This window comes from Rhinopithecus roxellana, chromosome 17 (assembly GCF_007565055.1).
Source record: "Rhinopithecus roxellana isolate Shanxi Qingling chromosome 17, ASM756505v1, whole genome shotgun sequence".
In the NCBI taxonomy this organism is placed as follows: domain Eukaryota; kingdom Metazoa; phylum Chordata; class Mammalia; order Primates; family Cercopithecidae; genus Rhinopithecus; species Rhinopithecus roxellana.
This window is the reverse complement of record NC_044565.1, coordinates 75,855,323-75,927,411: the sequence shown is the minus strand read 5'-3', so window position 1 is coordinate 75,927,411 and position 72,089 is coordinate 75,855,323. Positions and strand designations below refer to the sequence as shown.

At 40.3% G+C, this 72,089-nt stretch overlaps 1 pseudogene; it reads left to right on the top strand.

Annotated features, from left to right (window-relative positions):
* The first annotated feature begins 28,339 nt into the window (after positions 1–28,339).
* Positions 28,340–29,303, top strand: LOC104657418 (annotated as a pseudogene).
* Positions 29,304–72,089: the final 42,786 nt, after the last annotated feature.

Here is a 72,089-nt window from a genome sequence, read left to right as displayed (position 1 = left end):
AAACAAGAATTCTAAAAGCGCTACTATTTACAATAGCTGCCCCCTAAAGTGAAATACTTAGGTATAAGTCTAACAAGGCATGTAAAGAATCTGTAATGTAAAACATTGATAAAAGAAATCAAAAACTGTAGAACTGATAAAAAGAAATCATAAAAGACTAAAATAAATGGAGAGACATAATGTGTTCAGGAAGTGGAAGATTCAACATAGTTAGCATGTCAGTTCTTCCCAAAATGACCCACAGATTTAATGGATTTCAATCAAAAATCCATGCAGGAAATTTTGTAGATAGATACAAGTTGATTCTGAGATTATATGGAAATGGAAAAAAGAATAGTGAAAAACATTTTGAAAAATAAGAAAAAAGTTGGAAGAGTGACACTCATCTAAGACAGTTTGCATTGGAAAGGGGATATGCACACAGATCAACAGAAAAAAAGAGAGCCCAGAAATAAACCCACACAAATATGGCCATTCACCCACATAAAGCATACAATTCAGTAACTTTTAGTATATTCACAGAGGTGATAATCAATTTTAGAACATTTCATCACCTCAAAAGGAAATGCCACATTAGCAGTCACTGGTCATTGCTCCCCAATTCCTCCAGGATGATGAATGGTTTCCTACGTTTCCCTAGGAAAGGGGGAAACCATTCATTTACTTCCTGTCTCTACAGATGCCCACTCTAGATGTTTCCTATAAATGGAATCATACAATTTACAGAAACATACACCCATGAGATACCACTTCAAACCCACTAGGATGGCTATGGTCAAAAAGATAGATAATAACAAGTGTTATCAAGGATGTAGAGAAATTGTAACTCTACCTCTCTGGTGGGAATACAAAATGGTGCAGCTGCTTTGGAAAACAACATGCATATGCCAATCTTCTTTGACAGTTCCTCAAAAGGTTAAACATACAGTTAGAACATGACCCAGCAATTCCACTCCTATACACCAAAAATAAATGAAGGAATATGTCCACACAAAAAAAGCTTGTACATAACTGTTCACAGCAGCATTATTTATGAAAACTGGTAAACAATCTAAATGTCCATCAACTGATGAATGAATGAATAAAATATAGTATATCCATATAATGGAATGTTACATGCTACAACATGGAAGACCTTTGAAAACAAGCCAAGTGAAAGAAGCCAGTCACAAAAAAACCCATATTATATAATGCCATTTATAGGAAATGTCCAGAATAGGCAAACCTAGAGAGACACAAAGTAGATTAGCAGTTGTCTGGGGCTGGGGAGGATGGAGAAGATGAGGCTGACTGCTAAGGGATACAGGATTTCTCTGTGGGATGATGAAAATGTTCTAAAATTGTTATAATCCTGTGAATATACTAAAACCCACTGAACTGTACACTTTCAATGAGTAAATTATATGGTATATGAATTATATCACAACAAAGCTGTTACCAAAAACAAAGCCACACGCTATTGTGGCTTTATTTCGCTATTACTTTCCTCAATAGATGCATTTTTGGAGTTCCCTTATTTTGAGGGACATATATCATCCTCCAAAATTAACTTTCTCCCCCTTCTACCATGTGAATCCATTAGAAGGGGCAATCTATGAAACAAAAAAGCAGGCCCTCACCAGACACCAAATCCACCTTGATTATAGATTTCCCAGGCTCCAGAACTGTGAGAAATAAATTTCTGTTGTTTATAAGCTTATATGTATGAGTTTCTAATGAGAGGTGATTGTTGGACTGCACAATCAAAATGGCACAAAAATCTTACTTTGAGAAAGCAGAATGGTTGTAATCAATATTTCTAATCTATATGACCCAATTCCTTTCTTAATTTTTTTTGAGACCGGGTCTTGCTCTGTCACCCCGGCTGAGTACAGTGGCACCATCATGGCTCAATGTAGCCTCAACCTCCCAGGCTCAAGTAATCCTCCCACCTCAACTTTCCAAGTAGCTGGGACTACAGGCATGCACCACCATGCCCAGCTAACTTTTTATTTTTTGTTGAGACAGGGTCTTGATATATTGCCCAGGCTGGTCTCAAACTCCTGGACTAAAGCGATCCTCTAGACTTGGCCTCCCAAAGTGCTGGATTACATCTTTCTTAATTTGTATTGCAATGAGTTAAGATATGCAGGGAGGGAGTTAAATACAGAGTGTATAACTGTGGCTTCTGGGTGGTCCAGGTTTGATACGGAAATTGGGAATATAAAAGAGAGCAAGAACAAAAAACAAACAAGTAAACTCAATTTCTCACCCCTGTATACATCATAAAGACTGAGCTCTAATTAAATATAAGAACTATTTTGCATATCCTTCTAAGGCTTCCAGCGCCTGTGCAATCTGTCCACTTCTCTGTCTTCATATTGCATCATGTTCCTCTTCCCTCTGGGCCTCTTCTGGAAATCTCTTCCCTGCATATTTTCTCCACTTATTCACTGATAATTCCTACTTGTCCTTCCAATCTCGGTTTTAAAATCATTTCTTCTGGATAATAGTACTGAGATGGGAGAGTTCCCTGGCCCTCCTCACAGGATATGGGACAGGGGTGTGGCTCTGTGTTTGGGCTGGGCCACCACAAGCTCAAATCCCTTACAAGATGGGGAGCACACAGATGGGCAAGTGTGGGAACCAAGGTGAGCACTTTAGGGCTCCGGCCCCACAGCAGCATCTAGGGTGGGTACCTGTGACTCCTGAAACCCCAGTGTTACTGTGCTCTCTTAGCTCTGCCATTCATGATGGCTTAAGTGTTAAACAGCTCAGTGGACCCCCTTGGGACCCAAATCCTTGTTCAGCATCCAGGAAGAATCAGGTCACACACAGACTTGAAGGATGAATGCAGGGGTTTTATTGAGTGGTGGAGGTGGCTCTCAGTGGGATAGATGAGGATCTGGAAGGGGGAATGGAGTGGGAAGATGATCTTCCCCCTCAAATGTGGTCATCCAGTGGCTGATCTCCTCTCCAGTTGTTCCCAGCTGAACTCTTCTGGGCATTCAGATGCTCCTTCTCTGCTGAGCCACTCTGCGGTTCATCTGCTCATCTCCTTGTCATCTGCTTCTGGAGCCTGAGGTCTGAGATTTATATGGGTACAGGATAGGGGGCATGGTGGGCCAAAAGACAACTTTTGGGCTTGAAAACAGGAATGGCTGTTCTCATTTAGGGCTGTGGGTTTCCAGGCTTGTGGGTGGGGCCTTTAACAGGGAATTGCCCTCTTCTAACCAGCATTTCCCTGTCTCCTCTTTGGATCAGTATCATATGCTTACTCTTAGCATAACATTGATCATATTATATAATGAAAAGTGAACCATTTTTCAGTGTTTACTAGATGCTAGGCACTGTGCTAAACATTACATATATGAAAACAGCTTCACAGAAATCACATGAGGTAGATGCTATTGATTACCCTACTTCACAGATGAGGGAACTGAGGCTTAGACAGCTTAAACAACTTGCCCAACACCACACAGCAGTAAGTAAGAACATCAAGAGTTGAAGGCAGACCCACCCCCTAAGCCTCTAGGCATCTTGCTCATTTACTTTTCTGTCTCCTCACTTAACAGTAAGCGTCTTAAGAGTCAGGATGGTATTTTGCATACCCTTGCCACATCACTAGCTGCTGTATTATAAATGTTGAAAACATATTTGCTGAATCAATAAATAACTATATTTTCAAATATACACTTAATGTTTTCTTTGTTCATAGACTTTTTTGTTCCTTTCAAAACTTGGGGAATTTCCATATGGCAGCAAATACTCCTGGAAAACCAATGACAAATAGGGCAAAATTTTCTAAAGCAATCATTTCAGGGCTCTGGAAATTGATCAAAGGCATACAAAAAATTAAGAAGTGGTTACTGATTGAAAAACCACTCAACTTTAAGTAAGAATAGTGGATGTCTCTGGTATCCTGGCCTGGAGCTGCTCCATGGTCACTCTACCAGGGCAGGGAAAGCAGCAAAGTCAAGTTTCACTTCCAGACGGGAATGACTGGGTCCATATCCCATGTATTACTATTATTTTTTTCTTGAGACAGAATCTTGCTCTGTTGCCAGACTGGAGTGCAGAACCATAATCTTGGCTCACAGAAACGTCTGCCTCCAGGGTTCAAGCGATTCTCCTGCCTCACCCTCCCGAGTAGCTGGGACTACAGGCACCCCACCATGCCCGGCAAATTTTTGTATTTTTAGTAGAGACGGGTTTCAAAATGCTGGTCAGACTGGTCTTGAACTCCTAACCTTGTGATTCCCCACCTCAGCCTCCCAAAGTGCTGGGATTACAGGCATGAGTCACCACACCCAGCTTATCTCATGTATTATCAATGCTACCTTCTTATTTTACTACTCCAGGATTTCTCAACCTTGGCACTATTGACTTGAGGCCAGTAATTCTTAGTGGCAAGAGGCTGTTCTGTGCATTGTATTAATAGGATGATATTCTGTAATATCTCTGACCTCTACCCACTAGATGCCAGTAGCACCCCTTACCAAGTTGTGAGAACCAAAATTGTTTCCTGACATTTTTACATGTGCTCTGATGAGCAAAACTGCCCCCAGATGAGAATCACTGGTTTCGGTTATTACCTCACACTTTACTGTACAAAAGTTAACTCAAAATGGGCTGGGTGTGGTGACTCACACCTGTAATCCTAGCACTTTGGGAGGCTGAGGCAGGTAGATCACAAGGTCAGGAGTTCAAGACCACCCTGGCCAAGATGGTGAAACCCCGTCTCTACTAAAAATACAAAGATTAGCCACGTGCGGTGGCTGCTATCCCAGCTTCTTGGGAGGCTGTCGCAGGAGAATGGGTTGAACCTAGGCGGCAGAGGTTGCAGTAAGCCGAGGTTGCGCCACTGCACTCCATCCTGGCTGATAGAGTGAGACTCAGTCTCAAAAAAAAAAAAAAAAAAAAAAAAAAAAATTAACTCAAAATGTATCATAGACCTAAATGTAAGAGCTAAAACTAGAAAACTTCTAGAAGGAAACAAGGAGAAAAATCTTTGTGTCCCTGGTTTAAGCAAAGAATTCTTAGATATTATAACAGATATATCATCCATGAGGGATAAAAAATGATGTATTGGACTTCATCATGATTAAAAACTTTCTCACGTCAAGAGTCATTATTAAGAAAATGAAAAACAGAGACTGGGAGAAAATATTTGCAAATTATGTAATTAATAAAGATCTCGTATCCAATGTATAAGAAGAAACATTAAAACTCAAGAATAGAAAAACAAACAACCCAAATTTAAAATAAGCAAAATATTTGAATCAACATTTCACTGAAGATTGATAAATGGTTCATAAGTACATGCAAAATGTTCAACATCATTAGTCATTATGAAGCCAGCCCAATTGTCTCATAGAACTGATGTTTATAGTTTCTTTTAAATAAACATAGAAATTGACTCTCCTAGTCTTATAAGTTATGAAAGTTAAAATTGTCTTATCTGAGTTCCTTTTCCTTTCTGAGGAAACCAACTATCATGTCTCCCAGACAGTATTAAGGAACTAAAACTTACCAGGTCATTGCATCTGGACAGTAAGACATAAGACCTCTTGCCCATCATGACTGCCTATCTAACCACCTGCTTTCTGTTGACCAACATCTCTTCCTTAACCTTCTCCAATTCCTGTTTTAGTTTCTTCCCTGCTACATAAATGCCTGATATTAGTTGGTGAGGAAGATGAATTTGAGACTGACCTTCTGTTCTTCTTGGCTGCAGCACCTGATTAAAGTCTTCTTCCCTGGAAATAATTGTTGTCTTAGTGATCGGCTTTCTATGAGAAGAACATTGGGACCTAGATCAAACCCCTGGCATCAGTAACAATTAGGGAATCAATACCACTATGTGATACCATTATGCACCCACTAGGATGGTTATAATTTTAAAGAACAAATAAGTTTTGGTGTGGATGTGGAAAACCTATAATCCTATTCACTGCTGGTGAAAATGGAAAATAGTGAAGCCTTTTTGAAAAGAGCTTGGCAATTACTTAAACAGTTAAACTCACTAAACATAAACATAAACCTGGCAATTCATGCATAGAAATCTTCCAAAGAGTAAATATCATATGTCTACACAAAGACTTGTAGGGAATATTTATAGCAGCATTATACAGTATAGCCAAAAACAAACCAAATGTTCATTAAGTTGCCAATAAATAAACAAAATGTGGTATATACATATAATGCATACTATTCAGCAATAAAAATCAAACTACTGATACATGTTAAAACATGAATGAACCTTAACAGTTTTTTGCTAAGTGAAAGAAATCAGATGCAAAAGAAAAACTATTGTATGATTATATTTATATAAAATGTCCAGAAAAAGCAAATCTATAAATTCAGAAAGCGAACAGTTTCCCGGGCCTGGGAATGAGAGGGATAACTGCACATGGACATGAGAGAATATTCTGGAATAATGGAACTTCTAAAACAGGATTGTTGTGTTGGTTGCACAACTTTGTAAATTTACTACAAATCATTTAATTGTATACTTAAAATGGATTAATTTATGGAATGTAAATTGTGCCTCAATAAAGCTGCAAGGGAAAACAACAGCAAGTAGTAGGCAGTAGAGAAGTTATAGGTGAATATATTGATAATTGTTGAAGCTAGATAATGGATTATGAGGATCTTTATACTATTCCTTCTACATGCGTTTTTGTTTAAAGTTAAGGATACCGGCCAGGCTGGTGGTTCACGCCTGTAATCCTAGCACTTTGGAAGGCTGAAGCAGGAGGATCGCCTGAAATCAGGAGTTTGAGATCAGCCCGGGCAACATGGTGAAATGCCATCTCTATTAAAGTTACAAAAATTAGCTGGGTGTGGTGGCACATTCCTGCAGTCTCAACTACTCTGGAGGCTAAAGCAGGAGAATCGCTTGGACCCAGGAGGTGGAGGTTGCAGTAGCCAAGATCGTGCCACTGCACTCCAGCCTGGGTGACAGACCAAGACTCTGTCTCAAGACAAAAAAAAAAAAAATTTTAATTAAATTAAGGATTCCAATAAACACAATTAAACACAATTATCAGTACACTTCATGCCCAAAGTAGCCCTATAAATAATTGAGGTTGTAATGTAGACTTCCAAGAAGGCTCAGAATGGTTCTATTTTCCTAAACATTTCGATGTCTATAGGATAATTTACATAATATGATATTAATGACAGCAGAGCTTCCTAAGGAAATCTTAAGTTTCTACTAATGGGTAGATCTTGGCAGGTTCTTCTCTAGAAAAAGCTTGCCAAACTGAAATCACTGACTAGGCTGAAGTTGTAGCAAACAGCTTCAGCATTCTAACACCCTCTTCTGCTAACTAGTCTGGTACACCCAAAAATGTCCTGTTTTTTCTATTCCTGAGAGTTGACTTTTTTTTGGAGTTTTGCCTTACAATAAGCTCTACTTTTCTGGAGAATCACTAACCTGGTGGAAAGAACCATGTTAGTGATTTTGGAATCCTGGTGGAATTTGCATTCAGAACTGGGTCAGATCCAGTTCCAAACTTTACAAGCTGTTTGACCTTCAGCAAATTGACTAATTTGTTTCTTCAACAACAACACAGTATTATTAAACCTGACCCTGCAGAGCTATTGTGACTACTGAATTACATAACCTATATAAAGCACATGGCACGTTATGGGTATCAAACAAATAATGTATTTATGATTCAAGCCATTTTAAAATTGAGAACTGTGGCCGGGCATGGTGGCTCATGTCTGTAATCCCAGCACTTTGGGAGGTTGAGGCGGGAGGATCACAAGGTCAGGAGTTCAAGACCAGCCTGCCCAATATGGTGAAACTCTGTCTCTACTAACAAATACAAAAATTAGCCACGGGTGGTGGCGCATGCCTGTAGTCCCAGCTACTTGGGAGGCTGAGGCAGGAGGATCGCTGGAACCCAGGAAGTGGAGGTTGCAGTAAGCCCAGATCACACCACTGTACTCCACTCTGGATGACAGAGCGAGACTCCATCTCAAAAAAAATTGAGAGCTGTATCTCATAATAACAAAATGTATTGACTATTGTTACAATCTTAATAGACTGTGGAAAATGTCAAGATTTTTTAATCCAACTTTACTGATGATGATGCTGCAATCTAAGGACAGATACCCGAAAATTTAGGAGTAGAATCTGGACTAGAAATTCAAAAATGGAATCCCATGACTTTTGAAGTAAGTTTAGCAAAATGATTAAATGTCAGCTTTTAGTCAGATAGCTTCAGTTTGGTCTCTAGCTTTACCACTTCCCTTAACCTTTGTATGCTTTTTTCCTCATCTGTAAAATTAGAATACTATTAGTAGCTATCCCAAAGTTTTGTGCTGATGATTAAATGAATTAAGCATACCAAGAAGTTAGAAAATCAGAGCCCAATAAATGCTAATTAATGTTAATTTTCCGAATTCTAATATATCCTTCTTTCTATTCTGTATCTAATAATCAGCTAGTCTTAAAATTGAAAATGTTAATTTTAGTAGCATTTTCTTTTTTCTCATAAAGTTATTTTGAATTCTGTTTTTTACAACTGATGGTTAGACTCAAGAAAATATCAGGTTATCAATTTGATATCAACTTGGCTGAGTTCTGTTTCTTCTACACCTTAATATATCAAAAGTTATTAAGATCATGAAGTAAGCTGAAGGCTGGGGTCATATCTTACTCATGTGTATAATTCCAGTACCTAGCTATAACTATATACTGACCTGAAGTATATATAATTTTAGCCAAGGATGCTGCTTTAGAAAAAGAAATAAGATCACAAACACAAAATTAGGTTAATATTTATATAGAATAAGAACAGAAATTACAGCAAATTACTGGAGCTCTGGAGATGTCTTTGAAGTTATCTTTCATTTTCTTTGGAGTTTCAGTGTTACGACGGAAGCACTTACAAAGAAATACTTCCTGAAAGCAATCTGGCCTCCACTCCCCACTAAGAATACTCTGCAGTGTCCTGCAAGTCCCACCACTCACAGAGACCCAAGCAAGTGAAAGTCCCTGAATTTTAAGCTTCATTTGCTTCACAATGCATCCACTTCTGTCCATGGCTCCCTCACTCCTCCAAGTCGCTGAAGCAAAGTTACCATCCCATTTCACCACCCTCTTACCCTGCTTCACACTTTTTCATGGCATTTTACATTTTCACAGCACCCGAGAAGTCTTTTTTGTTTTTGTTTCTGTTTTCGTTTTTGAGACGAAGTCTTGCTCTGTCGCCCAGGCTGGAGTGCAGTGGGACAATCTCAGCTCACTGCAGCCTCTGCCTACTGGGCTCCAGCGATTCTCCTGCCTCAGCCTCCTGGGTAGCTGGGATTACAGGCACATGCCATCACACCTGGCTAATTTTTGTATTTTTAGTACAGACGGGGTTTCACCATGTTGACCAGGCTGGTCTCAAACTCCTGACCTCAGGTGATCCACCCGCCTTGGCCTCCCAAAGTGCTGGGATGACAGGCCTGAGCCACCGCACCGAGAAGTATTTTTTGTTGTTGTTTATTGCCTGTTTCCCTCCCCTCCCCCCACTGAAATGTGAGCTCTAGTATTAGGGTAGTGTTTGTGTTGTCTCCTATATCACTGGTGTCCAGAACAGTAAGTGACACATAGTTGGATCTCACAAAATTTACCATTTGTTGAGTGAATGAATGAATGAACAAATGAAAATCAGGCTGAAATAATGTCTTACAGCTTGAACTAATTATTTGCCTGAAGTACTTTTCCTTTGGTGGAGTATCTATTATACATGCCTAGAAACAAAAATGGTAACATGACATCTTCACAAATGTGTCTATTTCTAACATTTTGGAATACATTAATTTAATGTTGGCATTCCAGGCAAAATAATTGCAAATTTAATAAACCTCTTCAAAGAAGATAATCCTAACAGTCATCTGACATCTTTTTCACACTGTATAAATATTATGATTGAAACTGCAGACACTGATGAATTATACTCATTAATTTATATTTCAGTTTCTTAATCTACTAAATTTACTAGGTTAGTTAATGTAGTTAACAGAATGACTAATAAATATAATTCAGGAACCATGGTAAACTAGAAAGGGACCAGTGTGGGAGGAAAAATTAAAATACTCTTTCTTTTCAAACTCCATATCCTATCAATTCTCAAATAGAGAATAATTAATAGTTTATTTCAAAACCCTAAAATAATCATAAACAGCTTGAGCAATTGACAACCAGGAATTAACAAATTCTTCCTAATATGCCTCCTTGTTATAAAACAATAAAGCAAACGCTATTGCAATTATTTATCTTTTAGGGATACAATTATCTTTTAGGGATTACAATTATTTATCTTTTAGGGATGCTCTCTTAGGGATAACCCATGCATAACTGTATAAATTTAGCAGATGTGGGAAAATAGTTGTTAGTAGGGCAGATTGCAGATTGCATATCAAAGGAATGCCTTCAAGATATGGATTAACTGTAATTGTCTCAGTATGTCTTGGGATTCATTAGGTTTCTCTGCTTCAAGCTTCCTGATGTCCCCTGTACCTAAATCCATTTGCTGTTCTCTGGGCAGATGCTTCTCTGACTTCCAGCATTTTCTCATCAAGACCAATCTTCTATAGTCCCTAAGATTCTGGACTTCCGACCATCTATACATCTAAAGCAGCACCTTCAGGAACTTACATAAATTTTACTTATAAATTTTCCCTTATTATCATCAGTATATACCAGTAAACAGATGTCTACATGTTCAGAAGAGGATGAGAGACTAAAGACCAGAAATTAATTTTAAAAATCTGGAAAGAAATTCATGCAGTGACTATGTTCATCTTTGTTCCTTTTTCCTTCTTTCCAGATCAGTTTTCGATGAATTTTTTGATGGAAAAAAAATGGATTTTTCCACTAATGGATTACTCAAGGTTATATATTTTTAATGAGTAAATTTCAATAGCTCTGTATTAGCAGCATATCACTAAGCTATTTTAGCAGCACCCAGACAGGAATTTTTTCCCAGAGTGAAAGGCAAGGAGTTATTATCCCTTTTCAACTAGATTTTCACTGGATTTTATAAATGTAGGTCATATACTGTATCTCCATTGTAAAACTCAATAATAAGCAACAGCTTAGGCAAGAGGAATTTTCATAAAATAATAATGTAGGTGTTGGTCTAAATCCCTCTGTGGGACTTAGCAGGGTGCATCTTTGCACTGTCCTTGGCAAGGAGGATTCAAAGTGGTCCCCCTGCATTCTGGATTTAGTCCATTAGCCTTGACAGCTCCTATACATTATCTGTTTGTACTGAATACATGGGAAAGGTCTGAAGACTGTCCACATATGAACAAAAGAAAAAACTGAGTCCTATATAACAAACCTTGATAACATCCCTAAAAAAATAAGAGGTCTCCATCCTCAAAATGTCAGCCTCAGGTGACTGAATAAACAAAATTTCCAGATGTTGAAACTGGCTCAGTTGTCTCAGAACTGAGGTTTATGGTTTCTTGGAATAAGCACAGAAATTGATCCTCCCAATCTTAAAACCTGAGAAAGTTACAACTCTCTTATCTGAGTTCCTTTCTCAGGAAACCAACCATAAGTCCTCCCAGATAGTATCAAGGAACTGCAACTTACCAGATCATTGCATGTGGACAATAAGACACCAGACTCCTAACATATCATGATTGCCTAACTGACCACCTGCTCCCTGTAGACTAACTCCTCTTCCATATACCTCCCTAAATCCTGTTTTCCCACACATGGTTACATTTCTTTTCTGCTATATAAACCCTTAATTTTAGTCAGTCAGGAATATGGATTTAAGGCTGATCTCACATCTCCTCTGCTGCAGCACCCTTAAAGCCTTCTTCTCTGGCAATAATAATTGTCTCAGTGGTTGACTTTCTGTGTGGTGAGCAGTAGGACCTAGACTGAACTCCTGGCATTTCAGTAACAATATGTGATTGACATTTACACATCCATATCATGTATACTTAGTTTAAATGAGTGAAAAACAACTTTGTGGGTTACATAGTGTCCTCCAAAATTTATGTCCACCTGGAACCTGAGAATGTGACCTTATTTAGAAATAGGGTGGGCCGGGCACAGTGACCCATGCCTATAATCCCAGCATTTTGGGAGGCCAAGGTGAGCAGATCACAAGGTCAGATCAAGACCATCCTGGCCAACATGATGAAATCCCGTCTGTACTAAAATACAAAAAATTAGCCAAGCATGGTGGTGCATGCCTGTAGTCCCAGCTACTCAAGAGGCTGAGGCAGGGGAATCACGTGGACCTGGGAGGCGGAGGTTGCGGTGAGCCAAGATTGAGCCAATGCACTCCAGCCTGGCAACAGAGCAAGACTCAGTCAAAGAAAGAAAAGAAGGAAAGAAAGAGGGCCTTAGAGGCTGTAATTAGTTAAGGTGAGGTCACAGTGGATTACAGTGGGCCCTAAATTCAACAACTGGTGCCTTTATGAGAAGAAGACATACAGAGAGACTCAGAGGAGAATGCTATGTGAAGACAGAGGCAGAGAGCAATGCCTCTACAAGCCAAGAAATGCCAGGGAGTGCTGGCAACCCCCAGAAGCCAGGAGAGAGGCAAAAAAAGAATCTTCCTTAGACCCTTTAGAGGTGATGGATGGTATTTTTGCTCCTTAGCTCAGCTAGGTCTGAGTTCTTGCCTCACAACCAGGAAGAAGTAAGCACATAAACACTTGACGAGTGAGTGGAGTAGAATTTATTAAGCAAAAGGAAAGTTCTCAGCCAAGAGAGGGGTCCTGAAACGAGGTTCCCAGTTGCCCCTTTCACAGGTGAATACAAGGGCTTTTTATAAAAGCTGATAGTGCTCTATAAGGCGTGAATTCCTGGTAGCTCCACCCCCCACCTCAGTGTATGTTGGCCCTTAGCTGCAGGTATGTTTAGGCAAGCCCCCTGCACAAGTTCCCTTACTTGCACAAAATATCTGAGGTAGGCGCTTGTGAGGTGAGTCGGATATTCTCTGCAGACCCTTCCCTTGCTCTCTGCCTAAAGCAAGCTGGCTAACTCCTTCAGAAGAGCGTGGCCCTACCAACTGCTTGACTGCAGACTTCTAGCCCCCAGAACTGTGAGAATAAATTTCTGTTGACATAGGCCACTCAGCTTGTGGTAATTTGTTATGGCAACCCTAGAAAACTAACATAGCAGCCAACATAGAAGATTGCAGAGAAGTTCCCAGGAGGATATGGGAAGGACTTATCCTGAAAAGTGACTTTAAAAAAACAAAAATAAACTACAGACTAAGACCATATGAAATGAAATAAAAACATTTCTTCCCATTGAGATGGGAAAAATATAGATTTCACTCTATTGAGAGGCTTTCTAGACAACATTGGAAGTCAGAGCTGTCTCTACCATCACTTAATTATTCCTTCTCACTTCCCTTACCTAACTGTATTTAAAGAAAATAAAGTTGTGCTACCAATTATTTGTCAAATGGAGACTTGACTTTTGATTCACGGTCTTTAGGATTTTGTTTTCAATGCTAAAGAATAGTCTGTGACTGTAAGGCTGTACCCTGGTATTCAAATCAGGCCAACTGATTGGCATTGTTTTTTTCAACTTTTTTTTTTATGTTGACATTTTCAGAGCAATGCTGCAGTAAAATGTTTCAGAAAGTCAAGAGTTAACCAGGGTTTAGGAAATCAGAAACTAAAAACCTCCCCCAAAATAAGGTGGAAACACTTAAGGAAAATATAATTAAGGCAAATGTATGACCTTGTTTACATATAAATTAGACAGCATGAAATTGAGGGCTGCTGGCCAAAGGTTAAGGAATTTGTATCCAATTTGTAATCTGTAGTTGGCAGCAAACAGGAAAAACAAAGACAAAACTTCAGCCTCCAAGATCCATCCTGCAAATCTGCCCAGGGAAGTTTGTCTGCTGATGAATGGCCCGGTTCCAATGCTCTGCATATCCTGTTTCGGTACTCGGAGCACAACCACAAGTTTTTTTTTTTTTTTTGAGGCGGAGTCTGCGGCCCAGGCTGGAGTGCAGTGGCCGGATCTCAGCTCACTGCAAGCTCCGCCTCCCGGGTTCACACCATTCTCCTGCCTCAGCCTCCCAAGTAGCTGGGACTACAGGCACGCGCCACGTCGCCCGGCTAGTTTTTTTCTATTTTTAGTAGAGACGGGGTTTCACCATGTTAGCCAGGATGGTCTCGGTCTCCTGACCTCGTGATCCGCCCGTCTCGGCCTCCCAAAGTGCTGGGATTACAGGCTTGAGCCACCGCGCCCGGCCAACCACAAGTTTTAAAAGTCATTTTAGCCATAGAAGATGGTCAAAGTATTCTGGTGTTGGCTTCTCACAGAGACACAAAAGGGGAGAATTATGTTGTTTTTATTGATACTGAGCTTTTTTTAATGCTGAAGTACTAAATGGAGATTTCAGAGGAAAAACACAACAAAGAAAAAAGAATCAATAGTAAAAGCCAACTAATGGCTAGCCACTGTAAATGTTTGGTGTGCACAATACACAGCCACAAGAGGGGAAGGAAGGGAGGTTGAAATGCTCATCAGAAGACTTCCGTTCAGCTAAAAGGATCAGAAGTGAGACCAAAAATGAGATGGCAAAGAAAGTACCCATTCAAGTCCATTCACTGTGCTTACCCCTCTCACATTCCCATCTTCCGAGCCCTACTGAAAAACACAGCCACCGACGAAATTTCTGAAACTTTTGCAGAGGAGAAGGGGAAATATGGGCAGGTTTTATCATGTTTATGCATATTGCAAGAATGGTGGAGAAATGTGTTCTCTTGCTGCAGGTGGGCAGTGATTCAGGTTTGGATGCAACCTAGATTCTATTTTCTTTCTTTCTCAATGTCTGCTCATTAAGTAGAAGGGACTTGCCTTGTCTCAGGTAAGACTTTGGACCTGGACTTTTGAGTTAATGCTGGAATGAGTTAAGACTTTGGGGAACTGTTGGGAAGGCATGATTGGTTTCAAATGTGAGAATGATGTGCTTTGGGTCTGTGTCCCCATCCAAATCTCATCTCGAATTGTAATCCCTACATGTCAGAGGAAGGGCCTGGTGACTGAATTATGGAAGCAGACTTCCCCCTTGCTGTTCTCATGATCGTGAATGGGTTCTCACATGATCTGGTTGTTTTAAAGTGTGTGGCACTACCCACTTTGTTCGCTCTCTCTCCTGCTCCACCATGATAAGATGTGCTTGCTTCCCCTTCAGCTTCTGCCATGATTGTAAGTTTCCTGAAGCCTCTCAGTCATGCTTCCTGTTAAGCCTGCACAACTGTGAGTCAATTAAACCTATTTTCTTCATAAGTTAACCCAGTCTAGGGCAGTTCTTTATACCTGTGTGAAAATGGACTGATACATTGCCCGTGGCTACTTAGGGCTCCATCTATATTAAAATAATCAAAACGCCATGTTGGTTCAGAGTACAAGCACTTTCTCCACACTGGATCCAGCATTATTTTGAGTCTTCTCTAAATTTTATAGTCTTTTGAGGCTGACTTCCATTCCTGTCTTCCTCCTGGAATAGAATTTCCTCTAATCTGCTAATTCTAGTCAATAAATCTTTTCCTCTGAATGCTGCTCCTCATCAAAAGCAAATCCAGCTTGTTCCATGATGCCTAGAGAGATGTCAATCTCTCCTAAAGCCCTCTTTCGGTCTTGTGAACCAACGTTGTTTAAATCTACTGTGTATGTTTTGTCATTGGGTACTAATTGCCTGAGTGCAATTAGGATACCTATTTTGTACCCCAAAATGATGGCCCTCCCATACTGGGGTTAGATGAGTGGTAGTCACACCTAGATTAATTTACTTTGACTAAGCCATAAAGCTTTCCATAGCCTTCCTCCTCTCAGGGTGGGGCTGTTCCCCCAGGGAATTTGCACTCTCATGTGATGCCTACTGCTTTAATCCCTTCAGAAACCTATTATCTTTTCCTATTCTGTTTAATAGCTTTCCACCCACAAAACAAGTGTTATATCTATTTGTAGATAGTGCATGGCTAGACGTTCGGCATATGATTGCTATATATTTTTTCATTATAATCAGAGAACTTTCTAAGTATTTGATCATCAACATTTAGAGTTGTACACCACAAAGTCTGATGGCCCAGTAGGGAATAGTTCCTGGAAATTCTTTCCCACGTGAGATCCTTTGTAATAGTTGTATCCTGAAATTCTTGAGGCCACAGACATAAGCATATTACTAGAGTTCCACTCAGTAACTAACAATTGATCCAGTTCATCATTCTATCACCAAAATATCTCCCAGAGTGATGCTACTCAGTTTTGCAGGTTTCATTTGACCTTGTCAGGTTCAAAAAGCAAGAGTAATCTCAGTAAACATATAGCTCCACCCTTTTGGGTATCTGGTATATTGTTCTAAAAGAAAATATGGTTCTCTTGCTCTGAGCCTCTCTCAAAGGGCTGGTGTAGTATTGGATTTCCCTCATTTCATAACTCATTTATTCATTCCTTTACCCTCAGCTACTATTTCTCCTCCTCTTTATTTGTCATTACTTTTTACCTAAACTTTTCCACTTTTGGAATGGATGTTAAGTTTAACTGAAGCCATCCTCATCAGCTTAACAAGAATTCTAAACAGAAATAGAGTTATAGTTAAGCATTAATTGGGTTGCACTCTGACCCACTTCCTTGTAATTGAAAGCCATGTAGCACTAGATACTAACCATTTGCATCCCCATTGTTCCTATAGATAAGACTTCTGATGTTAGAATCATAAGACTTTTGTTTAAGACAGATAGGATCTCTGACATTAGAAGAGTAAGGTTTTTGTTTAAGAATTGCCTAAGATCATAGGATGTTCCTTCACTTTGTTCTGAATTGTCATGAGACAATTGTCATGTTTTGCATCCTTGCTACTTTGTGACAGCCTCTCTATCTAGGCCTCAGGGGAGAAGTTGCAGCTTGACGCCATGGATGCCAGTCCTCTTAGGTGTCATAGGGAAGCTGTTCCCTCAAGGAAGGGAAGTGGTGATGACTGTGTTGTGTTTATGGTGCTTGGTGGACAAACATATTTTTACCTGATCTGCCTAAGAAAGAATGGGCGTTTGGTGATGGAGAAGGCAGGGATAGGCTTTACTCCATTCAGAGCTTTGAAACCCTTCATCACTTAAGGAGAGAGATCTCATTGTCAGAAAGCCGAAAAACCGGGTCATGTAATATCTGATCATTATGTAATATAATGTGGAGTCAAAAGTAAAGGGGTTTTCTCAGGGGGGTGGGGGGGAAGAATTGCTTAAGATATTTTTCAGATCCTGAATTCCAGCATAACAGCTGACCCCAAATAATTTGAAGACACCCCACACATAAACAGAATAAGCATGTGTATTAGTCTGTTTTCATGCTGCTGATAAAGACATATACAAGACTGGGAAATTTACAACAGAAAGAGGTTTAATTGGACCTACAGTTCCACATGGTTGGGGAAGCCTGACAATCATGATGGAAGGCAAGGAGGAGCAAGTCCTGTCTTAGATGGATGGCAGCAGGCAAAGAGTGAATGAGGAAGACGCAAAAGCAGAAAACCCTAATAAAACCATCGATCTCATGAGACTTATTCATTACCATGAGACGAGTATGGAGGAAACCACCCTCATAATTCAGTTATCTCCCACTGGGTCCCTCCCACAACAAGTAGGAATTATGGGAGTACAATTCAAGATGAGATTTGGGTGGGGATACAGAGCCAAACCCTATCAATATGAGAACACAGTTTATCTCCCTGTCCCATGACTTCACCCTGCACTCTCCAACCCATCAAAGATCTCTACACTTCTACCCACTCCAAAACCCTATCCCCAAACTCCTTGGGGAGATGGCTTTGTTCATCATTCAGCAGCCCTATGATAAAACTTCTTTCTCTGTTGCAATCCAGTATCTTAGCACGTTGACTTGCTGTGTGCATTGGACAATGAACATATTACAGTTATACAGCCACTCTGCTGGTCTGGATTGTGAGCACAAACACCGGGCTGTCAAGTGTCTCCTCAGTTCATTCTTTTCTGTTTTAGTCCATTTTGTGCTGCTATAACAGAATACCACTGACTAATTTATAATGAATGAAAATTTATTTTCTCACATTTCTGAAGGCCAAGATCAAGGGGCCAGCATAAGCATAACGTGAGGGTTTTCTTGCTTTGTCATCCTGTGGCAGAAGGGCAAAAAGAGGACAAGAAAGCAAGAGATCAAATTTGCAGCCTCAAGCACTTTTGTAATCAGCATTAATCCACTCATAAGGGTGAAACCTTCACGACCTATACACCTCCCTTTAGGTCCCACATCCCAGCACTGTTGTACTGGGAATTAAGTTTGAAACATATGCTTTTTGGGAGACACAGTCAAACCATAGTACCACCCATATATAGGGTAGGATTACATAGGTACAGAGCTAGTAAGCCATTACAACTGCTAAGAAATACCAATGCAGCTGCATTTACTGTCAACTTCAATTTTGCCATACAGGATGAAGGCAAAATCCATTCCATCAGGCCTTCAGGAATTCTGACATAAAAGTTTAAAGATAATGTTACAGTTTCTTGCATAGCAGTCATCCCTGCTTCTGGCATCTGCAGTTGCAGCCCTGGTCCTGGGACTACTGCATCAGGTAGGAAACAAAATAATTGAGGGCATGTAGGAAAGAACTGTATTGTTGTACCAGCATATTCCCCTAGCTCCCTTCCACAAGTTCCATGAAAAGGCAGAGGAATCTATCTAGGTGAAATTACCTCTCTACTGTTTTATAGTATGAGGTAGGGAATTATTCTCAGTCAGACATAATATCTATCCCTCTCTTAGCTCCCCCATCATATTAAATGTGAGCACACACTCATGAAGGTATGTAAGCCAGCCCTTGATGCCTTTATGCCCCACCCCCATTTTAAACAAGAGTATTCAATTAAACCATTACTTTGATAATATGAACATGTGTTTACTTGGTTGAACTATGTACTCATTGTTGGACACTATAGGTTGTAAAGTATGATATTTGGTATAAAAAAACAAAGTAACTTGGTGGTCCAAGTTGGCACAGTATCTTCTTTTACAGTCTGATATAGTTTGTATATTTGTCTTCTATTGCAATCTGTATTGTCTGTAGATTCATCCCTTGCCAAATCTCATGTTGGATTGTAATCCCCAGTCCTGGAGGTGAGGCCTGGTGAAAGGTGTTTGGATCTTGAAAGCGGATCCCTCATGGCTTGCTGCTGTCTTTGTGATGGTGAATTCTCACAAAATCTGGTCATCTAAAAGTGTGTGACACCTCCCTTCTACTCTCTCTTGCTTGCTTCTGCCTTTGCCATGTGAGGTGCCTCCTCCCCCTTCACCTTCTGCCATGATTGTAAGCTTCCTGAGGCCTCCCTAGAAGCAGATGCCACTACACTTCCTGTACAGCCTGCAGAACCATGAGCCAATTAAACCTCTTTTATTTTAGATTGCCCAGCCTGAGGCACTTATTTATAGCAATGCAAGAGTGGCCTAAAACAAAAAATTAGTATCTACGAATGCTACATTGCTATAAAGATACCTGAAAATGTAGAAGCAACTTTGGAATGGGATAATGAGAAGAGGTTACAAGAGTTTGGAGGGCTCAGAAGAAGGAAGGAAAATGAGAAAATGTTTGGAACTTCTTAAAGACTGGTTAGATGGTTGTGACCAAAATGCTGATAGTCATACAGTCAGTGAAGTCCAGGCCAACAAGGTCTCAGATAAAAATGAGGAACTTATTGGGAACTTCAGCAAAGGTCCCACATGTTATGCTTTAGCAAAGAAGTTGGCTGCATTTCATTCAGATCCTAGGGATCTGTGGAAGTTTAAGCATAAGAGTGATGATTTAGAGTATCTGGTGGAAAAAAAATTATGAGCAGCAAAGTGTTCAAGATGTGGCCTGGCTGCTTCTAACAGCCTCAGCTCACATACAGGAGGGAAAAAAAAGACTTAAAGATGGAATTTATATTTGAAAGGAAAGCAGAGCATAAAACTTTGGAAATATGCAGCCTAGCCATGTGGCATAGAAAGAGTCAAGCAGGCTATGGAACAACCACTTACTAGAGAAATTAGCATAACTAAAAGGTAACTAAGAGCTAATATCCAAGACAATGGAGAAAGGCCTCAAAAGCATTTCAGAAACCTTAGTGTGTGCCTCTCTCATGGCAAGCCCAGAGGCCTAAGAGGATGGAATGGTTTTGTAGGCCAGGTCCAGTGACCCACTGCCCAGTGCAGCCTGGGAACACTGATCTCTATATCCCAGCTGCTCCAGCTCCAGCTATGGTTCAAAGGGGGCCAGGTACAGCTCAGGCTGCCACTTTGGAGAACACAAACCATAAGACTTGGCAGCTTGGTGATAAGCTTGCAGGTGTACAGAGTGCAAGAGTGAATAAGGCTTGGTAGTCTCCACCCAGACTTCAGAAGATGTACAGAAAAGCCTGGGTGCCCAGACACAAGGCTGTTGCAGAGGCAGAGCCCCCAGAGAACCTCTACTAGAGCCCCCTAAGGAGAAATGCAGGGCTAGAGCCCCCACACAGATTCCCCAATGGGGATCTGCCTAGTGGAACTGTGAGAAGAAAGTCATCATCCTCTAGACCCAAAAATGGTAGATCCACCAGTAGCTTGGACACTGCACCTGGAAAAGATGCAGGCATTCAACTCCATCTCATGAGAGCAGCTGGGGGGCTGCACCCTAAAAGCCACAAGGTTGCCTGAGGCCTTGGGAGCCCATCCCTTGCACCAGTATGCCCTGGGTACAGGATATGGAGTCAAAGGAAATTATTTTGGACCTTAAAGATTTAATGACTGACCTGCTGGGTTTCAAACTTCCATGGGGCCTGTAACCCTTTTCTTTTGGCCAATTTCTCCCTTTTGGAACAACAACATTTACCCAATTCCTGTATCTCTGTTGTATCATAGAAGTAACTAACTCATTTCTTTTTTTACAGGCTCATAGGTGGAAGGGATTTCCCTTGTCTCAGATGAGACTTTGAAATTTGGACTTTTGAATTAACACTGGAATGAGTTAAGACTTTAGGGGACTGTTGGGAAGGCATGATTATATTTTGCAATGTGAGAAGGATATGAAATTTAGGAGGGACCAGGGCAGATTGAAATAGTTTGCATTTTTGTCCCTGCCCAAATCTCACATCAAACTGTATTTGAATCATGGGGGTAGATCTCTCATGGCTTGGTGCTATCTTCATGATAGTCAGTGCTTGCACAATCTGGTCATTTAAAAGTGTGTGGCACTCCCCTTCCCTTGACCTCTCCTGCTTGCTCCTGCTTTTACCATGTGATGCACCTGTTCCCCCTTTGCCTTCTGACATGATTGTAAGCCTCCTTAGGCCTCCCCAGAAGCAGATGCTTCTAGGCTTCCCATACAGTCTGCAGAACCATGACCCAATTAAATCTCTTTTCTTATAAATTACCCAGCCTGAGGCATTTCTTTATAGGAATGCAAGAATGGACCAGTACAGACCTTTTAGTCTTGTTAAAATCAGCCCAACTGGCCCATGGAAGTAATGTTTACTATTTTTTGGATAAACAAAGAAATTGACCTTCTCAGTCTTAAAGCTTGAAACTTACATTTGTCTTATCTGAGTTCCTTTCTTGGAAACTGACCCACAGGCCTCCCAGACAGTATCAAGAAGCCGAAACTCACCATATCATCACATCTAGATAGTGAGACACCAGACATGTCACCCATCATGACTGGCTAACCAACCACCTGCTTCCTATTGACCAACTCCTCTTCCTTATCTTTCCCTAATTCCTATTTTTTCACATGTGGTTACATTTCCTCCCTGCTATATAAACCCCAAATTTTAGTCAGTTGAGGAGACCGATTTGAGCCTGATCTCCTGTTCTCCTTGGCTGCAGCATGCAAATAAAGCCTTCTTCCCTGGCAATACTCCTTGTCTCAGTGATCGTTTTTCTGTGCAGTGAGCAGCAGGATCTAGACTGAACGTCTGATGTTTGGGTAACATTGTGAGCATTTTCTTCTCCCATCAGGTAGGCAAAGTCCAGTCCTAAATTAGTGTTTATTCTTATCAAGATACAATTACAATCTCTCTGAGATACTGGCACCAGTCCAATGTAGCCTATTTTCCAGCTCTGTGCAGGTCCTTCTCCCTGGGGAGCCTGTCCCACAGTCCTCCACAGTCTCTTGTCTTTCTTGCTGGTAGACTGGCCAGTTGTTGACACTTTGTGCCACAGAGGTGTAAAAGGTGTATGTTGATGACCAGACCATCTTTCCATTCCTGCAGCTCCTCCATATTCATTCATTTCATGGACCTAGGTGGCCCCCTCAAGCAAGCACACCAGATTTGGTGGTTTCAATCACTTTCCAGTCTTAGAAGGAGGTTCTTCTGATGGGCATCAAGATTTCCTACTTTAATGCATCATTTATATTCCCATAGTCATTTCCATAGGGGCATACCCTATACAGGAATCTCTCTATTAGTCTAGTTTTTCATTGCCCATCTAACTGACCAAAAAGCCAAACCATTGGCCAATGACCATGAGTTGACAAAAAGCCAAACATAGGGGCTGTTATCATTGTTGAATTCTTCCATCACTGCAAGAAAAACACCATGCTGTTCAGTCCACTAAGGTGATTTGTTCTTGCCTTCTTCAATCATTTGTTCCATCAGTCAATCATAGTGTGGCAGGCCTTCAAATAAGGTGGTGTCTGTCCACCTGGCAGCTGCCATCCATAAACCAAGCAGTGTTTTCCTGGCCAATGGAGAGCTGTTCACAGGGCACCACCGGTATGACAGTAACATCCTACAGTTCCTCTTGTGGTTCCAAAGTCAGTCATAGAGGGAAAAGGGGTATCTGCTCTTAAATGTGATGACTACCTCTTTGCACTCTCCCAAGTAGTATGTTCCCATATAAATCATTTCCATTTTATTATAGAACTATTCTGGGTCTGCATTCCATATTAAAATGTTTCTCTAATATTATCCAAGACATTATGGATATTTCAGGATTCCACATTATTTTATGTCCTTCAGTCATAGGGGCGGTTTTGATTATTGACAGTGCAAGCTGGTAATTATCTCTCAAAGGGTATATACAATACCACTGCATATGGAAAATTTCTGTTTCTAAATTCCAGCAGTCACTCCTGGTGGTAGTGACAGGCTTTTGCCATAAGCTCTAGTCTGCATAAGTGTGTTACAGATGCTTCCAAAATCCTATCTGAGTGCAGATCATAAGGGCCAAAAGGATTAAGAGGGCTACCACTTTTTGCAATTCAGACATAGTCTGGTTTTGTTGAGAATTCCACTCAAATATGATCTTCTTTCAGGTAGTTCTACGGATAGAATCTAGAAATATTCCCAGACGTGGAATATGTATCCTCCAAAATACAAGGAAATTGACAAGGTACTGTGATTCTTTCTTAGTTCTCAGGATAGACAACAGCAGCAGCTTATTTTTAGTCATCTGTGGAATGCCAGTGTTGGCTCCTGTCCGGGTTATTACTAAGAATTTTATCATTTGGGCAGATCCTTGAATCTTTGCTAGAATTATCCATCAGGTTTTTTTGGCAATGTGTGCCAGCATGGCATAAAAGTCAGTTTTGCTTATTCTTCTGTTTCTGATATTTTTACATTATTAATATATGTGCATTATTAAACTTGAGACCTGCATCAAGTCTGAATCTCTTCTAATCAAATTATGAAAATAAGCTGGTAATATCAAATAACCCTGTGGCAATACAGTAAATGTAAAATGGGATCCTTCCATGTAAAGCCAAACTACAGTTGTCTCTTTTCTGATAAAGGAAAAAAAGAATTTGCAAGATCAATCACTGAGTATCATTCTCTTTGGCCTACTTTATTTTTGCACTATTGAAACCATATCAAGGATGGTGATGCTACAGGCTGCACATCTTTATTCCAGCCTCAGTAGTATACTTTGAATCTCCATTAGTCACATACTTTTTCATGGGTCACTCAGGGTTACTGTACAGAGAACTTTTGATACCAGCACTCCAGCTTCTAATATTGTCCTTAATTAAAGTAGTAAGCTCTTTTTTGTTCAGCAGGTATTCTATACTGTTTCAGATTAACAACCTGTATGGGCTCAGGCAATTCTATAGATTCCCATTTGGAATGTCCAATTAATACTAGCTGAAAGATAACCTACATGCCTTCTGTTTTACAATACTAGGTAGACAAGTGTTCCCCAGTCAAACATAATATTTACTCCAATAATACATTCAGGGAAAGTGGACACAATCACTTCACATAAAGTACATTTGAATATTCTAATTTTTATCCAAACTTTCACCTAAATCCCATCAACCACTGCATCTCCATATACTTCAGTCTAACTGTAGCCCTATTAGAAATTCACCAAACGGTTCTGGAATCATAGTGCATTTGACTCCCATATCAAGGAGTCCCAGGAAATTTTCTTTTCCACTTACTGGCCATTTTACCCATGTATGTGTATGCAGGGGTTGCACAAGAACACCCTCATTCCTTTATGAATCTTCGTCCTGGTTAATTGGCCAGACCATCACCCCCAGCAATTAAAAGTTAGGTTTCTCATTATCACCTTTGCTTTCTAACCTTTTAAATTCTTTAAAACTAAGTAAATAGAGTGGTTTTGTTTATGGCTTTTCAATGCTGGGGTCCATCCCATATGTCCACTCAGCTTCCCACAGTGCTGCTTCAAGACCTTATTTCACCCCATCAATGTTTGCTTTATTCATGCTGCTTAATAATAACCATCTAAATTTTTTCACCCTGCTAGGGGTCCCTTGAATCTCCCCTTTGTCTTTGCCTCGTTCTTTTGCGAATTGCTCTTTTTCAGCAACTGTAGACCCGTAAGGCAAAGCTGAGACAACAAACCTAACAAGGTCCACCCCCAGACCATTGTCTGATTTTACAGCAGTAAGGTTACATAGGGTGCCCGCACAAAAGAGCTTCCCTTAATCACTGCATTTACCATGACCTGGTTATGAGACATATTAAGTGGATGAGCATCCTGATCATCAAAAAATCAATCTAGCATGGCTTGCATACACAACATATTGGCCACTTCATCTGTGGAGTTCTATTTAGCATTTAAAGAGGAGGAGGAGAATTCATATGCTCAGAAGAATTCCACTCAGTCCTCCATGCAATCAGTGTCCTTGGAAATAACATGCTATGTGTCTGAATCATATACAGTCATCTGTGATTAGTTAATAGCTATGTGTCAACCCAAAATGCTTTCATTTTGCAGAATTCAAAAGCAAGGAGAGTGACTTGCCCCTAAATTGGCCACTCTCACAATACATTTTAGTAAAAGTTCCTGAGGAAGTTATTGATATTAATCCACAAAATGAGACAACTCCTTCACGCTATACCCTCTGCTTTCAGCAGTTTCTTGGTTTGGCCTTCCTCTCCCACTTAGACTGCTTTCTTGGTAAACAGAGATTGCGGAGGTTCTATCTCTGTCCCAGCATAAATTATCCTTTTGGTGGTGGCCCTGAGGCTTAGTGGCTGAAATCTGAGCTTCATATATATATATAGTGTAAGGACCTGGCCCGACACTATCTTTTACTTTCATTTTAGAAAGCTGGGGGCAGGAACTGCAATTTTGTTTGGATATTCAGGGAAGAACACATTCAGAAGATGATACTTTAAACAAAAACTTGAAGGAGTTGAGGGAGAATGTCATGTGGATATATGAGGGAAGAGAATTTCAGGCAAGTGGTAAAGCAAGTGCAAAATACCTGAGGTCAGGGCATGCTTGGCAGGCTTCAATGTAACAAGACAGAGTGAGCAAGAGGTAAGCAGTAGGAGACTGGATCAAAGAAGTCATAAGCAGCTAGATGGTTGGGTCCTTGCAGGACTTTAAAGGACTTTGAATTTTACTCTGAGTGTGACGGAGAACCATTGAAGAGTTCAGAACAGAAGAGTGATTTGATTTAAATTTTTAACAGAGTCACTCTGGTTGCTATAGGTATTAAACTGCTCTCATGCTGCTATGAAGAAATCCCTGAGACTGGGTAATTTATAAAGAAAAGAGGTTTAATTGACTCACAGTTCCTCATGGCTGGGGAGTCCTCAGGAAACTTACAATCATGGCAGAAGGGGAAGCAAACACATTCTTCTTCACATGGTGGCAGCAAGGAGAAGTGAGGAGTGAAGAGGGGGAAAAGCCCCTTAGAAAACCATCAGATGCTGTGAGAACTCACTCACTATCATGAGAACAGCACTGAGATAACTGCCCCCTAATTTAATTACCTCCCACAGGGTCCCTCCCGTGACACATGCTTATTATGGGAACTACAATTCAAGATGAGATTTTGGTGGGGACACAGCCAAACCATATCACTATAATAAAAACTTGCCTATAAGGGTGCAGCGTGAAAGCAGGAAGTCAGAAGTCTTGTTACAGGAGAGGTGATGGAGGTTTGAACCCGGTAGAAACCAAGAAATGAGTTAGTAGCTGGAGGGACAAGAGAGATGTAGAAATTTTTGTGTATGTATGCATGCTTTTATTTGTTTCAAGAACTGAAATGCAAGAAACTCCTGCACGTTTATGTGCTTGAGTACATGAAAGCAAATATCATTACATGAAGTATATGGCTCAGATTTATACAGAAGCACAGATGGTCATTTTACAGTAGCCAGGAGGGAACACAGGGTACAGGGGCATAGATGCCGGTAGGTAGTGGATGTGGCAGGAGCTTGCGGAAGTTCTATTTTGCTATGTTCCCAGTAAAATAAGAAGCAGTTCATCAGATGATAGTGAGGAGCGTGGGTGAGGTGTTGGAGTTTTGAGAAGAGAAAGTGTAAAACAGTCATAGTAGAGTAAGAAACAGACAAGGGAAACAAGACTGTCAGACAGCATGAAAGATCCCTTGACACTAAGGATGAACTTAAAGTGAGACCAGTAAGCACGCTATGTATTTTTCTTCTGCTCTGATGATGCAAAGTAGGAGGAGAGTTGGACTTCACCAGGATCAAAGTTCTGCCAAGCAAGTAATCACCGCAGGAGAGGGGAGAGGGTGTTGAGGGTGTATGTGAGGAAATGGCTATAATGATTGATGATGGAATTTAAATCGTGGGAAGAGTCAAAAGCACATGAGTGTGAATCAGGGATACTGAAAAGTTGCACCGGGCAGTGGATTGTAGATCCTGGAGTTTGTTCAGGTGGTGAGACTAAAATGAGCAAGACAGGACAAGGCAAACACAGGGTGGATTGTTTGAACCTGCAATTATGAAAAGGTGATGGAAATTCTGTGCTATGACCATGTGAGTGAGTGGCTGAGATAGGCTGAAGGGGAGGAACTGAAGAAACTCAAGGCCATGGTGGTAGAAGAATCATTTATGCGGATATTAAAATTACCAAGAATTGAGGCAGGAATGTTGAGGGGTGTTGTTTTTTTGTTTTTTGTTTTTTGTGTTGTCTTTTTTTTTTTTTTTTTTTGAGACGGAATCTTGCTCTGTTGCCCAGGCTGGAGTGCAGTGTCGCAATCTTGGCTCACTGCAAACTCCACTTCCTGGATTCACACCATTCTCCTGCCTCAGCCTCTCGAATAGCTGGGACTACGGTCGCCCGCCACCACGCCCGGCTAATTTTTGTATTTTTAGTAGAGACAGGGTTTCACCACGTTAGCCAGGATGATCTCCATCTCCTGACCTCATGATCTGCCTGTCTAGGCCTCCCAAAGTGCTGGGATTACAGGCGTGAGTCATCGCGCCTGGCCCAGGAATGTTGTTCAAAAGACTGACAGTGTATATACTATGTACTGGTACTATGTACCCACAAAAATTAAAATTTTAAATTAAGAAAAAAGGCTGGGCCGGGCGCGGTGGCTCACGCCTGTAATCCTAGCACTTTGGGAGGCCGAGGAGGGTAGATCACGAGGTCAGGAGATCGAGACCATCCTGGCTAACACAGTAAAACCCCGTCTCTACTAAAAAATACAAAAAATTAGCCGGGTGTGGTGGCGGGCACCTGTAGTCCCAGCTGCTGGGGAGGCTGAGGCAGGAGAATGGCATGAACCTGGGAGGCAGAGCTTGCAGTAAGCCGAGACATGCCACTGCACTCCAGCCTGGGCAACAGAGCAAGACTCTGTCTCAAAAAAAAAGAAAGAAAGAAAGAAAAAAGGCTGGCATTGACAAAAATCATTGATAAATAAGGGACAATGAAGTGGGGGAAAGCAGACAACTCAACAGGGGGGACAGTGTGCGTGATGGTTTGTTAGGACATTCAGACCTTATAGAGTCTAAGTAGGAGAGAGGGAGAAGGGTCTCACAGCAACAACAACACACTGAGGAGGATGCATATCCCACCTCCATGGTTCCTGATATAAGAGGTGTAGGACATTAAAACGGTCCTCCTCACAGCCCCAGAGTCAAAGCCGGTTCCCAGCCCAGTCCCATCCCGCAGCAGCCTGCCTCATCTTTCCTTTCAACATGACAGATGCCACTGTGTCCTTTGCCAAGGACTTCCTGGCAGGTGGAGTGGCCACAGCCATGTCCAAGATGGCGGTAGCGCCACTGAGCAGGTCAAGCTGCTGCTGCAGGTGCAGCATGCCAGCAAACAGATCACTGCAGATAAGCAATACAAGGGCATCATAGACTGCGTGGTCCACATATCCAAGGAGCAGGGAGTCCTGTCCTTCTGGCACAGTAACCTGGCCAATGTCATCAGATACTTCCCCACCCAGGCTTTCAACTTTGCCTTCAAAGATAAATACAAGCAGATCTTCCTGGGTGATGTGGACAAGAGGACCCAGTTTTGGCACTACTTTGCAGGGAATCTGGCATCAGGTGGTGCCGCTGGGGCCACATCCTTGTGTTTTGTGTACCCTCTTGATTTTGCCCTTACTCGTCTAGCAGCCGATGTAGGTAAAGCTGGAGCTGAAAGGGAATTCTGAGGCCTCGGTGACTGCCTGGTTAAGATCTACAAATCTAATGGGATTAAGTGCCTGTACCAAGGCTTTAACGTGTCTGTGCAGGGTATTATCATCTACCTAGCTGCCTACTTCTGTATCTATGACACTGCAAAGGGAATGCTTCCGGATCCCAAGAACATTCCCATCGTCATCAGCTGGATGATCACAGAGACTGTCACTGCTGTTGCTGGGTTCACTTCCTATCCATTGGACACCATTCGCCACCACATAATGATGCAGTCAGGGCACAAAGGAACTGACATCATGTACACAGGCATGCTTGACTGCTGGAGGAAGAGTGCTCGTGATGTAGCAGGCAAAGCTTTCTTCAAGGGAGCATGATCCAATATTCTCAGAGGCACAGATGGTGCTTTTGTGCTTGTCTTGTATAATGAAATCAAGAAGTACACAAAAGCTGTTTTCTAGGATTTTTCTCCCCGTGAACAGGCATGTTGTATTATATAACATGTCTTGAGCATTCTTGACAGACTCCTGGCTGTCAATTTATCAGTGGAAACTATTTGCTGGTTGAAATGAGAAGCAATAATGTTCATCTGACCAGTTTTCTCTTAAAGCTATTTCCATGATGATGAGGATGGGACTCAATTTTTTTTTTTTTATTTCAGTTACTCTTGATAAACAACAAATTTGGAGAAATAAAGATATCTAAAATAAAAAAAAGAAGGCCCTTACTTGAGCAGGAACAAAGCTGTATGCATAAAGCAATTTTAAAAGAACATGAACTGGGGCTGGGTGTGGTGTTTCAAGCCTGTAATCCCAGCATTTTGGGAGGCCAAGGCAGGAGGATCACTTGAGCCCAGGAGTTTGAGAACAGCCTGGGCAACAAAGTGAGACTCCTGCCTCTACAAAAATTTAATTTTTTTTAATTCAAAAGAACATGGACTGCAGAATTATATACAAAAATAAATTTTAAAAGAAAACAAAAAACAAGTTAATTTTTTAACGAGAGAATGAATAAGTATATGGATTGGTCTTATAATGGAATACTATACAACACCAAAAATAAGCTGAGCTATGATGATCTAACATGATTATGTAAATGAGCTATTATCATGTAACATGGACAAATTCTGCAAAAATAATTTGAGTGAAAAAGGTAGGTGGCATAAGAATGCCCCAGCATGATATAATTTATATTATACCGTGTATACAAGGGTTGCTTATGAATTGCATAGAGAAATATGTATCTGTTGCAAAATTATTTCTAATTATTTACTAATTGTTTACCTTTGGGAATGCTAAATAAATTCAAGATCATTAATTACAGAAATAAAAGGTGAGTGACTGGATCAGGGAAATATATACCCAGGGTGAGATGAGAGGGACCTGAAATGAGCAATCTGTTATTTATCTTTTTGTTTTGTTGTTTGTTTTGAGACACAGTCTCACTCTATCGCCCAGGCTGAAGAGCAATGGCGCAATCTCGGCTCACTGAAACCTCCGCCTCCTGGGCTCAAGCAATTCTCCTGTTTCAACCTCCCAAGTAGCTGGGACTACAGGCGCATACTACCACGTCTGGGTAACTTTTTGTATTTTAGTAGAGATGGGGTTTCACCGTGTTGCCCAGGCTAGTTGCGAACTCCTAAGCTCAGGCAATCCTCCTGCCTCAGCCTCCCAAAGTGCTGGGATTACAGGCGTAAGCCACCGTGCCCAGCCCAGCAATCCATTATTTCTTAGGCTGTGTGGTAGATACAGGGGTATGCATTTTATAATTCACTATAGTTTTTGAATTACTGAAGTAAGTGCTAATTATAAAAGATAAAGTAATACTTTTAGTGTCTATGGTGTTTTCAAATAAATTATCTCAGTTGATTTGCAAAGTAAACTTGTGAGATAGTGAAGGTAGTTGTTATTAATATTTTCATTTCATAAAGGAGGAAACACCCAAGGCTAAAAAAAATTCTACAAGTAATAAACAAACGAGAAGCAGGGTTAGAACAAAGCTGTTTGGGGTCCGAATCATCATGCCTCCTTAGATATGCTAATACTTGGTCAGTGAGACTATAGTCATATCAGAATCAGGGGTACAACCATCCTAGTTTATCCTTTTTTTGCCCTTGAGTTAAATCATATTGTGTTAAATCAAATTGAGATAAATATATTTATTGCGGCGCTGCTCCTGTGACCAAGGTTATGAAATGCCTTTCTTCTTCATAGTTTTCTGAAATTTTATATATTGTCAATTCCTCTCCAGCATCATAAAACAATGTAGAAGGTATCAGTTATTATTCAGAACCATGGAGTCAATTTTTTTTCTATAGAAATAGAAACTCTATGTAGCTACTCAAGTGAAAAGAGGTAGGGGCATCAGAAAATCTGGGCAATCAGAAACCTGAATTGTATTTTCACTTGTCTTCTTCACTTTGGCTTTGGATTTACATTGGACTTTCTATAAGTCATTTTGTATATCTCTGTCTCACTCTGTACAACTGGGACAGAAATACAGACAGTTGACAACTTTAAGAAGTCAAATAAAAAACTATGCATGATCACAAAGCATATCAACATACCTCACATAGCCCTTTGCATGTAGCAGCCATTTGCTTTGCTGATAACAAAAGAGTATTAGAAAGAGTTAATTTGCACTAGCATGTAATAAATCTCCTCAATCACCTCACCTCACGCTATCTTCTTTTTTTTGTTTTTTTTGAGATGGAGTCTCATGCTGTAAGCTCAGGCTGGAGTGTAGTGGCGTGATCTCGGCTCAGTGCAACCTCTGCCTCCTGGGTTCAAGCAATTCTCCTGCCTCAGCCTCCTGAGTAGCTGGGATTACAGGTGCCCACCACCATGCCCAGCAAATATTTGTATTTTTAGTAGAGACAGGGTTTCACCAAGTTTCCCAGGCTGGTCTTGAACTCCTGACCTCAGGCCTCCAAGCCAACCTCTGATCCGACCACCTCGGTCTCCCAAAGTGCTGGGATTAAGGGCATGAGCCATCGCGCCCAGTTTCTTGTTATACTTCTATAAAGATAGGCCAGTCATTATGTAAGGTAGTATGTATAGTAATTAACTGTACAGCATATACTGAGCTTAGTTTCTGACTTATAAAATAAGAATACTACTACTTACTTCTTAAGAGTTGTGATGATTAAAGGAGATAATGTATATAAAACACTTGGCACAGTACTGGTTAGGCTCAGTAAAAGTTGGCTGTTTTCATTATTGCACATAATCACCATATTGATTAATACTCTTACTGGACCTTCGGCCTGGTCCTATTGGGTTCTGGATTTTGAGAGTATTTGCTGTAGAACTGTCTTCCCTGCACCACTTTTCCAGAAATTGCCACTCCTCACCCCATCTACATGATGACAGCAAAACCTGTCATGTTTCTAACACGTGTCACTGTCCGTGCCACAGTTGGTCCAGGGGTTAACACCTTACCCATGCCGCTTTGATCATTTATTCCTGGAAGCTGTGGGACTTGAGAGGATAGCAGGGAGCAAAAAGAAGAAAACAAGAGAAAGAAAGAAAATGCAAGAGTGAAAACCCAAAGACTAGTCTCTGTCTTAGTTACTGTACCTCCTACATATAAGACTAAGACCATCTTAGTGCCCATGCTTCCTGCCCTGTGGACCACCAGCTGGAGGGAAGGAAAATAAGGCAGAAAGAAAGAAGCACAGAAGAAAGATGTGGAGAATGGCAGTCTTATTCCGATCCCTAGCTGCAGGTTATTACCAAAAGGCAGCCGCACTCCTGCCTTTGAATGCTGTGAGAAGACACCCAAGCATTGTCCTCCTTTACTTAGCTTAGCCAAGTTTAATTATGGAACTTGCAACAACAACTAAAGTCTTAACTAATACCCATTTTTTAATCCCTTCTTCACCATGTAATGGAAATATAGTCTGTCCCCAAAGTCAACCCCCACATATCCTCCTAAAGTCTTCTGTCATCACATCAGATCAATTCCTGGCCTCTCAGCCCTCAAGGATAAATCCCTGCCTTCTTCCCCCACTCCTGTTATTCTGAGCATCAATCCTTCCTTCTAATTGCCCTGACAGCTGGTCAGGAAGAACTGCTGGGCAGAACAAATCAGAAATGGCTGAAACCACAAATCCAACAAGTTGGATAACAATCATCTCTCAGAATATATGTCAGTTCGCAAAGCAAGTCAGGGCATGTGGGTACATTCAACCCAGCTAAAGAAGCTAAGTTCATAATCTGAGCCACCATGGCCAGACAAAGGGAAGAGAAAAGGAGGACAGAGCAAGGTATTTAACCCCTATGAGTTTTCATGTTCTCTTCTGTAAGATGAAGATAATACTCTTGATTTTCAGGGTTATTATAAGGATTGGAATAATGAACATAAAATGTCTGGAATGTGGCTGATGCACAATTAATGGTACTTTTTATTAGCAGGTCTATTGTTAAGCCTATAAATGCTCTCAAGCAACAATATCAACTGAAAACATACAGGATGTATTTAGCAACATCTTCTCAGTCCACTTGAAAGGTACAAGAAAGGTACTTCATGCATTTTTAGGAACAAATGCTTCTTTACTTTAGCCTGTTAGCATTGCAGCCTAGCTCTTCCTACAGTAATCAGTATTCAGAGGTCATAATGTTAGAAACTATCTACAGATGGTTCCTTTATTTCATCAGTGCAAGGTGCCTGAAATTTGAGTTTTAATGCCTAATAGAATTTAGCCTTACGGAATCAGAAATTGGCTGGACCTGATTCCCTTAAAAGTGCCATTGCATTCAAATAGGCTCACTGCTCGGCATTGCCTCCACTTTCAATAAAATGAATCTTTTAAAAAACTCATTGTACACAGGAGATTAACCGCACTCTGAAGTCACCTTCGAGCTACATACATGCCTTAACTTTCTGACATCAGTTCATCGTAAAGACCCCAGAAAATGCAGGACAATTATGGAAACTACAGCAATCAGATACCAAGCTCTGGAATATGCTCCACACCATTATTTTCTGGCTGAAAGTTTATTTGAAGCTGTTTCTGCAGTAGGGCAGAGAAAGAACTTCGCATTTGGAATAAGACAAAGGATTTGGTCCCAGCTGAGCTATTAACTCATTGTGTGTCAGCAGACATGTTTTTTTATGACCCCAAGCCCCCAACCCAAGGCCTTGGTTTCTACTTCTAACAAGTAAAGACTACAGAGATGTCCAATAGATTTCAGCTCATCAACTGTAATCAGCCACAAGTAATTATTGCAGTAACTATGTTATAAGAAGAGTGTGGACTTCCCAAGTTGGGGAATCAGGCTTTCATCTATTCTTTTGTGTGTGTGTGTGCGCGCGCATGTGCCCACTGCTATGGTTTGAATGTGTCCCTGAAAAGGCATGTGTTGGAGTCTTAATCCCCAATGCAGCGGTGTTGGAAGGTGGGGCCTAACAGGAGGTGTATAGGTAGTAAGAGTGCAGCCCTCATGGATTAATGAATTTATGTAGATCATAAAAGGGCTTGAGCCTGTGAATTCCATCTCCTGTTATCTCTCTTACTCTCTCAACTCACCAGATGTCAGTCCCTTGATCTTAAACTTCCCAGCCTATAGAACTGTGAGAAATAAATTTGTTTCTTATAAATTACCCTGTCTGTAGTGTTGTCATAAAAGTACAAAGCAGACTAAGACATCCACATTTTTCACATAATCTTCATTTGATATTATTTTTATAATCACATATACACACAAATCTTAAAGGATATATGCATTTTCTTCCCCAAGAAGACTTTTTGCCTCCCCTCTACAACTCCCTACATACCCCTTCTGCTTTTTAATCCCCTGAAGAAAGCTATTCTCTTCTAGTTCTCTCCAAGCACCTTGGACTCATATGCTTTAAAGCATATACTTTGTCATTAATGAGTCTGTGACACACATTCAGCTGTGGGTTCTGTAAGAGCAAGGTCTATGTCATAAGAGTTTTGATAACTGCCTCAGAGAGCACCATAGTGTGTAGAAATGAAGAATAAAGAGAGAAATGGATAGGTAAGGGGATAAGTGAACAGATGAGTAAAAACTTCCTGGTCTCTCATGAATGCAACACCCAATTATCAGCCAATTTGATACATTACATTGAAAAATACACCTTTCATGTCTCCTGAAATTCTAGTTGTATATTTAGGGAAAATATTAGGAAAAATTGGGTACATGAGTACATTAGTTCATTCTCATACTGCTAATAAAGACATACCCAAGACTGGGTAATTTTTAAAGGAAAGAGGTTTGACTCACAGTTCTGCAGGGCTGGGGAGGCCTCATGAAACTTATAATCATGGCAGAAAGGGAAGTAAACATGTCCTTCTTCACATGGCGGCAGCAAGGAGAAGTGCTGAGCAAAAAGGGGAAAGCCCCCTATAAAACCATCAGATCTCACGAGAACTCACTATCATAAGAACAGCATGAGGATAACCACCCCCATGACTGAATTACCTCCCACCAGGTCCCTCCCATGACCTGGTGGGGATTATGGGGTTGCAAATCAAGATGGTATATTGGTGGGGACACAGCAGAACCATATCAACAAGTCTCATCTTAAACAGGTAAAGATACACAGCCCAGGTTCTTCACTTCTCCAAATCTACTGAAGTGCATTTATACCTTTTGTTTCTAACATCTAAACCATTTCAATTTTCTAATGATAAAGAGAGGTTGGAAGGCAATGATGGATGACAGATCATATGATAATGAGGTATTTTTCCAACTAAACACAAAGTCTCAAAGTAATTAAAATTTCTTGCCAATATTCTTTCTGAGTTTTTCTAACACTCGCCCATTTTGCATTTCCCAGATATGACAACTTTTCCCAGCATACAATGAGCGCTATTCATCAAAAATGGCATGTTCACTTATAGGGCGTATAGGGGCCTTTAACACACTCTAGGTGGTGCTCACCCTAATATGAGGGAAATAGTTCTCTGTTAGATTATTCTGTGTATGCCTCTCCTGTGTACATATTGCTTGGTTTTTAAACTGTAAACATTTCTGTTCCTTTTCCCTGGTTAAAAGTGCAACCAAGAAGAAGCAATCGAGGGGCAAAAACAGGCCAAGTTTCTTCCACACTTTCCCCAGGCAAGGTTTTTCATGTTTCATTTGCTAAAATGTGACTTCACTATAGACTTTGCTTGGAATTTGATTGATTTCTATAGCCTCCAGTACAGCTAAAGGGTCATAGATGTATATGTAAAAGATCCCACAGAAAGTTTCATTGAGGCTTACCAGGGCTAGATCAAAGGGTAGCCAGCTGGGCACCTGACCAGGGCACCAATCAATAAGAGGCATTAAAACATCACTGGAAATGCAATTAAGTGGAGAGGGCTACATTTACCAGAAGTCCTCTCAGGGAGACTGTAAGTCGTTGGAATTTCTTATAAGCCACTTGGGATGGGACTGGAGACCTCCAAGAGGCACCCCCCAGAAACCTAAGGAATCAGTAATACATTACATCAGGTGTGAGCAGTTGGTTGCATACTCTTGTCTTAATGAGTGTGATGTGAATATTTGGGGTCAGAGATGACCACAAAGCAGAGGTTGAATGCCACCACCAGAGTTCCTTCTCCTCCTTCCCTCATACATTTTCTGCCTCTCCTATACATAAATAATTATTGACTTTTTGAAAAATATCATTTTTAAAGTATATCCAAGTATTGGACTTGTGTATCTATTTGGGAAAACATTTATCAGCAGATGACTCTAAACCTCCAAGTATCTGCAGTTTGTAGAATGCAGCACCAGGGAACAGTATCCTTCAGGATCTCAAGAAGCCATAAGAATACTGCCTAGCTGCAGGTACAGATTCCCAGGACCATTCCCAGGAGTTAGGACATTCAACGGGCTAGAAGTGACACAGAAATGGGTTCCGGAGAGACAGAGTGGCGGGGGAGGGTAAGGGCAGGGGGGGTAGAGAGACAGAGAGAGAGAGAATATAGAATGTAAGGATATGTACCAAGGGGCTGCCTTTTGACCTATGCATCTGAAAAGGCTGAAGGTGTCCTTCCAACAATGATCAGCGGTGAAGTGACATTGAGTTAATTCAATCTATGGTACTTCCTGGCTCTTTGGTCCACAGCCTCCATGAGATTGCTCACCGCAAGGATATTAAGCAATCTAATGGGATAATTTTAAAGAAAACCATCTTCAACTGAGTGAATTTTTCTGCCCAGTAAAAGTTGTAAAAGCCTGAGTGGCATACAATGAGACTTTCATTCTTCTGGGAATTCTTAATTCTATCCTTAGACCTAGCTGGTTCACCACAGAGCAATGTATTCTTATCTCATTTGCAAAACCCTCAAAGAAATACCTTTGCTAATTAAAGATTTATGTTCTAACCTCATAATGCCTTCTCCCTGCCCTGCTCCTTTTGTCTTCCCTTGGCTTCCAGGAAGACCTGAACCTAATTTAATTTTCAATTGCTGTAACGTTAACCTACATTTTCGCACACTTATTTCTCCCATCTGTATAGTTTATTGGTGGTGGTGTTGATTATCTTCTTTCTGCTTAAAAATAGTATTGAAAATGTATCTTTGATTGCAAATTTCTCGAGTCCTTTATGGAAGCAAAAAAGGAACACTTCATAACCTATAAATAGAAAAAGATCATATTTTGCCATTCATTATTGATATTTAATGTATACTCCCTTGTGAATTTCTCATTAAAACTATACCATTATTGATCTTCCGGAACACAGAACTTTAGAATATTCAGTTTTTTTAATCAATTGATTTATTGATTTAATAAGGCATCCATATCTGACATTCTGCAAAAATGGAGAGTCCTAGAACACTCAAATGAGGCTCAACTTGAAGTCTGAGACAAGAAATTTGAGGGCAAAAAAGGAATGTTATACTTAAAAAACAGTAAATTTTTAAATTATTCATAATTTTCAAAAATCCAATAGATTCAAGAAAGACAGAACATTTTTAGGATGGGAAAATCAGAGTCATAATAGACTAATAAAGAAAACCAGAGATACTATTTTTCTAAGACACCACAAATACTTAGAGATTAATTAACATCTCACAAAACAAACATGATTCCTATAATGCATTCTCTGTGTTACTTCCAGGGAAAATAAAATAAAATCAGAACATTCAGGATCTTAGAATTTGCTTTATGTCCTGACACTGAATGAAGTCTAAGTCAATTCCCAAGCTGTGTTCTTTGAAGCATTACTGTTCAGGAAGACAGTAAAAGAAGCACCCTGAAAAGGACATTCTCTGATCAAATAACTTTGGAAAATACTGTGTACCATCACCTCATTCTTTGAGATTCAAAATATCCATTAATATATTAAAGTATTTGAGAGATCCCGCAGTCACTCAAGAAAGCTGTTTCACATTGCTTAACCTAGCTTTTCCTGAAACTTTTTTGAGGAAATCTCTATAAACATTCTGCCCTCAGATTTGTGACACTATGGTATCAAGTAGCCCATCCCCTTTGTTGATCAAACATGGTTCAGGACCACCAGGAACTCCACAGTCTGGCCTATCATGTCTATAAAAGCCCTGCCAAGTGTGAGTCCTGCCAGCCTAGGAGTGGTAAATGGTAAAAACCTATGGTTTGGGCTACTATAACAAAATACCACATACTGGGTAACTTTTAAACAACAGAAATTTATTTCTAACAGTTCTGAGGGTTGGGAAGTCCAAGACCAAGGCACCAACAGATTTAGTAACTGGTGAGGGATCAATTTCTGGTTCACGGATGACACTTTCTAGCTGTGTCCTCACATGGTGGAAAGAGAGAACTCTGGTCTCTTTGGCTCTTTATAAGGGCACTGATCCCATTCTTGAGGGCTCTCCCCTAAAGACCTAATCACCATCCAGAGACCCAATCTCCAAATATCATCACAGTAAGGCTTAGGTTTCAATATATAAATCTGGGGAAGACACATTCAGTCCACAGCTTACAGGAAACTGCTCTTATTCCAATTCACAGATGAGGAAACTGAAAACTTAAGAAAAGTTAAGTAGTCTACCTAAGGTCACATACCTGCAGGTGTGGCAGTGCTGGATTTTAAATACAAGTCTGCCAGACCCCAGAGACCATATTTTAAACCCCTGAAGGGAATGCAGAAGAGAGTTTTAGACCATTTCAATTAGAAGAATGGACACATACACTATATTTTTCAGTGGTTACAAAAAGCCACTGCAACTGCTATATAAGAGTAGTGGGCACCATTTATTCACTCAATTCTAAGGGAAGAAAAATTATGATAGCCAGGTGATTTTCTCCCTCAGTTACTTTGCTGACCAATCTACTTACAGTTTGCTGATCATACTATTCCCTTTCAAAATCCCCCTGCCTGTCTTTATACAAACTAATCCCTTTATAAAGGTGGTTCTCCACTTGGCTCCCAGGAAATTCATTCTTTCAAAAGCAATTCAAGTGTCACCATTTCCTCTGTGCAGGCCTCCCTAATTGCTGTCTTTCCGTTTTCATTGCCTCAGTCCCTCCTCCCTGATCCTAAGGCACAATGTACATCTCCAAACATCACACAGCTCTGGTTGCAGACTCATTGCTTGTTTGTGTATCTTTCTTCTACTTCATACTACACCCATGTCTTACCTACCTCTGCACAGCTACATGGAACTTGACAAGCTGGAAGGCACTATATCAATATTACTTCAACAAAGGCATTTGATGTGTTTGTCGATAACTGAATAAACTCTATGGCTACGCTTCTAAGTAATCTGGGAGAATTTTAGATTTAAAAATGCCAAAAGTAGAAGGGAAAGTTGAAGAATTATTGCAATCCCTCTAATGATTCATATAGTTGGATATATCATAGCAGCTAAAGGAAATGAAGTAAAACTGCAAGTATCAACATGGATAAATCCCAAAGTGTTAAGTTAAAGAAAAGCTGTAAAATGATACATACAGTCCCACTTATACAAATTTTAGAAGTGTGAAAAACAATATTCGATATAATGTATGGATAGTAATAATAATTGATTAACAGCATCCAGAGGAATTACAATCACTAATTCAGGATAACTGTTTCTTCAGGGTCACAAAGATGGAAATAGAATCAGTGGGAGATACTCATGAAGTTTTAACTTTATCTGTATGTTTTAATTGCAGGAAAAAAATTATAAAGCAGGAAGTCCTAGTCAGAGCAATCAGGCAAGAAAACGGAAAGGCATTTAAATAGAAACAGAGAAAGCCAAACTAGCTCTGTTTGCAGATGATATGATTCTTTACCTAGAAAACTTTACTGTCTCTGCCTAAAAGCTCCGGGACATGATAAACCACTTCAGCAAAGTTTCAGGATATAAAATTAATATATAAAAGTCAGTAGAATTTCTATACACCAACGATGAATGTCCAAGCTGACAGCCAAACCAAGAACACAATCCAATTCACAATAGCCACAGAGAGAATAAAATACTTGGGAATACTAGGTATTTTACCAGCTAGCCAGAAAGGGAAAAGATCTCTACAATGAGAATTACAGAACACTGCTCAAAGAAATCAGAGATGAACAAACCAATGGAAAAACATTCCATGCTCATGTATAGGATGAATAAATATTGTTAAAATGACCATACTGCCCAAAGCAATTTACAGATTCAATGCTATTCCTATCAAACTACCAATGACATTCTTCACAGAATTAGAAAAAAACTATTTTAAAATTCACATGGAACCAAAAAGAGCTCAAATAGCCAAGGAAATCCTATGCAAAAAGAACAAAGCTAAAGGCATCACATTATCCAACTTCAAACTGTACTACAAAGCTACAGTAATGAAAACAGCGTGGTACTGGTACAAAAACAGACACATGCACCAATGGAACAGAGTAAAGAGCCCAGAAATAAAGCTGTACACCTACAACCATCTGGTGTTCGACAAAGTTGACAAACACAAGCAATGGAGAAAGGACTCCCTGTTCAATAAACAGTGCTGTGATAACTGGCTAGCCATATCAAGAAGCCTGAAACTGGACCCTTTTCTTATTCTATATACAAAAGTCAATTCAAGGTAGATTCAAGGTACTTAAAGCCTAACACCATAAAAACCCAGGAGATAACCTAGGAAATACTACTCTGGACATGGGCCCTGGCAAAGATTCCATGATAGAGACACCAAAAGCAATTGTAAAAAAACAAAAATTAACAAGTGGGACCTAATTAAACTAAAGAGCTTCTGCACAGCAAAAGAAACTCTCAACAGAGTAAATAGACAGCCTACAGAATGGGAGGAAATATTTGCAAACAGCACATCTGACAAAGGTCTAATATCCAGCATCTATAAGAACTTAACAAGCAAAAAGCAAATAACCCCATTAAAACATGGGCAAAGGACATGAACAGACACTTTTCAAAAGAAGACATACACAAGGCCAACAAGCATATGAAAAATGTTGAACATCACTAATCAATAGAGAAATGTCAATGGAAACCACAATGAGATACCATCTCACATCAGTCAGAATGGTTATTAAATAGTCAAAACAGATGTAACAGATGCTGGCAAGGTTGTGCAGAAAGAGAAACACTTATACACTGCTGGTGGGAATGTAAATTAGTTCAGCCATTATGGAAAGCAGTGTGGCAAGTTCTCAAAGAATTTGAAACAGAAGTACTATTCGACCCAGACATCCCAGTATTGGGTGTATACCCAAAGAAATATAAACCATTCTATCATAAAGACGCAGGCATGCATATGTTCATTATAGCACTACTCACAATAGCAAAGACATAGAATCAACCTAAATCCCCATGAGCAGTACACTGGATAAAGAAAATGTGGTACATATATGCCATGGAAAACTATGCATCCATAAAAGGGAACAAGATCCCGTCCTTTCCAACAACATGGATGGAGCCAGAGGCCATTATCCTAAGCGAACCAATGCAAGAACAGAAATCCAAATATTGCATGTTCTCACTTGTAAGTGGGAGCTAAACATTGGGTATACATGGACACAAAGAAGGGAACAACAGACACAGGAGCCTACTTGAGGGTGAGTGAGGGGAGGAGGGAAAGAATAAAAAACCTACATAGCGGGTACTACACTTGTTACCTGGGTGATGAAATAATCTGTACGCAAAACTTCTGCGACGTGCAATTTACCTATTTAACAAACCCGCACATATACCCCTGAACCTAAAAGTTAAAAAATATCTAAAGCAAATAATGTCAAAACAGATAGACCTGACCCATGAGTAGGTGGGATTTGGTAATGAATGTCTTAAAATACTTTGAATGTTTGAAATATTATATGATAAATATAAAATATATATAGCTTTACCCCACCATCTTACGGAATAGCATGACCCTAGGTATATAGGACTGGAGGAAGAGTGAATATAGCAATTCTCATGCAAACACTGAGGGTCGAAGGGATTTTGCAGTGGCAGACTGAGGTCCAGAATTCAAACAACGGGTTTCCTTGGGGGAGAGGTTGGCCAACTGACGCTGGGCAGATATCTGGACAAACTCAGCTTAAGTCACTGTTGGGTTTAGGGCTACCTTAAGGAAAACATTATTGTCTCAATCTCTGGAGTCCTGGACACTCAATCAGGGCCTCAGGAAAGGACCAGGCTCCTGTGCCTAGTTCTGTCTCTCTATCCAATGCCCTTCACACAGCAATAAAAGAACTCCCCACTGGGTCAAAGCTGGGCAAGTAAGTGGCGCCTTTTCCCAAAGAAATCAGATCATCTTCTCTGTGCCAGAAGTGTAACCAGGGTGCCTGGCTCACAGGCAGAGATCACTTGGTCGGGTTGTCAGCCCATTCAGGCCTCATTTGCACAACTGGGCTGCACTGACTGGAGAGGGGCCCCTGTACTTCTCCTCGCTTGAGAAACCCAGAAATGCCAGGCTCCTCTTCACCCTATCCCTCGACAAATAGAGTTGAGAGCATGACAAACTCATGTGGTGTAGGTGTTTCTTTTCAGGAGACTGGAGGAGAGAGAGACAGAGATTAACAAGATAATATTCAGCTGCTCCTGGCACCCTGCCCCCCTTCTCTGGCCCCCACCTCTACTCTCCCCCTTTCTTCCCAATTTTCCACTAGGAAGCCCTCAGGATGCCACTAAAACCATCTATAACCTTCAGCCTAGCCTACTGGGTGAGCCCCCAGGAAATGGGAACAATGTTTACACTTTTCAACTTCTTTCAGGCCTAAAACTTTGTCTTCCCTTCAGAAAGATTTGTTTTTAGACATTTTTTTTTTTTTTTTTTTTTTTTTTTAAACAGAGTTTCGCTCTTGTTGCCCAGGCTGGAGTGCAATAGCACAATCTTGACTAGCCACAACCTCCGCCGCCCAGGTTCAAGTGATTCTCCTGCCTCAGCCTCCCGAGTAGCTGGGATTACAGGCATGTGCCAGCACGCCTGGCTAATTTTTTTGTATTTTTAGTAGAGACGGGCTTTCTCCATGTTGGCCAGGCTGGTCTTCAGCTCCCGACCTCAGGTGACCTGACCGCCTCAGCCTCCCAAAGTGCTGGGATTACAGGCATGAGCCACCACGCCAGGGCTTTTTTAGACATCTTAAGAGTGTTTTTACACTGGGATTTGGTAATATAATTAAAAATTAAAATTTAATATCTCTGCTAAAATAACAAATTGATACGTTTTACTAAATTTCCCTAAAAAGTAATTAAACACATGACTAAATCAAATTCAATGGAAAAATCTCCTAGTAGATTCATTTTACATTACAAATCAAAACACACAATTGTTGATAGTCACAAGGTGAGATTAGTCACTACTCCAAATCACAAACTTATATATGCCTACACTTATTAAGCACTTATTTTATGCCAGGATTTGTGGGAAATGCTGTAGATAAAAAGATGAATAACATAGAGTCGGTGCTCTCAAGAATTTACTATCTATACGTTATGAATGACTGTTCTTGCATAGCTTTTAAATGTATTTGACAGATCACATAAACACTATCAGTTGAACTTGCAAGTCGAAATTAGCTATCTGCCTTGATTTGATTGGTTTGGATAGTACCATAATTGTCTTTTATATTTGTATTATGTTACTCTCTTGACCTGTGCTGAACAGAGCCTACAGTCAGTAGATGAGCAATGAATTCAGAATATGCTTCAAAGTAACTAAATTGCCACTTACAGGAAGACAGAGGTCTTTGCAGCCACATGTGTTAGTAAATGTGTGGTCACTGATCACTCACCATTATCTAAATTCTAAAGGTTATGAGCACAGAAATATGCAAGGATGCTTGAAACAATCTTCTGCAAATTTAGTAAAGCACAGGCCAAACTAAAATGTATCTAGAAATATAAATATGGATTGTTTTTCCTCATTCAGAATTTTATAGTCCCAGCGTCAGTAGTACATTAATGTTAAACATTCCCCTTAAACCACTAACTGAACACTGATGATCTGTACCTCTTACTTAAAAATCCATGTGTAGATATAATTTATATAAAAATACAAAACACCTTCAGATATGATAGCCAGAGATATGCATTATATCATTTAAAAGAATATGAGATGTCTTGGCCGGACACAGTGGTCCATGCCTTTAATCCCAGCACCTTGGGAGGCTGAGGCGGGTGGATCACTTGAGCTCTGGAGTTCAAGACCAGCCTGGCCAAAATGGTAAAACTCAGTCTCTACTAAAAATAACAACAACAACAAAAATTAGCTAGGCTTGCTGATGGTCATCTGTAATCCCAGCTACTCGGGAGGCTGAGGCAGGAGAATTGCTTGAACCCGGGAGGTGGAGGTGGTGGTGAACCGAGATGGTGTCACTGCACTCCAGCCTGGGCAACAAGAGCAAAACTCCATCTCAAAAAAAAAAAAAAAAAAAGTGTAAAAACAAATCTTTTTGAAGGTAAGACAAAGTTTTAGGCCTGAAAGAAGTTGAAAAGTGTAAACATTGTTCCCATTTCCTGGGGGCCCACCCGGTAGACTGTGCTGAAGGGTGTAGATGGTTTTAGTGGCATCCCTGGGGCTTGGGGGCTTCCTAGTGGAAAACTCCCTAGGGGGAGAGTAGAGATGATCGAGCCACTGCCCTCCAGTCTGGGTGACAGAGAAAGACTCTGTCTCCAAAGCAAAATAAAACAAAATGAAAAGATACCTGAAATGGCAATATGGCACCTTTTTTTAACAGAAAAGTTTGAAAGTTTACCTCTTCTTTGGGAAGACCACCAAACCCAATAATTATAGTGTTCCAAAAGAACCTTACCTATCCCTTCCCGTTTAAGAATTCCTTTCATAACATGCCTAGTAGTTGGCCATCTAATGTCTGCTTAATAAATCATACTGCAGATCTTAGTACTTCAAAAGCAGCCTCCTGTGTAACCTAGCTCCTGAAATCTTTCCTTGTTCCTCATAATGCAATGAATAGTGAATCATGGTGGTGAAATAGTTCAAATTTAGAGGAAGAAAAACCTGGATCTGATCTCATACCAGTGGTGTGATCTTAGGCACAAATCTTAGCCTCTGGAAGTCTCCACTTCCTAATCTGTAAATGGGAATAATAATAATACAATTTCACAGAATTAATGTGAGAATTAAGTAGGGATAGTATATAAAGCACTAAACAATGAATGAAATTTGATAAATGCTTAATAGACACTCTTATTGACAATAATCCCAGTTTGTTTGTTTATTTGTTGTTGTTCTTGTCTTACGTGACTACTCTGGATCATTATGTCTGCTGACCACATCCTCCTTCTTCAAAGTCTCTCTTGCTTTTTTTTCCCAACATATTCCTTTCTCCTCATTCCCCAGCCTATGCCCTTGAGTCCTTTTTCTCTCTCCTCTCTTTGTTAGTTTCTCTTTCTCCAGCAATCACACAAATGTCAGAAAAATTGGCCATGATAGAAACAAAAGACATACATTAGCCACTACTCCAATCTTGTTCTTCTCAGGACTGAGGATTCTTACTTGCTAGGTCATCTCCTGAAGTTTCTTCCCTTTCTATGCAGAAGCAAAGTAAGGTAAAGAAATTCAAATAATTCAGATAATATAAATCGATTTTCCAAATAAAGATCTGACAGAAGAAAGATAAAACGTTGTGCAGGTAGGTTACAAAGAGAGAGAGGAAAGTTGCTTTATTGATTTTCTCTTTCTGTTTTAGTTGCTGTCAGGTATGTGGAAGTGAGAGAAAGATGAAGAAAGCAGATGTTGAGAAATTCCACTGCTTCTGTCCTTCCTACCTGCCCTCCTTCCTCCCTGAGCAATTCTATCCAAAGGGAACTAGGTTAGGCTGAGGACAGCAGGCATTTGTGCAGATGGAGGCAAAGAGAGAAGGAGTGGAAGTAATAGCAGTGGCTCTGGCTCTGGTCCAAGCGGGGTCAGGGTATTTCCTTGCAGGGGATGGATGTGGTGGGGCGGCCAGCAGGAAGCATCCAAGCCTCAGTGGGGTTAAAAAGGTGTCTACATTGGGCAAGCAGCAACAGAGGCCTGGGTGGGAAAACTGAGCTAGAATGGGTTAAGGAGGGTGTCCATCAAGCGATGGATGGTAGGTGTCAGTGACAGAACCACTAGCCAGGATGTCACAGCCCAAGTAGGACGAGCAGTGTTTCTGGGAGGAAGATGCTGGCAGGAGAGACAGGAGATGGGTTACATATAAGAGGATTGAGGAAATAAATAAATATTTTTGAAGATAATGGAAGCCAGAGTCCTCATTGTTAGAAAAGGAAGTTACAAATCCAGAAAGAGAAATAGCTAGAGGAAAAAATAAAAACCTGTAGTGTTTGATTAGAATTGGGGATGTTACTGAGAATTCACGAATCTTTTTTTTTTTTTTTTTTTTTTTTTTTTGAGGCAGAGTCTTGCTTTGTCGCCAGGCTGGAGTACAGTGGCACCATCTCGGTTCACTGCAACCTCCACCTCCCAGGTTCAAATGATTCTCCTGCCTTAGCCTCCAAAGTAGCTGGGACTACAGGCACGTACCATGACGCCCAACTAATTTTTGTATTTTTAGTAAAGATGGGGTTTCACCATGTTGGCCAGGATGGTCTCCATCTATTGACCTTATGATCTGCCCACCTCAGCTTCCCAAAGTGCTGAGATTTCATTCATGAGCCACCGTGCCCAGCCTCATGAATCTTAACAAAGAGAGGCAGAGAAATAAATACAGAAGTACGTGTGTGTGTGTGTGTGTGTGTGTGTGTGTGTGTGTGTGTGTGTGTGTCTCTACGTACACATATACACTCTAGCTTCAGTCACTGAAAGGGCTTGGAAGCAACTATATCTAGATAGCAATGAACACGTTTAAAGCTTAGATCTTGGTTTCTAAAAGCCACTCTCCATTAAACGTAAACAGGGCTCCTTGGAGAAATGACTAATTCCAGAAATGGGACAGAAAAAGTATAAGATTAACCTGGAACTTTGTGTGCTAGAAAAAGGGAAGGGCTTAAATAATAATGAGGACAAGTCAAAAGAATACAGAAGCCAGCATAATGAGTCTCCAATGACCAAATCTGGGACAATTTGAGCATGAAAGTAAATAATCATAGTATCATATTATAATCCATGTATAAAACAGATATTCATGAGTTTCATACCAATAAAAAAAAAATGAAAGAATAACATAACAGTCTGATTAAGACTGAGATGTCCGGCCGGGCGCGGTGGCTCACGCCTGTAATCCCAGCACTTTGGGAGGCCGAGACGGGCGGATCACGAGGTCAGGAGATCGAGACCATCCTGGCTAACACGGTGAAACCCCGTCTCTACTAAAAAAATACAAAAAAACTAGCCGGGTGAGGTGGCGGGCGCCTGTAGTCCCAGCTACTCGGGAGGTTGAGGCAGGAGAATGGCGTAAACCCGGGAGGCGGAGCTTGCATTGAGCTGAGATCCGGCCACTGCACTCCAGCCTGGGTGACAGAGGAAGACTCTGTCTCAAAAAAAAAAAAAAAAAAAAAATTGAGATGTTTACAGTGGCTGGGTGTGGTGATTCATGCCTATAATCCCAGGAGGGAGGATTTGGGAGGCAGAAGCAGGAGGATCACTTGAAAAAAGTTTTGAGACCAGCCTGGGCAGCATAGCAAGATCCCATCTCTACCAAAAAAAAAAAGGCAGAGAGGTTTGTACAGAGTCACAATGAAACTCCTCACCAGAAAAAAAAAAAAAGAATAAAACATTAATTACAAAGGGAAGAGTTATAATATGACAGTAGAGAAGCCCAGCAAACCAGCAGACACCACCTTTCTCAGATAATTAAAGGTAACATCACCAGTAATGGGATGTTAGAATCACTGCCACTTGATAACACGGTGAACACAGACTTATTTGTATGATACTCCTGTCAAAGGTGAATGAGCTGAATCTAATCAAAAGGAAACATCAGATAAACCCAAACTGGGAGATATTCTACAGAGTAATTTATCTGCAAATGTGTCAAAATCATAAAAGTTAAGGAAAGTCTGAGGCATTGTTCCAGATTGAAAGGGACTGAAGAGACATGAAACCAATGCTACACATAACCTTTGACTGCATCCTTAAGACAAATGGAGACAACTGAAGGGAGTCTGATGATTAGATGGCAGTATTAAATTGATATTAATTTCCTGATTTTCATGGTTGCATACTGGTTGGGAGAATGTTCTTGTTTGTCAGAATTCCATGCCAAAGTATTCAGAAATGACTGGTGCATCATAGCAGTAATGTAACACTCAAATGGTTCAGAAAACATAATTGTAACTTTGTTGAAACTTTTGTGTGCATTTGGAATTATTTCAAAAGAAAAAGAAAAAAATTTCCCTGTACATTTTGAGTAAGATAACTTTGTTTATTTTTAGAAGCCTTCAGTAATTATTCTAACTGATTTCCAAATATTCTACATGGACGGGCTAACTTCAAGGCAAGCACAAGTCTTTTGTCTCTCTGTTGTTAAAATGATAGTGTTATATGTCAAGAAAAGGAAAAATGAGTAAGAACTAAATAGGAAAGAACCTGGGCAAAAGTCTTAAAGGGACAATTTGCTGACTGTAAAGTATTCTAAACTCTTAGTTGTCTTTAAACTCTTTAGTAGTCAAACTTTTTTATTGATACATAATAGATGTACATATTTTTGGATACATGTGGTAATTTAATATTCATAACATTTGTAAAGATCAAACCAGTGGAATTGGGATATCCATTACCTTAAATGTTTGTCTATTCTTTATGCTAGAAACATTTGAATTATTCTCTTCTAGCTCTTTAGAAATATACAATACATTATTATTGAAATGGTTTGGATCTGTTTCCCCACTTAATCTCATGTCAAATTGTAATCCCCAGTGTTGGAGGTGGGGCCTGGTGGGAGGTGATTGAATCATGGGGGTGGTTTCTCATGAATGGTTTAGCACCATTCCCCTTGGTACTGACCTAGAGACAGTGAGTGAGTGCTCACAAGATGTGGTCACTTAAAAGTATGTAGCACCTCCCCCACCCCTCACTCTTGCTGCTGCTTCTGACATGTAAGGCACCTACTCCTTCCATGATTGGAAGTTTCCTGAGGCCTCCCCGGTAGCAGAAGCTGCCATGCTTCCTGTACTGTCTGCAGAACTGTAAGCCAGTTAAACCTCTTTTCTTTATAAATTACCCAGTCTCAGGTATTTCTTTACAGCAATGTGAGAATGGACTAATGCAATTATAAACTATAATCCCCCTACTGAAAGATCAAACACAGGGTCTTATTTCTTTTATCAAAGTGTATATTTGTACCCACTAATCAATCAAAGATGCTCTTTAGTACTCAAGAAAATGCAAATCAAAACATATATGTTGAGTGTACAATTATATATACACGTGTACATATACAGCCACGGTTTCAATATCCCCTCCAAAACTCATGTGAAACTTAATTGCCAGGCCAGGCCCAGTGGCTCATGCCTGTAATCCCAGTACTTCAGGAGGCCAAGGTGGGAGAATAGCTTGAGCCTAGGAGTTCAAGACCAGCCTGAACAACATAATGAGACTCTGTCTCTACAGGTTTTTTTTTTTTTTTTTTAAATTAGCCAAGCATTGTGGCAATGCACCTGTAGTCCCAGTTACTTGGAAGGCTGAAGTGGAGGGATCACTTGAGCCCAGGAAGTCAAAGCCAAAGTGAATCAAGATCACACCACTGCACTCCAGCCTGGGTGACAGAGCGAGACCCTGTCAAAAAAAAAAAAGAAAGGAAGGGGAGGGGACGGGAGCGGACGGGAGAAGAAGAGAGGAAACGGAAGGGAAGGGAAGGGAAGGGAAGGAGGGAGGGAATTTAATCGCCTTTCTGATAGTGTTGAGAAGTGGGAGGCCTTCAAGAGATGATTAGGTCATGAGGGCTCCACCCTTGTAAACAGATTAATGCCATTACAGTGAAAATGGGTTAGTTATCTCGAAAGTGGGCTCCTAACGAAAGAATTAGTTCAGCCCAATTTCTTCTCTCTGTCTCATGCACACTCTTTCTCACCATGTGATGCCTTTGACTATGCTATGACACAGCAGAAGGCCCTCACCAAATGTGGCCTCTCGATCTTGGACCTCCTAGCCTCCAGAACTGTGAATGAAATAAACTTCTATTGTTTATGGATTACTCAGTCTGTAGTATTCTGTTATAGCAACAGAAAACAAACTAAGACATATACATGCAAACATACGTGTATACATATATTTATACAGAAGACAGGATAAAATGAAAACATCACTTCCGTAACCCACTAGTGGAAGTGTAATTCTGAAAAGAAATTAGTGAAAGTATGAAGTCTTACCAGTCATACTCTGCCTATAATTTCACTCTAGAAATCCATCCAGAAAATATATACAAAAGATATGAGTTATGTCCTCAGTAAAGTTATTCATTGCAGCATTACTTATTATAACAAAAATTGAAAACAAGTTAAGCATCTAAGAGTTAAATATTTCTGAGTTATGATATATACATAGATGGAACATTATACATCTAAGAAAGTGATATTATAAAGGAATCTAAAATAATACGGAAGGCTGGGCATGGTGGCTCATGCCTGTAATCCCAGCACTTTGGGAGGCTGAGGTGGATGGATCACCTGAGGTCAGGCGTTTGAGACCAACCTGAGCAACATGGTGAAATCCCATCTCTACTAAAAATACAAAAAATTAGCCAGGCATGGTGCTGGGCACCTATAATCCCAGCTACTCAGGAGGCTGAGGGAGGAGAATCACTTGAACCCGGGAGGCGGAGGTTGCAGTGAGCTGAAATCAAGCCACTGCACTCCAGCCTGGGTGACAAGAGCGAAACTCTCTAAATAAATAAATAAATAAATAAATAAATAAATAAATAAATAATATGGGGAAAAGACTCTTGGAATAATAGTAATTTTAAAAAATGCATTACCAAATCATACATCCCAAATGTGTGAAAAATGCATGTATTAAACATACATTCATTACTTTTAAAGATTTGAAGAAATACCACAAATGTTAGTAGCAATTGGGCTCAAAGAAGATCTAGGGCTATATTTCTTTTCTCTTTCTACATTTCTTTACATTCCGCTTTTTACAAATATGTGCATAATTTTAATGGCTAGAACAATAAAAGTACTCATTTATTGCAAAGACAGCCAAGTCTCCCCTTCCCGGAATTTCTGTCTACTCCACACCATGCCTGCCAGCACTATGTTAATGCTAGGCCCTGAACAGCCTTCCCCTTGCTCCTTCCGGTGCCTTTTGAGAGCTGAAATTGTAAAATATTAATCAGATGTTCTGCTTTTAGCACACTAAAATTCTAAGCAGCTATCCAGAGAGTTGGATTGTGTTATCACTGGTATATTTTTCTGTTTTGCCTGTCTTATAATCTGAGCAATATGTAGAATTCATAACTTCAGCTTAGCTGTGTAGTCTGTCAACAATTCCCACAATAATATCACTTTGCTGCTCTTGTCTTTCATTCTCACCCACCTCTCTCCAGTGGGCACCACTTGTAGATATTTGAATAGTCACCTGAATGCCTTCTTTACTTATATCCTTACTATGCCACTACACTATTCTCTCTCAACTATGACTGATTTATTCATTTATTCAGTTATTGAACTTCAATACATTTTTTATTATGGAGTACCATGTGTGAGGCACTGGAGGCACAAAGATACAAAAAAAGTAAAATCTCCTTGTCTTAGATAAGTATACAGTCTGGTGGGAAGTCAAAGAAACAAGCAAACAATCACAATATTCTAACACTATTGCTTCAGTGAAGGGCTGTGTAAACATCCATCTGAGCACTGAAGCTTCCCTAATGGGGAGTCAGGAGAAACTTTGCCACTGAAGTCACATTTCAACTGACTTTAAAAAAAGGAGCCGTTTGCAAGATTGACAGTCAGTCTCCAAACAAAAGAAACAGCATGTTTAAAAACAAGTAGGTCAGATTGTACTAGAAGCCCAAATGGGAGCAAGGGAGGATAGAGGAGAAGGAAACATTAGGAAAGAAGGAAGAGGCCAGTTCATAAAAGCATATCTTGTATTTTTTCACCATTCTTTTCTTGTCGTTAATCCCACTCCATCCCACTAGTGGCCTGGGCACCCAGAATATGTTACTTTAAAGCTGTTCTAGCCCAGCACAGAAGAAATGAGACATGGCAGTTAAGAGTCGGTTGCCGTAAGTTTCTTGATCAGTGACAGGCTTGGACATCTTACTCCTGCCCACTCACCCACCTGATGTATAAGAAGCATGCCATGACACTATTTCCAAAATGCCATCCTTTGCAGTGTGCCATCTAAAAGAAACAATTGTTTCCCCTACTTTTACTCTGTTCTCTAGTCCTGGAATATGTTTTTTTAAGCCCACTGATTCCATAACCTAGTAATTTTTAAAGCACCAATTAAACCAATGAAATCTCAATTCCTTATTCTTAGCTAACTTATTATTTATTACTAATAGAATAAGTTACATGGCATCTCTGAACTTCAGTTTCTTCAACTGCAAAACAGATGCGACAGGCTGGGCACAGTGGCTCGCGCCTATTATCCCAGCAACCCAGGAGGCCAAGGGAGCAGGATCACTTGCGGCCAGGAGTTCAAGGTTACAGTGAACTATGACTGTGCCATTGCACTCAACAGAGTGAGATCCTGTCTCAAAACAACAACAAACAAAATAAAACAAAACAAAGAACCAAGCTGCACAAACAGGATCACATCCCAGAGGAAAATAAAGATTTTTTAATAGATAATAATGGTATTTACAATGGGGAATTATAGATAGAGGCAATGAGTACAGCCTAAGTTCTGAATAAAAGCTGTAGCTATAATTATTATAGTTATTACTACTATTGGTATTTTGATCAAAATTCAGTGCCCTCTTCATAAATACTAACCCTCACAAGTTATGACACTGGAAATAATGAAAAATCATGCTAACCTGTTTTTGTTGTTAAAATTTTGGTTCATTTCTTGCCTACAATCCACATAAGTCACCTTCCCAAAACCTATTCGTTCCACACACCTAAGATTTATTGAGTTGACGCTGCTACCTCACATTGTGCTCTGTGGGTATGATTTTCTATCAGAGAATTTCTTCATATCACATTGTTCTCTGTGAGTATAATTTTGTATCTTAGAATTTCTTCTCCATCTCAGGATTTGGTTTAAAATGTTCTAGATTAACCATTTTGCCAAATATATGAATCATCTACAAATTTCAGATTTATACCGGTACTCTCTCAAAAAACACAGAAAATCTGGGGTTATGTAGTTCAAACAACCAAACTAAATTAAACCAGACAATGCAAATGCTGATGGTAATCTTTCTCTATATCAAATATTAATATATGTTCTTATCAAAGAAATGGAATAAGTTAATTGGATGTCATCTGGTCACTTATTACTGCTACCTGTTTTTCAGTCTATGAGAACACTTCGACAATCTCTTGGGAAATTTAAAACCACGTTAAGTTGTCTCTTGAATTTAAATTGTGCCAAGACTTTATCTATACAGGTGATACTTTCAAGCAATTTAAACATTCTCATGTTCAAAGCTCTTCTCTAAATTTGATGAGTCACCCACAAATACTTATGTCCCAGATCAGTGGATAGTGACAGAGAGCCAGATCATTACAAAAAGTGAGTCTCCTTATACCTCTGTTCTGTTGCAGTGGACGAACACTTCACCACCATGCTCAGCAACCAGATGTCAAAACGCAACATCTAATAGAGTTTTCTGTACTGAGCAGATTACACTCTTGGTTATTGAACCAAAAATATTTGAGCATAAATAGCTAGTTAAAATTTACATAATTACTCCTTCAGTGTTTAGTCACTAGCAAAGGTAAAGAACAAATGAAATAGCTTTGGAATAATAAATTCTTCATCAATTTTTTGACCAAACTCAATATAAACTATCTAGTTGGAATGACTTTCCAGAGATTACATAAATTGCAGGCCACCTGCAAATAGATAACTTCACTTAGCCACCAGCTGTAACTAATGTATGGGAGGGAGGTGGTAATAATATTTTTATTTATAACTGAAATGAAGGAATGAATATTTAACAATCAAGATTTTCATAATCTGTGAAACTTGTTTTCTAGAATGTAGGAAACCTGGTCTTGCAACTCTCTACATTCCTTTCTAGCAAATCACATGGGAGGAATCCCTTAGAAAAGGCCACTGTGCAAACATATTTGAATAAATAAGCATTAATAAGGCTTTAGTTACCATTAAAGATGTACAAAGAATCAAAATACAAAGAACTACAAATTGTTCTGTTCTGTTCAAAGGGGAGTGGGAGATGAGGTGGAAGGTATAACCTCTTTAGGAAGTGCCTTAGATGGACCTAATTTATAACCTAAGGTATTTTTCAATTCATATTCGGGTGCTATATCCAGCCATACTGAAGCCATGCCTGTGTGTTGAAAACTCAGTCCTATGGTTTTCCTATGACTGGTACCTGCCTCATGGGTACCAATCAGAGGACTCTTTTTTTTTTTTTTTTTTGTCAGAGTCTTGCTCTGTCACCCAGGCTGGAGTGCAGTGGTACAATCTTGGCTCACTGCAACCTCCGCCTCCCAGGTTCAAGAGATTCTCCTGCCTTAGCCTCCTGAGTAACTGGGACTACAGGTGCACTCCCGGCTAATTTTTGTATTTTTAGTAGAGACAGGGTTTTACCATGTTAGCCAGGATGGTCTCTATCTCTATCTCCTGATCTTGTGATACGCCAGCCTCAGCCTCCCAAAATGCTGGGATTACAGGCGTGAGCCACTGTGCCCGGTCAGAGGACTTTTTTCTAATCATCTATCCTGCCCAGGAAACTTTCTGTCTTGCTTTCGGCCACTATCCAGAGCAAGTTGAGGCTTTCCTCTGAGAGTTTAAGGTCCTTATAATTCTGTTCCAGTCTCTGACTAGCCTCATAGTTCACCCTGCTAAGAGCAGCAGCTGCCAGAATTTCAGGCAAAATGTTTCCAAATAAAATAACCAGAATTTAGGAAGCAGTCCTTGAAAATTCAGTGTATTTCAACGACAGCAAATGCTACAGCCTGTTTACCTCTTGGTGGAAAAAGAACGAGATAGCTTGATAAATAGTCAGCTCTTATATTTACATCAATTGTACCTTTCCAAATCATACTGCACTGTTGATGCCTAAGATAGGATTTATGTTGGAAATTCAATTTACAGGCTGGAGTGAGGCAAGTATTTACAATGTTTCGCTGAAAACCTCCTTCTCCACCCCTTCCCCATGATCAGGTCTATGCAAGCTCGTAAGCATGGAAGAGGCCAGGTATAAACCTTACTCATTCAGTGATGGCCAAGTATAATAAACTGGGTTTGAGCAGTTGAATAATAGTCGTTCATTTGTTCATTCATTCATTGCTCATTCATTCAATAGTTATGAAATGCCTGTTATATGAGAGTCATTTCAAACAAATATTTAGAAAGCTAAAATAATTCTTTACATTTGTTTAGACCATAAGATCTCATTTAATTCCCTGCCATGCATTGTATTTACTGTTTGATCAACTCAGCCAAAAAGTTGGAAAATTATCTGTGATCAAATAAACCACCTATGAAACTCCGTATTTTTTTACTACAACTGCCTGAAGTAACCTCATTAAGTATTAAACTAGTGTTATGCCCAGACCCTTTATTCCCCGAAGAAGTCCACCAGAATCCGGAGTCAAAGCCAAGCGGCAAGGATCTTTAATGCAAGTTCGAACTTGGTCCCTCTGTTTTACAACATACAAGAGGGCCCCGAATGATGCATGTGGCCGCTCTTTATAGCCCGATGCATACAGGATATGTAAGGTTACAGAGGTACAAAGGAATTTTTTTGGTTGCAGCATTACAACTGGTAATTGATTAATACAATTAACAGTTTTCCATTTGTTCCTGCGCTTTTAGTAAAACTACAAACGGTTGTGATCTTATCAGGGGCTCTCTAGGTGGTGTGTGTGAGGGGGGGTGTGTTGGGCTCAGGAAGTTGGGACAAAATAGAGGATTGTGTTCTACTGGGCCCAGGACTAAGATATGTGGCAGACACCGGTAATTAGAGCAGGACAGAGACTTTCACAACGTTTGTCCTTACAATGTCCGGAGTCTATAGATAACCTAATTAACCTAATCGGTTAGGTCCGGGGTCGATCTTTAACTAGGCTGAGGGCGCCGCCCGGGCTGTCAGGGCGCCGCCCGGGCTGTGAGCCTGTGGACTTCATTTCTGCCTTTTAGTTTTTTTTTTCCAGTTCATCTCTTTCACTAGTGGGCCTTACGCATTATTCTAGAAGATGTTTATTCTGATACATGCAGATCTACGCCACTGGTATATGTGAATATGTTCACCCTTGTGTGAGTTTATTAAAGGCAAAGTGGTTCCTGGATCTCAATATAAAGACAGAGACCATTGAGGACTCCATTTCCAACAGTGTAAAACCCCGTCTCTACTAAAACTACAAAAATTAGCCAGGAGTGCACCTGTAGTCCCAGCTACTCAGGAGGCTAAGGCAGGAGAATCTCTTGAACCCGGGAGGCGGAGGTTGCAGTGAGCCAAGATTGTACCACTGCACTCCAGCCTGGGTGACAGAGCAAGACTCCAATGAAAAAAAAAAAAAAAGAGTCCTCTGATTGGTACCCATAAGGTAGGTACCAGTCATAGGAAAGACCCTTAATTGTTTTTTCTCTAAAAACCATTAAGAGGCTTGTTAAATTACTGAAAGCTTATTTTAAGATATATCAAATGGATAACAAAAATGATAAGAAATATCCAGAAGCCAAAAATTAAGTGGAAACAGGAATTCAGAGAGATGAGCAACTCACTAGAGCCAGATTTTGTCCTGAGGCATGTCAACACTGGTGAACCTGAGCTTCATTTGTCATGGCCTCTGGGGGACTGGGGGCAAAAGATAAAGCCAGAGCTCTTCAAAGGCAAGGAATCCCATAGAAGACCCTACCACATGGAGCTGACTATCCAACAGCTACAGCCTCAGGGAAAGGGTGAATTTGAAACAAACCTACATACCTCCTCACTCCAAACACACACACACAAAAAAACAGCGCCTGCTGAATTTCAGTGCTGCCTGGTAAGGAAAAAATTTGCCCCTAAAAGTTCTTAACTGCAAGCCAGCCTTCACAGAATTTTATAACCCAAATTCACACTTCCTTAATGGCCTATAAACCCTCACCAAATAATTTTATGTAAAGTAGTATTTGGTTGGTAGTTTCCAGAAGTGCCCAGAGAAAGGCAAAGAATTGCCTCAGATAAAGTACCCAAAAAATTGAGTCCATAGTCAAAAACAATAACACATATAAGGAAATAACAAATAGAAAATTAGACCCAAGTAGATCAGATGTTGGAATTAACAAAGACATATAAAATATTACCTAAATTTATTATATAGTATGAAATAAAAAACATGGAGACAAGTGAAAAGGTAAAGTTATTTCTAAATGATCAAGAATATTTGTTAAAGAACCAAATAGAACTTGTATCTACTTTTGGCAATGATAAATGTAGAAGGAATGACATAATAGTTAAAATATAATTGATTAGAAATCATAGTAAAAATAGTTGATTTTGGCAAGAATCATCAATGGATGTTAAAATTATTGCATAAAATTTTGATAAATTACAAAACATTTACATAGTCTACACATTTCTTTCCAATGATTATTAATTGTATAGGAAAAAATGAAAAACTTTACAGTGGAGAAAACTGTCTGACATCATCTTAACCAGGTTAACAAAAGTAGTAGCCTCAATAACAAGAGAAATTGACATTTTGATATTATGCACTGAGAAGGGAATGATGTAACTTACCTAATATTCCAATTAAAAATGCAACTGGGCCAGGCGCGGTGGCTCACGCCTGTAATCCCAGCACTTTGGAAGGCCAAGGTGGGTGGATTGCGAGGTCAGAAGGCCAAGGCAGGCAGATCACGAGGTCAGGAAATGGAGATATCCTGGCTAATACAGTGAAACCCCGTCTCCACTAAAAATACAAAAAATTAGCCAGGTGTGGTGGCGGGGACCTGTAGTCCCAGCTACTTGGGAGGCCGAGGCAGGAGAATGGCGTGAACCCGGGAGGCGGAGCTTGCAGTGAACCAAGATTGCGCCACTGCACTCCAGCCTGGGCCACAGATAAATAAATAAATAAATAAGAATGGAATACAGTTATGTGCAAGAGCAAGGATAAATCTCAATAATATAATGTTAAGCAAAACTTAAAAGCATATTGAAAGAAAATTAAAAGCTCAGTTTGGTTCCTTTCATATAAGGTTCAAAAACATGGAAAACTAAATAATGTATGTAAGAAGGAAGGGAAAGGTACAGAATTAGTAAAGATAAATAAAAAGACTTCAAAATTTCTAATAACTTTTCAATCTATCAAACTAGGTGGTAAGTACACTGTATTCACTGTTAGGCTATTCACATATTTTTTAATCATTGTTCTGTCAACTTAATTAAAAAACAGAGAAGAAAAAAGGACTTGTGTTTCTAATAAATAATTCAAGTCAGAGAGAGTAAGTTATGTTTCCTATACTGAGATTCTTAACCAGAATATTTGTACTGTTCCAGAGCACCACATTCCTGCATTTTTCTTAATTTTTCCCTAGCAGATCCTCAAATCCCCGTACCCACCTTCCCAAAAAAGGAAGGTTTAAATGCAAGTTACCACATATGCTTTTATAATGTCAGGATAGGATTTTATTTAAACTATTAAAAGAATAAGACCTGACCAGGCACGGTGGCTCATGCCTATAGTCCTAGCACTTTGGGAGGCTGAGGCTAGCGAATCATCTGAAGTAAGGAGTTTGAGACAAGCCTGGCCAACATCGCGAAACCCTGTCTCTACTAAAAATACAAAAATTAGCCAGTTGTGGTGGCACATACCTGTACCCAGCTACTCTAGAGGCTGAGGCGTGAGAATTGCTTGAACCCAGGAGACAGAGGTTGCAGTGAGCCAAGATCATACCACTGCATTCCAGTGTGGGCAAGAGAGTGAGACTCTGTCTCAAAAAAAGAAGGAAAGAAGGAAGGAAGGGAGGGAGGAAGGGAGGGAGGGAAGGAGGGAGGGAGGGAAGGAAGGAAGGAAGGGAGGGAAGGAGGGAGGGAGGGAAGGAAGGAAGGGAGGGAGGGAGGGAGGGAAGGAGGGATGGTAAAATGCACGACCCTGAGTGAGACACTTAGATTTGACACTCATCTGGAAGGTCTGATTGGACCTGGAGACAAACGGGTGGGTAAATGTAAGATGCCACCTTGTTTAGGATTGTTGGTTATAAAGATGCGCATGACATCTTCAGAACTACAGTATATTTAAGGTGAGTGTCTTGACATTCCAATGAGAATCCCAATGGAGTGCTGACTTTTTAAAAGGTGTTATCATCTAGTAAGACTTGTATTCTTTCTTATCTTGTGTCTTTTTTTTTTTTTTTTTTTTTTTTTTTTTGAGATGGAGTCTCGTTCTGTCGCCCGGGCTGGAGTGCAATGGCGTGATCTTGGCTCACTGCAAGCTCCGCCTCCCAGGTTCACACCATTCTCCTGCCTCAGCCTCCCAAGTAACTGGGACTACAGGCACCCACCACCATGCCTGGCTAATTTTTTTGTATTTTTTTTTTGGTAGAGATGGGGTTTTACCGTGTTAGCCAGGACGGTCTCGAACTCCTGACCTCATGATCTGCCCCCCTCGGCCTCCCAAAGTGCTGGGATTACAGGGGTGAGCCACTGCACCCGGCCCACTTATCTTGTATCTTGTCTGTGTTACTTTTCACTCACAATCATCTCTCTTCCTAAAGATTACGATCATCCTTAACCATCCTTTTCATGGATAATTTCTGCACCCAAGATTGCCAAACTCATGTCTTTTATCATTTTAAAAGCTTCTGAAGTCTCGGCTTTTCCAACCTTTTTACCCAATACAAAAACAGCTGGTTTTCACCCACTGACTCTCCTCTAATAAATATGTCAGTCTTTTTTCATAGTCCCTGGTACCATGTTCAAAACATTTTTAACACAATCATTCTAATGCAATAAAAATGATTTAATTTATATATTTTTTCAGGTCTGAAATTTCCAGTCTCTGTAATGCATAATGATTTTATCAAAGTCTTCACAGTTTCTTGTAACACTGAAGATGAGATTAAACAATGTGGATTCAAAGATAAGTGTTGCTTGTTGATTAATATGATACCTTAACCTATCATTTTTTACTTGAAGACTGTGACCATCCTGAGGACAGTAAGTAACCACACTTATTTATCATGATACCTTGAAATCCTGGACACTCAATAAATTCCATTGAATGAATGATCAATTTTAAAATCTTCATGTTAGGTACATTTTGCTTTTGCTGACAAACACTCCTTTCTCCATCTTCTGGTAGGACATCCTAGTGATAAGGGAAAACATTCCTTCCATATTTTTATGCACGTGGTTTGGACTTTGGCTGCCTCAAAGCTCCCACCCCACTCCTGATATAGGCATGCGGTTGCTTATCTGGGTTTCATCCTTCTAGCCATGATAATTTATTCAGGAATGGATACATGGCACACCCAGGCCAGTAACACTCAAATCCGAAGCATCAGGTAGAAATGTTGAGAAGGAGAAGCACTCTCTACACTGAGAATCCTAACTCTATGGATACCACCAATCTGGAGCTGCCAGAGGCCACTCCATAGACAGAGCCAGCTAATAGAGCCAGCGCATAATAAAGAAGAATTAAAACACAAGGAGGGAGTCACAGCCAAAGTTCTGCTCACATTTGTTGAGCCCCAGAGCTAGCAATGACAGATAACGATCTACATTTGGAATTTTCAGTAACATGAACTATATATTCTTTTTTAAAGCTAGTTTGAGTTGTGTTAATGTCATTAAACTTTTAACCTGTGATTTAGTCTTAAAAAAACAAAGTTTTATAAAGGTTTTAGAAGTTAACTTATACTGATTTACATAAACCCTGATCAAAAATTTCATAAACCCCCTGACAAGCAGCAGTAGAGTTAAATAGCCTGGCCTTACTGAACCCATAACCAGGAATCCAAGCCAAAATGAAAGGCCTGGTGTTGGGTGATAAGGACAGGGTTGTGTGCATACAGGGAGAAGTGCTTAGAAGTAGTGCCTGGAGGAAAATAAATCAGGAAATGACAGTGAGTGGAATAAGTTTTATAGTAGAAGATGAGAAAATTAGTCTAAGGTGGGGAAAATGAGAAGCAAGGAGAGTACATAATACAATTTCTTTTAAAGGGCTTTGCATGTGGTTGATATATGGCCTTTTGCTCCTTCTCTAGATTTATCTCCTATCACTGCTCCTCTTGCGCTTCCTAATTCAAGCTGCTTCCAACCACCAGTGGTTGCCTAAGTAGGCCTTGTAGATTCTTTCCTCAGTGCCTTTGCATATACTCTGTCCTGTGCCAGGAATGTCCTTCCCATCCCTCACTCAGCCTTCAAGAGTCTGCCTCAGCCTCCCTTTGAGAAGCCTCGAGGGACCCCCTTTCTGCCTTGTGATCCACCTCCATGGGAAGGCCTGATCTCTGGACCTCTGGAGAAAACATCTTCCTCGTTTTCTTATTTTTCACTCATCTATCACACGAACTCCCTCAGCAAGGAGACCTTGCCTAATTCACTTTAACATCCCCAGTGCCCAGTACAATGTATAGCCCATAATACATACTTCAAAAATATGAATTGATAAAATACATTGAATTTCATGAAGAAAGATTTAAGATGACCAATAACAAAATAGTAGGTTCTGTACGTTCATCAACCCCAGACAAAAGACTAAAGCAAAATATCATCCTACTAAAGATCAAATAAATATGTTGAGCATTTACTATGGAATAGCACTAGAAAGAAAATTTCTCTCCATTCTCATCCAACACACGGTCCAACCTTAAACGTAAAGCAGATCCTCTTCCAGCTCCCTGTTGCCCTCCAGCCCACTTAGAGTCATCTTTCTGCCAGAACAGGCCTTTCCTGTGAGTCTAATTGATCTTACAAATGCAGCATGAGCTCAGCTATCAGAATGCTTCTATATTTTGTCGGCCCCATATTTTGCTCTATATTTAAGCAAACACAGAACAATGACCAAGTATCTGTGTGTAATTGTCATTTTATTCTAAAGCACTACATGTAGCTGAGTTTTATTGAAGGGTTTTAGTGATTATGATCTGACCTAAGGAAATGACAATTCCCCTAGGTTCTCAAATAGGTTTTCCTAAACAAAATAGGTTTTCTAGTAAGTTTCCTAAATAAAAAGGCAAATTTTATTTTAGACTGAATACTGCTTATGGCAGATTCTTTACAAATCTTCTAGGGGAACTAAGGAGTTTATTTCAAGCATTTTAAGTACTAATAATGTAGTAGAAGAATTAAACTGAGAGTGGTTTCAAAGTATAAAACAACAATGAATGGAGATAAGTTAGCAAAAGACAGACTTTAGCTTAAAGGAAGGGAAGACTTGTCCTATAATTAAAGCTATCTAGCAACGGAAGGGGCTGAATTCCAAAGCAGAAAATTTACCAAGAGTCATAAAAAGAAATATTCCCATAAATTTTATGTCTTCCAGATATTACTTCATTAATGATTATGGCATTTCGAAATATGTAACAAAGCCATAGGTCTCCTTTTTGTAGATGAAGAAATCGACAGGCTTAAATGATTTGCCCAGGGTCACATATTGACTGATGCATGTCTGATGTTCTCTTTCTTGTATAATATTTCTTTATTGTCTTAGGAAATAATAAGCTTCCTACAATTGCAGGTGATGTTATTTATTGCTATTCAATTCTTGATCTTCTAAGCAAAACTCAAGTTTTTTATTATCTGAGAGTTGGCCTCCTTGGAACCTTTTAATAGATAAAGCTTTTATAGTTCTGCAAATTGTTAGCATAGCACTTTAATTAGTTTTAACCAATTTTGCATTGAAAAAGTTAGATGATAAAGATTAGCCTGCAAATTAGTAGATCATCTGTAACAAGTGTTAAAACATTAAATGTCAATATGTTATTACAAATACAGTGGCAGCTAGGGAAATAAATGTCAAAGTTTTCTTTTTTTTTTTTTTTTGGTAGTTTCAGTGGTATCAACCAATGGTATCTGCAGTTAATAGCTCAATTTTTTTATTAAGAAAAAAGTACTAGCATTGAACCATAGTGCAAAATGAGATACAAATTTCCCTCACCTCCTTGAAGTTAACAGGGCAACTCTTTCTTCCATAGAAGGGTCACAATTCCAAATTCAGTTAGCATTACAAATTTATGGAGATGGGGAAACTAAGATCCTTAAAGAGGAAAAAGGGGGAAAACATTTAATTTACAGAATAAAATTACAAATAATCGGCCAGGCGCGGTGGCTGGTGCCTGTAATCCCCGGACTCTGGGAGGCCGAGGCAGGTGGATCATGAAGTCAGGAGACTGAGACCATCCTGGCTAACACAGTGAAACCCCGTCTCTACTAAAAATACAAAAAAATTAGCAGGGCGTAGTGGCAGGCGCCTGCAGTCCCAGCTACTCGGGAGGCTGAGGCAGGAGAATGGCGTGAACCCGGGAGGCGGAGCTTGCAGTGAGCCAAGATTGGGCCAGTACACTCCAGCCTGGGCGACACAGCCAGACTCCATCTCAAAAAAAAAAAAAAAAAATTACAAATAATCAATAAATAATAAATTGTCTTTTCTTCCTTAGTAGTAAAAGAAATAGAAAATGAAATTACAGTAAAATACAATGATTTTTACATATCAAGCCAAAAGGTTTTAACAACACAAACACTCCACGCTGGTGACAATGCAATGAAACTAGAGCTCTGTGGTAGGTGGCCTCTCCGATTGCCCCCAGTGATTCCTGCCTCCTTGAATTCATGCCTTGTGTAATCCACTACCTTCACTAGTGAGCTGGACTCAGTAACTTGCTACTAACAAACAAAATAGAGCAAGAGTGGGAGATGTCATTTCCAAAGTTACCTACAAAAAAAAAAAAGTGACTTTCATATTGCTTCCTCTCTCCTACTGTCTCCCCCCGCTCCCTCTGAGAGAAACAGCTGCCATGTTCTGAGCCGGCCTATGAAGAAACCAATGTGGCAAGGAACAGGTATCTCCAGCCAAGAACCAGTGAGGACCTGAGGTATGCCAACAGTGACCTGAATGAGCTCAGAAGCAAATCCTGCCTCAGTGGAGCCTTGAGATAATTCACCACGGGCAGACACCTTGATTGTAGTCCTATGAGAGACCCTGAACCAGAGGAATTGAGTTAAGCCATGGCCAGATACCTGCCCCATAGAAACTGGGATTAATAAATGCTTATTATTTTAAGCTCAATTTGGGAGTAATGTTTTTACACAGCAAAAGACAACTAATACATACTGTTAGTATGTATTCTAGTTTTCTGGAAAGTTAGTGTGACAATATGCATCAAGAGGCTTTTAGAAAGTTAATTATTTTTACCCAATAATTCCACATCTAAGATTCTTTTATAAAGAAATAAAGCAGAATGCAATGAAAGATTATTTGCAAAAAACCCAAAATTATCTTGATGGTAAATCTTAAAACTATTGCTTATAATGGTTAAAACTTGGAAATAAACCAACTTGGAAATAAACCAATGTCTCAAAATTCTGGGACTACATAAAAATACCAACAAGAGTTTTTTTAAAGAAGACAATTCTGAAAAAGAAAAGTAATGAGGGATCACCAGTCCTACCAGATACTAAAGCATATTTAAAAGTTACAATAACTGAAACAGGAAGTATTAGCACATGAATAGATGAATAAATGGGTCAGGACACTCCAAAGATAGACACAAATATATACATAAATTTGAGGTGATAAATATGATCCTGAAAACAGGAAAGAAAAGATGGATTTTTTAATGTATATGTATACTATAGTCAAACAAGTTGCCATTTGAGAAAAAAAAATATTTTCACCAATGCTTCCAATTTTAGCCAAATTAGAGTTAAAACAGAGAATGAAAAATAGAAGACAAACGGAAGTTTTCTATGTAATTTTGGAAGGAAGAAGGTATTTCCACAGAAAACAAAATCTAAACTCCACACAAGAAAATGCTGATAAATTTGATGACACAAAAACTTTAAAAATACCTGCGTGGGGCCTGGCGCGGTGGCTCACGCCTGTAATCCCACTTTCAGAGGCCAAGATGGGCAGATCACGAGGTCAGGAGATCAAGACCATCCTGGCTAACAGTGAAATCCCATCTCTACTAAAGACACAAAAAGATTAGCTGGGTGCTGTGGCGGGCGCCTGTAGTCCCAGCTACTCAGGAGGCTGCGGCAGGAGAATGGCTTGAACCCGGAGCTTGCAGTGAGCTGAGATCCAGCCACTGCACTCCAGCCTGGGCAACAGGGCAAGACTCCATCTCAAAAAAAAAAAAAAAAAAAAAAACACCGTGCATGGCAGGCCAGGTGAGGCTGGGGAAGAACATCATTAATATTAAAAACACTCATTACAAAATGGCAAGGAAAAAGAATCTGCAAGAACATTAGAGTCAAAGGGCTATCTATGTTCTTTACTCTTTAAAGGGTGCCTAAAAATAAATGTTAAAAAATGACAGAAAATATAGAAAAATGGCTGTGATTGAACAGTGAATATAGAGAAAATGAAATTAAAAGTTTTTAAACATAGGAAGAGATGTTCAAACTCTTTCATAATGAGAAACGCAAATTAAATGATATAACAAGTTATCACCTACTGGAATGACAAGCTCCAAAGTGTTTGATAGTATGAGTGTGTGGGAAAGAGACACTTTGAAACTTTGCTGATGGAAGTATTCATTGCTACAACTTTCTTTTTTTTTTTTTTTTTTTGAGATGGAGTCTCGCTCTGTTGCCCAGGTTGGAGTGCAGTGGCACAATCTCGGCTCACTGCAAGCTCCGCCTCCCGGGTTCACGCCATTCTCCTGCCTCAGCCTCCCGAGTAGCTGGGACTACAGGCGCCCGCCACCATGCCCGGCTAATTTTTTGTATCTTTAGTAGAGATGGGGTTTCACTGTGTTAGCCAGGATGGTCTTGATCTCCTGACCTCGTGATCCGTGCGCCTCAGCCCCCCAAAAGTGCTAGGATTACAGGCATGAGCCACCGCGCCCGGCCCCCTGTTTGTTTTTTGAAAGTTCTCATGGCTGAGCATTTTCTTCATGTCCTTATAAAATATGAACAATATATTGACTTTCACAAATGTCATAGAAAATTGGTAAGGACAGAGAAATGGAAGAAAAGGTATAATCAATCTTCCAGATGTAACAGTTTGCTTTTCTGTTAAGTGTCTTTTCCAAAAGCAATTACTAAGGATGGAGTGAAACCTGCACCAAAAGAAAAACAAACAAGTCAACATAAACCTTCCTGTGCCTTCCTAAGTTAACATATGTTAGACTGGGCAGGTAATTGTCTCTCCCTTTGGAAACAGAGTGCACAGCAGGAACTGTGTATTCTGTGGCTTGTGATTTGAGGAAGGTCCACGCTAAAAGCAAAAATATTTATTCACTTATTTCAATCTGCCAGCAATGCAAAAAAAATCTATTGGTCAATGTAGAAAATGAAATGGTATACTATTCCTCAGATTTATAAAGGTATTGAAATTACATGTATTTATAGATACACCTCTCAATTTGGCATCATGCATTGATAGATGATCTTTATCTGCAGGATTCTTTTTTTTTTTTTTTTTTTTTGAGATGGAGTTTTGCTCTTGTTGCCCAGGCTAGAGTGCAATGGCACGATCTCAGCTCACCAAAACCTCCACCTCCTGGGTTCCAGTGATTCTCCTGCCTCAGCCTCCCAAGTAGCTGGGATTACAGGCACCCGCCACCATGCCCAGTTAATTTTTTGTATTTTTAGTAGAGACGGGGTTTCAGCTGGTCTTGAACTCCTGACCTCAGGTGATCCGCCTGCCTCGGCCTCCCAAAGTACTGGGATTACAGGCATGAGCCACTGCGCACAGCCCCAGGATCCTATCTTAAGGTTAGAGTAGTAGGTGGTTTCAGGAAGGCAGGTGCCACAGGCAGAAGGTCTGTGTTTTGTGGTAGTGATAGGATTTTACTGATGCATGGGGAGAAGAGAAAGAACGTCTGGACAACCCGGGTGTAAAATGCACAGGGTTTGGCACAGCAAAGGAGGGATACTAGATGAACTGAAATGAATTGAAGGGTGTGGGCAGGGATTGCCCCAAATCATGTTTGGGGCTCTGAGAAATGATTGCTTCCCAGGATAATCCCAATCCATTTGCACATACACTGGTCCGAGAAGAGAGTGCTCAGCTTTTCTCAGGCAGGTAGAAGGCCAGAGCCCAGCTTCTTCTGAGTTAGAAAAGGATTCCAATGTCATATCCCAAATTTCCAAAGTAGAGTCTAGCAGTCCATATTTTTGGAAAGTTTCCTATCTGATTCTGAGTTATGAGAACTGTCATCCACTATTTAAGAATGCCTTCTCGGCCAGGCACGGTGGCTCATGCCTGTAATCCTAGCACGCTGGGAGGCCGAGGCGGGTGGATTACCTGAGGTCGGGAGTTCAAGACCAGCCTGGCCAACATGGTGAAACACCATGTCTACTGAAAATATAAAAAAATTAGCTGAGTGCAGTGGCTACAGACTTTGTCTCAAAAAAAAAAAAAAGATTTCTCTACCATATCTTAATTGGAATGACTCTTGTATTGTGCACCTCATTCTTTTCTTAGGCTTTGAGGGTGTTATGTTTCAGACCAATGCATTGCTCTGATAGCCTAAAACATGGAGAACCATCTGAAATTTTTCACTGGCCAGTATTGTATAAATAGTTGCTAAAGAATTAAATCATCATTATCAAAAGACAAATTTCAGTAATATATCACTCGTTTAAACCTAAACAAAAGGTAGGATGGATGAGCAATCAATATTTGTGCTCCTTTTTTCTATCAACTACAGTTTCCTGTAGGAAAATCAGTATATAGTTTTATCCTGAGTCACCAAGGATGTAGAATAACAAATTCTCATAAATGAAAGGGAACCTAAAAGTCATTCAGTTGAACATCCCTTCTAATTCCTAAGTCTCTACTACAGCTCCACTCATAGGTGTATTCTGGCCTAGTACATTCCAGAAAACAGGAATGTATTAGTTAACGCAGAAGGTAGAAAACATAAGCCTGCAGATTAAAAACAAAATTATAAACACTTACACAAAAGCAATTTCAGTCACCCACAAAAGTACAAGGCTGAAGATTTGCTCATGTTTTCCTGATGTTAATTTGACATGTGATTTTAGAGTTTGCCTACACATAAGCACTAAGACTATCCACACGGAATGGGGCTTCCTTGAAATCTTGCCCTCACATTTAGGCAGAAATAGCATAATCACTATGAACTTCACAGATTAGAAACAGTTCTAAAGGTGGCAGCTCTTAGATAAAAACTCACATTCTTATTGCACTACATGTCTCTTGAAAAAAAGAGACAAATGGGCAAAGGGTGGGTCTATGCTGGCCATGACAACAATTTAGTAGATTAAGCCAGATCCTTGCAGCAATAAAGGTGGCTATGGCCCTCCCTGATAACCCCAGTGTTTGGGCCAAGGTAAAGCAGGTGAACCTGTACTGGGAGAAATATCCTTAGTAGATATTAAATTTTATGCTTCCTAAACTACAAATATCTCGAGAGGCCAAGAGAACAGTTAACCAAGGTAGAGGCTGTTAGTTGTACATGTCTGCCACTAACACACCTTCTACACAATCTAGTAAAGATGCACGAAGACAAAATCAGTCCTAAAGCCATGTTTTCATATAGACAGTCCTCGACTTGCAAATTTTCAACTTAATGATGGACTAAAACTGATACACTTTTTCTTTTCTTTTTTTTTGAGACAGAGTCTTGCTCTATCACTCAGGCTGGAGTGCAGAGGCAGGATAGCTCACTGCAAGCTCCGCCTTCCAGGTTCACACCATTCTCCTCCCTCAGCTTCCTGAGTAGCTGAGACTACAGATGCCCACCACCACGCCTGGCTAAATTTTTTTGTACTTTTAGTAGAGACGGGGTTTCACTGTGTTAGCCAGGATGGTCTCGATCGAGATGGTCTCCTGACCTCATGATCTACCCGTCTCATTCTCCCAAGGTACTGGGATTACAGGTGTGAGCCACCTGTAACCCAAAAGTGATACACTTTCAATATATTATTCAACATATTACACGAGATATTCAACACTTTGTTACAAAATAGGCTCTGCATTAAATGATTTTGCACAATTGTAGGCTAATGTAAGTATTCTGAGCACACTTAAAGCAGGCTAGGCTACACTGTGAAGTTCAGTAGGTTACGTGTATTAAATGCATTTTCAAATTATGATCTTTTCAACTTAACAGCCGGTAATTTAGGACAGACTCCCATCATAAGTCAAGGAACATCTGTATAATTCTTAGTTGCTTAAAGTTAACTGTATCCATATGGCCTTTCTTCTGTCTCAATAAGATAAGTCTGGTTTTGGGCAAATTACTTAACCTCTCTCTCTGTCCTCAGGTTCCTCCTATGGAAATGATGATCTTCTAAAAATATGACACAGTGTTTCTACCCCATGGTAATTATTATTATTATTATTTATTTATTTATTTGAGATAGAGTCTTGCTCTGTTGCCCAGGCTGGAGTGCAGTGGCGTGATCTCAGCTCTCTTGCAAGCTCCGCCTCCCAGGTTCAGTCCATTCTCCTGCCTCAGTCTCCCAAGTAGCTGGGACTACAGGCACCCACCACCGCACCCGGCTAAGATTTTGTATTTTTAGTAGAGACGGGGTTTCACTGTGTTAGTCAGGATGGTCTTGATCTCCTGACCTCGTGATCCACCCTCCTCGGCCTCCCAAAGTGCTGGGATTACAGGCATGAGCCACTGCGCCTGGCCCCCATGGTGAAAAATTTTGATGTCTCCACACTGACCAAAAACACACACATACACACACACACACACACACACATACACACACACAGACAACAGAGTTCAAAATTGGTTTTCCCTTCCATTCATTCCCAATTTACTGTTCTACCTGGGACTACTTAGCCCCTGACAATGTCTTGAGCTTTTTATACCTTCAGCCACCTGAAATTTTTTTTTTTTTTTTTTTTTTTTTTTTTTTGAGACAGAGTCTCACTCTGTCACCTAGGCTGGAGTACAGTGACATAATCTCGGTTCACTGCAGCCTCCACCTCCTGGGTTTAAGCAATTCTCCTGCCTCAGCCTCCTGAGTAGCCAGGATTACAGTTGTGCTCCACCATGCCTGGCTAATCTTGTATGTTTAATGGAGATGGGTTTCACCATGTTGGCCAGGCTGGTCTCGAACTCCTGACCTCAGGTGATCATCCCACCTTAGCCTCCCAAGGTGCTGGGATTACAGGCACAAGACACCATGCCTGGCCAGTCACCTGAAATTCAATCCCTTCCCCGTGCACACATTTTTTCTTTTTAGAGGGATGGGGCCCTGCTATGTTGCCCAGGCTGGTCTCAAACTCCTGGCCTCAAGTGATCTTCCTGTCTCAGCCTCCCAAAATGCTGGAATTACAGGTGTAAGCCACCACTCCCATGCACACTTTAACTCTGCCTATTGATTCTTTGAATGTAGCTGAAGTTTTCTTTCTTTTCTCTTTTTCTTTTTCTTTTTTTTTTTTTTTTTTTTTTTTTTTTTGAGACGTTGTTTTGCTCATTGCCCAGGCTAGAGTGCAATGGTGCTATCTCGGCTCACTGCAACCTCCACCCCCAGGGTTCAAATGATTCTCCTGCCTCAGCCCCCCGAGTAGCTGGGATTGTAGATGCCCGCCACCACGCCTGGCTAATTTTTTGTATTTTTAGTAGAGATGGGGTTTCACCATGTTAGCCACGCTAGTCTTGCAGTCCCGACCTCATGATCCACCTGCCTCGGCCTCCCAAAGGTGCTGGGATTACAGGCATGAGCCACACGCCTGGCCAGAGTTTTCTGTTTCTGAGCTCATTGTTCTATGGCATTTTCCTGGCCCTTGTGATGAGCTGCCGAGTACCAATAAAGGCTGCACAGGTGACTCCATCCTCCCAATGAGGCTATTTACTACTTGAGTTAAGGCATGTTCCTTAGGGTTTAGGGTTGCCAAATAAAATTCAACCAGTTGTCCAGTTAAATGTGAATTTCAGATGAACAACAATTTTTTAGCATAAGTTTATCCTGTGCAATATTTCAATTTCAAGTTCATTCAGGGTAGAGGTTGTCAGCCAAGTTGTCCATTTCGCACCCACAGTTTCTATACAATCTAAAAAAAGTTTCCATGCAGTTATTTAGAACACATACTAAGAAGTTATTGTTTCTCTAAAATTCACATAAACTGGGTCACCTGTGCTTTTATTTGCTAAATCCAGCAACTCTACTGGGGACACCTATATCACTTTAAATGCTCAGAGCAGAACTTCACGATACTGAGTGCTCAAAGTGTGTGTTGATTAGTTTAGCAACTGTAATTTCATCTAGACAAACTTGAAGACGGCTGTCACAGAATACAGTGTTTCCAGCATTCAGCCTTTGGTGCCTCCTTGTTCCAAGGGATCAACCGTCAATTCATCTGATGCCTCTTCTGAGTTAGCAGGATAACCCGAGTCTGACCTAGGCTGGGTCAGTTATCAAGCAGTTGCAGTGGGGCATGGAAGTTGGAAGGATTGATTCAATGCTGAGACCCAAGGCAACAAGTTCCAGACCCAAGGCAAGGCAGGATTCACAGCACCAAGTGTGGATGAGAAGGGAAGGGTTTATAGCAGAAGGGTGGGCACGATTGAGAGAGTGAGTTCAGGGGTTGCCATGGACGAGGTCCCGATGCAAGAGCATGTGACCGAGATAATCTCACAAAGCAGCTGTAGCCACACGGATAGCACTGAGCCTATTTGGGCAAAACCCTTCCTCCAGTTTACTAAAGC